Source organism: Canis lupus, chromosome 11 (assembly GCF_003254725.2).
Source record: "Canis lupus dingo isolate Sandy chromosome 11, ASM325472v2, whole genome shotgun sequence".
Classification (NCBI taxonomy): domain Eukaryota; kingdom Metazoa; phylum Chordata; class Mammalia; order Carnivora; family Canidae; genus Canis; species Canis lupus.
Genome location: NC_064253.1, coordinates 69368794 through 69440882, shown reverse-complemented (window position 1 = coordinate 69440882; position 72089 = coordinate 69368794). Strand labels below are relative to the sequence as shown.

Below are 72089 nucleotides of genomic sequence, written 5' to 3'. Positions count from 1 at the left end.
GAGAGGAACCTAGTAGAGCCCAATCTTCAGAATTCCCACCAACTTGTTCTGCAGATCAGACCAGCCATCACTTGAATACCATCAAGTGACCCTAGGTGATGCCACATGTGGAAGGATTTCCCAGTTGAGCTCTACAAAATTTTTGATCTACAAAATGATGAGAAATAATAGAAAAGGTTTTTTTTAAGGCTTGGGGGTAGTTTCACATGCAGAAGTATATAACCAGAACATTGTAGTTCCCCTGTGTTCTTTCCCCTTTGGAAAGTTTTGTTATTTCAGCACCCGGGAATTCACATAGATTTACTGTAAAATGTGCATTTTACACCTACTCCAGAGATACTGGGGATGTAGATATGGAATAAAGAATATAAGACTTAAAATTTTTTCATTTATTTATTTATTTGAGAGAAGAGCATGAGCAGCGGGAAAGGCAGAAGGGGAGGGAGAGGGAGAGAATCTCTAGCAGACTTCATGCTGAGTGCAGAGCCTGATGCAGGGCTCCATGCCAGGCTTGATCCCACCACCCTGAGATCATGACCTGAGCCAAAACCAAGAGTCAGATGCTTAAGTGACTGAGCCACACAGGTACCCCTAAGAATACAGGATATTACTAATAATACAAATCTGAAGGGCAGACCTTTATTTGGATCCCATCTCTGTCATTTATTAGTTGACATCTATTAAGAAAATTTCTTTTCCTTTCTGAGCCTCCTTTTAATCATCTTTGATGTGGAGATAAATATGCAAAACTTCTCAAGTTTGTTGTGAATAATAAAAGATAAAATTTATGTGAAAATATTGCTTTAGCCTTTTGGTATATAGTGAGTGCTCAATATGGTGGTTTGTTTGAATTATCATTTAAAAACATAATCTTTAGCCTTAAGAATTTTATCTAATAGTGAAATTCCTGAATAATAGAAGAGACAGAAAGGATCAGTGAGTATTATGAACCCCAAGATGGAGGAAAGTATAGGACCTACTGTACTAGGGTGTAATGAAAGACATCCATTCCAATCTTGAGGAGGTTGATGAGGGAAGACTGTCCAATGCAAATGGCATTGAACTTAGACCTGAAGTGTCAGCAGCAGCTTTGTACTGGAAGGTGAGGGGCTGACCAGGGAAACGAGTGCTGAACTCCAAAGGAAGAAAAGCCATTTTGATGAGTTAGTAAACTGTAAAAGTAGGCAGCTTTTCACAGCTAGACTGGAGTATTTTTGTTGATTCATATTTTGTTGAACTTGACCCAATGGATCTTCTGTGACTCAACTCTATCCCAGTGTATTAACTAAGCTTGCTATCCATTCTCCACCTCAGAAACCTGATAAGCATTATGGATTGCCCTCCTTTAGATTGTTGTTGGAAATTTAAAGCAAAACTAAGTTTGACCCATAATGCCCTTAAAACAACCGTTTGAATTCTCCCCTTGTACCGAAAAACAAATCTCCATAGAGGATGACATATTAAAAATCATGTGCAGAAAACACTCACTATAAAGGACATCAAACAAGGAGGTAGAACCCCTGACTACATGTGGTAATCAAACAGTCTGAATTTAAGTATATACACACATACATAATTATGAATCCCATAGAGTACATGGGAATATGTATGTATATATGTCTATATACATACTTGGGAATATATGCATAGACACATGTATAATTACACATCATAGCATTTGATCATAGTGTTTATATTTAGCATTATAAAAGCAAAAGAATTTTTCAAAGGGGAATTTAGAGTCTGACAATTAAACATAATCTGAATGTATAAAGCCAGTAGCAAGTTTTAAGCAGGTATTTAGACGCAACTGAAGAAAGAAATGGTAAAACAGAAAATAAATCTTCGAAAATCACTCAGCATGTAGCACAACAATTCAAAGACTGAGAAAATATGCAAGCAAAGTTGTGAGGCTAGGAGTCTGTATGGTTTGGTCACATGGAAGGCATGTCTCCATGATGCTCTCATGACAGGCTTCACTCTGCAGGCAAGCTATTTGGTAGTCCCTACTAGCTTCAGTAGGCTGCAGTGTTCTTTACTCAACTAATATCTCCCCCTCTTTGCCGTTACTCTTACCTCACACTGCCTTAGCTTCTCTCCCAATCCATCTTTCCTGCCAAAATGCAGCAGGACCACTGGAACTCCAAGAAATATTCCAACTGCTAAAGGAATATGCATGTCCTAAGAAGCATACCAGTACATTTCTGGAATATTCTGAACTACACAGAGCTATAAATCTTTAACTTCAAAGTGTTCTCTGTTCTGTCCTTACACTTAAAAAGTATTTTTTAGCATAGTTAGCATTGTTGAAGTTAAAAATGATCCAAGTAAATAGTTCTGTCTCTTTCGAACTGCCAGGATCCACAGACAACCTCCACCAGTGAATTAAACATTTGGTCATCCTGCAGTTAAAGTTATTTCTGGAGTTGTTATAATTTAAATCATTTTCATAAGAATTTATGAGCACTTAAACCTAGGTACTGTCTGTAGCCATACTTTATGGGGAACATAAATGATTGTGGGCCTCTCTCCTTTTTTCCCTCTCTGTTCATAACACACACACACATCATATATCATAACCAAAGATGTCTAGTACATAGTAAATCTCCTTTGCCTGATGCTGTAGGTAAGGGATGGATGAGGGAGAAGATGCTGTTGTAGTACAGGGATTATGGCAGCAAGAGAGGATTTTGCTATTTCTTGTAGGAATAAGTACTGTATAGTTACATGAAAGTCCATGTAACTTTTTTTTTAATGGATAGTGAATCATTTTATTATAGTTGCCAATTTCCTGAGGTAGAAACATCTCAAAGAGATCAAACAACTTGTTAACTGTGGTGCTTGGAGGGTTATTATGGGCTGAATTGTGCCCCCTGTCCAATTCATGGGTTGAAGTTCTCAGCCCTAGAATCTCAGAATGTGACAGTCTTTGGACCAAAGGTGATAGAGGCAGATCCAAATCTAGTATGGCTGGTGTTTTTCTAAAAAAAAGAAAAGACACAGAAAACACACAAACCAACATACAACTGTGTGAAGACATAGCAAGCAGGCAACCATCTACAACCAAGGAGAGAGGCCTCAGGAGAAACTAAATCTGCAGACACTGTGATCTTAGACTTTCAGCCTCCAGAAGTGTGAGAAAATACATTTTCTATTGCTCGAGCTGCACAGTCTATGGTACTTTGTTGTGGACGTCCTTGCTGATTGATCTTGAAGCCAACAACATACCTTAGACCCAGGCTGGGAGTAGGGAGTTCAAGGCAAGTGAAGCCTCACTCCATTACCACAAGGGCTCCATTGGAGCTTGTATGGTGCCATGAATGGGTGCTTTCTTCAGTTCCTACCTCAGACCCCTTCATTGCCTCATCCTAGTACCGGCTCTGTCTACAACAACGATAAAGAGACTGCCTAGCAGCAAACTCCCCTTCAAACCTGACAATGAGGGTATTTGCATTGAATTTGAAGTCTCTGGAAATTCCCTGGAGCTTCTCAAGAAAGGGATCTGTGGGTCTTTTTCCATTTATTCATTTAAAAAATTGTATTGAGTGACTATCATGTTCTGAGCATTGTGTTAGCTTCTAAAAGAGAACAGCAATCAAAAGATTATTTTTTGTTTAAGATTTATTTATTTATTTATTTGAGAGATAAAGACACATGAGTGGGGAGGCAGAGGGAGAGGGGGAGAGAATATCAAGCAGACTCCAAGCTGAGTGAGCATGGAGCTCAATGTGGGGCTTGATCTCAAGACCTTGATATCATGACCTGCGCCGAAACCAAGAGTCCGAGACTTAACTGACTGCACCACCTAGGCACCCCCAAAAGACCTTATTAAGCACCCACTATGTGCTAGCACTCTGTTAGGCCAGTGTAAGGAAGGAAGTGCAATAGATAGTGTTACATACCTTCCCCAGACAAGGTTCTGAGCTTTTCCAAGTGGGAGGGATGCAGAATGGAGTGAGACATGAATTCTTCCCACCACTGGCTCACAATCTTTCTGTGGGAACAGACAAATCAATGGTACCTCTAGCACAAGGCTGAAGTTATAATGAAGAGGCATGAATGCTTCATAGGAGTTCAGGACAGAGAAAACTAATTTTAACTGATGGGATTTGAGAATCCTTGTAGATGATGTGGGTTTTCAGTAAAATTTTGATCACGGAAGCAAAGACTTCACAGAAGGGAAGGCATGTGTGCTTCAAGCACTGACAGATCCCCTACTGTGTGATAACACTGGGCAAGGAGGAGAGGTTTCCTGCCCTTAAGGAGGTGACAGTTTTGTTGGCAGAGGTAGGAAGTAGATAGTCATGAATATGTTCAGAAATGTCTTACACAAGAGGCCAGGGCTCCTGACCTTGATCTTTGGGCTCATACAGTTAATGGCCATCAGGATCTTGGACTACTTTTTTTTTTCCCCATAAAATGTGGGGGGTTGTGCTAAATCATTTGTTTCCAGACTTCTGGATTTCATGCACCAGCACAATTTAAGAAAATTAGGAGTGGAGTGTAACATGTTTTTAATTTTTCCAAGTCAGGGCATTAAAATGCCCACGACATTCCATTCTCATTTCGCTAGTCAGTGGATTATACCTAGGAGCCACTCTCAAGATCCAAGGCTCTGAGTTTCTACCTGCTGAGAAGGGCAATGTAAACATTTTTGTAGATTTTAAAGTTTAAATCATAGCTTGTAAAATTGGTGGTCCATGGGCTGAATTTGACTTGTGGCTGTGTTTTGTTTGGACTACAATGTGTTTTAAAAGAATTTGAGTTAGATGCCAACATTGAAAAGTGGTGAGATTCATAGAAAAATCCAGATTTCTCCTTGTTGTTATTGTTTTTTAATGGAGTATCTGGCAATACTACCCTGCTAGCAATTAATGGGAATGTCTCTTCTTGCAACATGGGTCCCCCAGTCCCCTCCCAGCACACTGTATTCCATCAAGTTACCTGCCTGACCTCCAAAGGCATTTCATTTGAGCACCCTGATTTAAATCAATGGCAGTGGGATTTGATATGGGCACTCTGCTTTCATTGATGAATCTCAGCTCTTCTAGCAACACAATGGGTACAATACAAGGGTTGGGTGAAAGGGTGAATATGAATATTTTGGAAAGTGTAAGTGGTAGCCTAGTGCTGGGTTATAATAGTTTCCAATCAATGGTGAGTTTGGGTAACTCAGGTTCTATCCCACAAGGTTACTGAACCAGGCACTTGGAGCACTGGAACAAACAGGGTGTTCATGGATCTCAGGGTCCACTCAGCAGAGTAAGGTCAGACAGTGATAGATGGGACAGCACAGTAAAAATGATGAAAGTTCAGATCATATTTGCCTCTGAGAAGGTGACAAAGGCAAAAAATTTGGGAAGTGCAAGGGAGCACAGGGGCCATCATCATAAACCTAAGTTGGGGTTAAGTTTAGTTATTATTAATAGTGATTTTCATTACATAAATTTATTCTGTACCACTGACATCAAACAATGTGTGTCTATAAGCTCCATTTGCCAAAGGCCTGATACATGCTGGGCATTTGTTAAGGGCTTTATTCAACTTTATTCCAAACTTAAATTTATTGAGGCCTAACCATATACCCAAACTCAGGAGTACAAGTGATAACCAAGGTAGGCATGGTCCCTGGTCCCCACAGTCCCCAACATAATGTTGAGTACCACAGACACCAGACAGTTCTCTACATAAAACTGTATTTGAGGTAAATGGGGGAAAGCATTCTTTCCCAAGGAAGAAGCATTTAAAATAAAACCTGACAGGGAGGTACCTGGGTGGCTCAGTCAGTTGCATGTAGGACTCTTGGTTTTGGCTCAGGCCATGATCTCAGGGTTGTGAGATGGAGTCCCAGGTCAGGCTCTGCATTCAGCAGGGAATCTGCTTGGGAGTCTCTCTCTCTCCTCACCTCTGCCCTTCCTCCACCACTTTCTATCTCTCAAATAAATAAATAATTTTTTTTATAAAAATTAAACCTTATAGGTGTAAGGAAATTAACCAAGGAGCAAAGGTGTAGAGAGCTGTGCAGACAGGGAGAGCAGGATTATTCCCATTTATCAGATCAGAAATCTGAGGTTCAGAGAGATTGAGTTAAACTGCAAGTAACAATGTTGGGTTTGGGCCCCAGATCCAACATCAAAGCCTGAATCCAACTTCTAACTCAGGTTCCTTCTCCTTAGTTTGTCCATCCTTTATTTTCTTGGCTGTCTCACATTTCTTACAATGGGAGCAAAGGGTAGATGGTTTCTTGTGGCTGACACACTTCTCTGTCCTATTACCTACTCAAGGCCTACTTGTCTTGCTCATCCTCAGCTTTAGTCTCATTTTCTTTCTTTCTTTTTTTTTTTTGAAGATTTTATTTATTTATATGAGAGAGAGACAGAGATAGTGACAAAGATAGTGAGAAAGAGCACAAGCAGGGAAGAGAGGGAGAAGCAGGCTCTGGAGCCCGACACAGGGCTTGATCCCAGAACCCTAGGATCATGACCTGAGCTGAAGGCAGACACTTAACTGACTGAGCCCCCCAGGCATCCTCTCTAGTCCCATTTTCATATTAGCCCTGGATCCATTTAATCTTCTCCTTCTCCCCACAACCAGATTATAAGGTTCCCAAAGGCAGGGGTCACACAGGCTTTTGCTCAGTGACATTCCCATGCCTGGTACACAGTAAGTAGGTGCTCAGGAAAGCCTTGCGTGGAAACACAATCAGCAGATACGAAGCAGGAAACCTTTGCCAGAATCTGTGAGCAAGGATTTGGACTTGAATTTTCCCCAGTACAGACAAGAGGGAACTTGTGTATAATTTCCCACAAACAGAAGATCAATTTTTGCTGTGACAGCACAAGTCCATCCTGGTGGGCGAAAGTAAAGTCACATGTTTGCCCCTGGAATAAAGTTGTAGATTTTTGGCAGATGCATTCCACCATTTTGCCTGTCAAGCATTTGTGTGTGTGTGTGTATGTGTGTGTGTATTTCTTCTCTGATGGTCTCCTTCTGTTTCCATGGAAAAAAGCCAAATGGGTGTGGGGGAGGGGAGAATCAAAGACAGAGCTAGCCATTCAATTTCCATTAGAAGCAATCAGGGAATTTCTTTATTACAGGCAAAGGACTTCAGATGCAGCAACAAGAGTAGCCCTGGAAATAGGGCTAATAGTAGCTGTGACAATATGATGACAACTGAAAGACACCAGGCATTTACTCACTAGCTGCTATATGCCAGGCCCTGTACCAGGCACTTCTCCTTTACAAAACTATCTCATTTAATTCTGGTGGCCAGCTCATGAGGCAGGAAATATGATCTCCATTTATAGATGAAATCATTGAGCTGAGAGAGAGAAAAACAGACACATAACATGATCAAGATCGCCCAGTTTGAAAATGGGACGTGATATGATTTCAACTCAGGCCAATGTAATATCCACTCCCCCCCCTGCCCCGCCCCCCCCATATCACACTTCCTCTTCCAAAAGATGAGACTTGATGATGTCTAACCTGTTTTTCATTGTTTGGGAATAGAGAGTCTTTGGGAAGGATGATTTTCCCCCCCTCTTGACATGATTCCTCAATGACATTTCTATTTTCTTTGGTTGAACACAGAATAAGGATTCAAATCCTGGTTTCATAAGTAGAGTGATATTAAAGTTTTGAAATCTGACTTGCCAAATTATCTACAGCTCGTTAGCCGGCCTCAAAAAGTACAGATTCCCTACTCATGTGGTAAGTTCAAGAATCAGATATGGGGAGTTCTAAACACACCTGTCATATAATAGCTACCTTATTGGGGGGACAAATAATTTAATGCCTCTGAATGTCAGCTTTCACCCCCATAAAAGGCATCAACTCGTAAGAATACCAGGAGGACTAATAGAATAACATACATAAAATCCATCTTCTGCAGACACGGAGTACCGGTTCATTTCTCTCTTTTTTTCTTTGAATTTGGCATCTCCAGTCACCTGTCCTACCTTCCCCACCATCTCCCAGACCTGTACACTTTCATGTTGTTTCCCTTAAGTCTTTGTCCAGCGAGAGACTACATAGATGGTTCCTTTAAACTTTCTTTTCTTGTAAATCAATCACAGTGATTTACTTTATTTCTTCCCCCATTGGAGGCAAAGCTGGATGTGAAACTGCCACAGTCATGGGAGTGTGGGAAGAGGACGTGGGCTCAGCTCCCGGGCAGAGGCAGGGAGCTTAACTGTCCTACCAGAGGTGGGAAGGGCTTGGGGGAGAGACTTCCCATGACTCCCAAGGATAGTTCCTTATATTCTCAGCACCAGGAAAAATTCCAACAGGCCAGATTCTGGATCAGCACGGGATATCATAGTACAGACAAAGGCACCTAATCTTTCACCTCCCTTCTGACACGCTGCCTTCAAATAAAGGGGTATTTTCCTCCTTACACTCTGTCAAATATGGTTTCAATCAGCTGCAACCACACACACACACACACACACACAAAACCCAAAAAACAAAACTATGGTATATTTTCTTCAGTTTCGATGCCTGAATACCATCGCAGGGATCTACAGGAGACCAGTCGCACCCTCTGAGGTGCAAACACACACCTGGAAAACAGTGGGTTGTGACCTAAATGCTGGCCCTGTGCATCAGTTCTCACCCAGGCTGTGTGCCCAGAGATGCCCAAGGACATGGAGTATGCCCTGTGCCCGGTTCCTAATGGGAGTCTCAGCTCTCTGTCAACTCATGGCCCACAGTGCTGCCAGAGTGAACTTCCAACCATGCAGCTTTGAGCTCTCCCTAAATAAATTCCTCGAATGGCTTCCTGTTGCTTAATGTAAATTCACTGCACTACTTGGAAGTTCCCTAACTACACCAAATTCTTGATTCTTTATCCCTTGATCACTCCATTCTTGTTTTGTGCAAACAACTTACTCTTCTTCATCCTTCAAAGCCCCAATCACAGTCACCCCCACCAGGAAAACTTGGATTCCTCAGATTGGGGTAATTGCCCTTCCTCAGTGTTTTCACAGTCTCTCCATGTTGGTCTTAGGACATTATTCCTATGCTAGTATACTATTATTTTTTATTTACTAATCTAGCCTATCAGTCTGTGAGCAATTTGAGGATAGAAATATGAGTTTATTTGTCTCTGAGTTCCTGTAATTAACATGAGGCCAGACTCAGATGTAAGGACTACATATTATATAGCAATTAAAACACACAGGGACTTGGAGTTGGAGCGACTTGGATTTGAGACCACTCTCTGACATTTACCCTCTAGGTCAGTGGGGGAAGGTTAGTTAACTTTACCAAGTCTCGGTTTGCTCATCTATAAAACAGGGACAGTAACACCCTCACAGTATTGCTTTGGGGACTAAATAAGATAATGTCTGCAAAGTGCTTTGCACTTTGGCATATGGTGAACATTATTATACTTACTATTAATATTAAATTCAGTGATCTGGAAATGTTTCGTGGGTGAATGGTTGACATGAACCATGACGGTAAATGGCTGTACCAAAATGGATAGATCCCAGAATTTTGCCTTAAACTCCATTGACCTAGGAATAACTCTGAGGCTTTGAGCTGTTCATTAAGACTTTATTAAAATTATTTTAACCTTTGGTGGTTGCCAGAGCCAGACATGCCGGGGAGCTGAGGTTTGCCACAATGAGCTGTGTCCTCCCACGCATCCCCACCTCTGGCACAGCCGTAGAGGGGCCTGGGCTGAGGGCCAAGGGAACATACTCCTCACTCAAACCTGTACACTGACGTGTGCCTTTGGAAAACTGGAAGAAAGGCTCAGGTGTTTGGCTCTTTTGGTGACAGTGAGTCTTGTAGCTTAAAAATATCTACACATGCCCATCTGACTCCAAAAACCTGGTCTGAACTCAAGTGCAGGCCAGTGTGCCCTTGGGTTACCCTCCAGAGAAGGCATCTCTGACTTTCATCTCTTGCTGTGTAGGTGGGGGTACCATCAGAGCCACCAATGATCCTATTCTCTAGTCAAAGAGATTCCTTAGGTGTTCCTTCAGTAATTGTGAACCTGGCCAGCATCACTAGTGTTCTACCTTGAAGGGAGAGGAAAGGTCTCCTGGCCACCTAGGGATGCTCTGAGGATCTCACTTTTCCATTAAAGGGATCTGATGTTTCTCTTGGTTTCCTCCTTTCTTCCCTTGTCCCTGCCCGCCTCCAAGCAATGCCCTCCCCCCACTAGTTCTTCACCTGCATCTCTGGTTGTCTTCTCTTGATTCATTGTGGGCCACAAAGTCAGCTTTCCATGCTCATTAAGGTTGTGTTTCAGTAAGGTTCCTGGGACTTAGCAACAAGCTCTGTGTGAAGACTCAACGTATTAAAATGTTCATGGGCTTCTGACATCGTTTTGTGTATTGCAAAGTTATTATTCTCCTAGCATTCCAGATTAGTAACTATGGTTAAGCCTGATCTCAAGGTCCATGTTCAAGATTGTAGCCAGGATTTACAGCCTATAGACACAGACTACACTGTCAGAAGGAAAAGGAGAGAGGCTGGCTGTGGGTGGGAGTAGGAACAGTACAGTGACACAAATTAGGATGGTTTCCCAGCTCACTATAATCATCCCAGTCTGTGTCTATACTGGCCTCCTTTATGTGGCTACCTGACATTCCTCCTTTCTCCAAGCTTCCACCTTTCCTCCCCACAACAGTACATGCTCTAGAGGAAACACCCCACAACACAATGACATGGCTTATGCTGAGCCAGTCAGGGTTCTTGACTGCATTTTTTTTTTTCAACTGAAACCAGGAGGGGAAAAAACCCTCCCTTTCTTTTCTTGAGAAGGTTTGATCCTGAAAGCTGCCAGTGGCTTCATGGAGAAACCATTCTTCTAGTTTTTCCAGTTCAACTTCTGTCCTTCTCAGTTACATCAGACAAAAACAAACAAGCATCTCTCTCCTTTTGCATAAACTAATTCAAGTTGGTTTTCTGTCCCTGGGAACAAAGAGTGTCCTCATTAATAGTGTAGGAGGACCAAACTAGGGATTGAGTAAGGAAAGCCTGTGGTTGTATCGTGAGTTCTACATGAAAAAAGATGAAAACTAACAAGGGCGATATATTTAGAAGATGTCTCCTAGAAATCCAAGAACTGGATCAGATAGTGGAAGTTGTCAGAAAGTCTCCAATGGCCAGTGAAGTCATGAAAAATTCACACTCTTTCTGTCTCCCATTTTCTACATGTGACTGTGTCTTCTTGTTAAAGGCACCTGCTTGGATGCTGCTATAAGTCACCACCCTGCTTCAAGCTCCAGGGGTCCCCTCTCCTGGGAAGCTTTCTTGGATTTCTCCTGCCCCTTCTATGTCACTCTTTGTTCCCATGTGTATGCCTTTTGGTTGCAACCTTCTCTTCTGTGCCTGTCTGCCCTACCAGACTCTGAGCTCCTTCAAGTCAGTGATGGTGTGCTATTCCTCCCCATGGTCTGGCAGTCCAGCAGAATGAATTGGGGAGGAAACTGAGATAGCTTCCAAGAGCCACTGTAAAACTGAAAATGTGATTCCAGCAGGGCTTGTTCACATTGAAGCCTTCTACCCTTCATCTTGTTATAGCCAGTGCTTGGCTTAATGAAGATCTGGGTGGAGTAGAAAGTATGGATGGAAGGAAAAGGAAAGAAAGGCAAGAGGCCTCAGATATTGTTTTTTTTTTTCTTAGTAAGAATTTAGGTCTTAACTTATTTTGGACTTTTTGGTATGCTTTTTCTGGGGACAAAGAAAAACCATGGAAATTTATTTATCTGACTTTGTTATTATTTTAAAGAGTTCTTAATGTCGAGTCCAACCATCTCATCTTAGTGAAAAGGAAGTAAAGACCCTCCAAAAGTGAAAGTGACTTATTCCACATGACTTTCCCATCAAGATATGGACCTACTTATTTTGTAGGGGCCCACTGAGCTGCACTGAGCTCTGTCACCCTGGACTACTTATAATTCCCTACCAAGATTCTTCCCACCAAGACTTTTCATTGCTATTCCTTGGGCTGCTGTAACAAGTTATCATAAAATTGTGTTGCTTTAAACAACATAAATTTATTTTTCTCATATTTTAGGAATCCAGAAGTGTAAACTCAAGCTGTTGGCAGGGTTGGTACCTTCTGGAGGCTTTTAGGGAGGATCCTTTCCTGCCTCTCTTGTAGCCTCTAGTCACTATCAGCAATTCTTGGTGTTCCTTGGCTTGTAGACAAATCACTCCAATCTCCCTGCACTGACTTCACATGGCCTTTCCTTTTGTTGTCTCTATCTTCCCTTTTTCTCTTACAAGGACACTTGTCATTGGTTTTAATGATCAACCTAATTGAGGACAATCTCATCTTGAGATGCTTACCTTAATTTTATCTGCAAAGACTCTTCTCCTAAATAAGGTCAAATTCTGAGGTGCCAGTGGGAATCTCTTTTTTTTTTTTCTGGGGGAGGGGGTCACTATTCAGTCCACTATACTTACCCCTATCCACCCTTGCCTTCCTACCTGCTACTTGCCTTTCAAAACCCTTAAGGAATTACACTCCTCTGAAATGCTTGCCTCACCATGAGTCCATGTTGGCTGCCCTTCTATGCTCCAATAGAGTTTCAAGTTTCTTTTTGTTACAGCAGAGAAAACCCTGTATAGTCCTTCTCTGTGGACTTTCCTGCTTCCTCTTCTAGACTGGATACTCCCTGAAAACAGTGCTCTGCCTGCTTATTAATTCTTGTGGACCCTTAATCAGGACAATGTCTGGCATAAAGCAGGTGTGATCAGTAGCATTTTTAAGGGAAGGAAAGAGTTGGCTCCATTTTAAAAAGGAGATCCTTCCAGGATACTCAGATGATAGGTACAAGAGCCATGGGTGCTCATGCTTTCAGAAAGTTTTTAAAAATGTTCAGATATCAGCATGTAAGTTATATTAGTGATAGATCAGGACTATTAAAGAGTTCTTAAATAATATTTCACATCAGCACCTGTTGTGGATTGCATTGTACCTCCCATTCATTTATTAAAGCCTTACCTCCCTGTATGTCAGAATGTCCCTGCACTCGGATATAGCCTAAGAGATAATTAAGGTAAAAATGAGGTCATTATGGTGGACTCTAATCCATTATGACTGGTGTCCTTATAACAAGAGGAGGTTTGGACAGAGACAGTTATAGAGAGAAGACACTGGTGAAGACATAGGGAGAAGATGACCATCTATAAACCAGAGAGAAATCTCTGGAAAAAGTCAACCTGTTGACACATTGGTCTTGGACTTGTGGCCTCCACAACATTGAGAAAATACATTTGTTTTGTTTTCTTTTTAAAGTGGCTTAGTCTGTGGTTCTTCATTATGGAAGCCCTAGCAGACTAATATACTACTCAAGGGGAGAACTACCCATGATGTATTGACAAAGAAGAGATGGAATTTGGAGTCAAGGTAGTTTCCTAACTGAGCAAGTTACTCAATCTCTTTGAATCTTATCTGGAAAACAGAAATAAGAATCTCTTCCTTCATATCTTCTTAGTGCCCTGAAAACTCATGTCTATATATTTCTGTACCTGTTGGCATATTCCGTAATTACCAAATGAGGTGCCTACTCTGTAGCCATGATTGCTTTGGGAACTGAGGATGTGTCATTTAATGTGAGCCACAGGGTCGCTACTCATGTGGTGGCCACATTATAATTCAGAGAAACAGGAATAGCAAAAGAATAAATAAGAAACAACAAATAATGAAAGGTGTGGGAATAAAAACCAAGGAGTGGAGAGATAGGGCATGACTGAGGAGGGGTAGGAGGAGGCTTCTTGTGCTTGGTAGCTGATTTAATTTGCTATCAAGAAACTCTCATGAACATAATGTTAATGAGCAACAGCCATTAACAGCATCCTCAAGCCAAGCTATCTATCTTTCTTTTCAACAAAGCAAACAGTTTAGTTTCAGGGTGGTGTTGAGGTAACATTTCACAGATTACAGAACCGTCTTACAGACAGCATCTCATTAAATCCTACATGACCTTGAGCAGTATGGGTCAAATAACAATGCTCTTTCCATACCTACCACATGTGACTCAGTAAGGACAGAATTGATATCAAATCACTCAATTAACATTTATTGACTAAAAGCATGATTATCTTAAAAGAAAACATGGGGATACAACTTGCCTACATGCCTACAACTATCTAGGCAATGATTTATTGGCGAGGATACCAAAAGTATAAGCAAGAACTGCAAAAAACAAACAAGTAGGCCTACATAAAACTAAAAAGATTCAGCACAGCAAGGAAACAATATAAGAAAAAAAGTAACCTATGGAATAGGAGGACATATTTGGAAATCATGTACCTGGTAAGGGGTTAAGGTCCAAAATATATAACAAACTCAATAGCAAAAGAAACTAAAAATAGGCAAAGGACTTGAATAGACATTTCTCCAGAGAAGACATACAGATGGCCAACAGATATATGAATGGATGCTCAGCATCACTCATCATCAGGGAAATGCAAATCAAAACCACAATGAGATAGCATCTCACATGTGTTAGGGCGGCTATTATCAAAACAAAAACCAAAAATAATAAGTGCTGGTGAGGATATAGAGAAATTGGAACTTGTGAACCATTGGTGGGTATGTAAAATGGTGCAGTTTCTACAGAAAACAATATAGCAATTTATCAAAAATTTAAAAATAGAATGACCATATGACCCAGCTATCCTAATTATGGGTAGTATGTATCAAAAACAATTGAAATCAGGACCCAAAGAGATATATTCTCTCTTGTATTCATTGCAGCATTATTCACAATAGACAAGACATTGAACAACTTACATGTTTATCGACAGATGGGTGAATTAAAAAAACGTAAAATAAAATATTATTCAGTGCTAAAAAAGAAAGAGATCCTACCATATGCAACATCATAGATGAATCTGGAGGACATTATGCTGGGTGAAACAAACCAGGCACAGAAGGACAAATGCTGCATGACTCCACTTATATGAACTGTATAAGAGAGTCAAACTCAAAGACAGAGAATGGAATGGTGGTTCCCAGGGCTGGAGGAAGTATAAGAGTAGATCAGAAACAAGGATGAGGATATATTTGTCCTCATATGCCCCACAACCTCAGCATTCAATGTGAAATTGAATTTTTAATGAATATAACTAATAATAAAGGTCACATTTGATTTCTGCCACCAGAAAAAAATTTGTACCTAAATTAATCTTTCTATATCTTCTGATGATGAAAACACATATTTAAGAAATTTTTCATAACACATAAGTATTTTTATGCCAAACAATAGCTAATTTCCCCTTTCCCCCCTTAGAATCAATGTGGATTTTATACAAACACCATTGTGAAGAATGGGGTGGTTTTAGATAGGAAGAGAGAAAGAATTTAAGACATTTTTTTTTTTTAGACTGGACAATTGAAGGTCATTTTTCCAAGACATTTCTCATGTGTTCAAAGAGAGTTTTCCAATAAGAGCTATCCTAAATATACATATAGGACTGATTATTAGCACCTAAATATTTAGAAGCTCTGAGTAGTAGGGTAGTCTAACAAGGTATATGTCAATAAAATGTTTAGGGGGAAATTGGTGTGGGACGGTGTCAATTGCAAAAACCGTATTTACAACAGATTAAAAAGATAGACTGTTCTTCTGATGGAAAACCTTTTCTAATCAATATCATGTAAAAAGTTTTATTTTTAAAAAATATTTTTAAAATATAAATCTTATACATAAATAATCCAAGGCAAAGAAATAAAACTATCCATACCACATCATCTCAAAACAAAAAATGTGGTATATCATTCTATCAATACCTTTCCTCAATCAAAACTATCCTTAGCATTCTTTTATGTCAGTAGGTCTACCTAAATCATCATAGTAAAGGCTAAAAAATATTTTATAAGTTAACTACAAGCATCCATTTTGGGCACTCCAATTTTTTTTTTTTATTGGAGTTCAATTTGCCAACATTTAGCATAACACCCAGTGCTCATCCCATCAAGTGCCTCCCTCAGTGCCCGCCACCCAGTCACCCTCACCCCCCACCCACCTCCCTTTCCACCACCCCTTATTCGTTTCTCAGAGTTAGGAGTCTCTAATGTTCTGTCTCCCTCTCTGATATTTCCAATTTTTAAAAAAATATTTTATTTATTTTTTCATGAGAGACACACACAGTGAGAGAGAGAGAGAGAGAGAGAGAGAGAGAGAGAGAGAGAGAGGTAGAGACACAGAGGGAGAAGCAAGCTCCACGCAGGGAGCCCGACTTGAGACTCGATTCCAGGACCCCAGGATCAGGCCCCGGGCTGAAGGCGGCACTAAACCGCTGAGCCACCATGGCTGCCCAGAGCACTGCAATTTTTATTTCACTCTTTAAAATGTTTTTGTTTTCTACAAGGTGCTGTGACAAAAGCCTCATACCTATATCTGAATATTTGTCCTTCCCTCCATCCTATTTAAAACATGCTTACAATGAAGACTGCTTTATTAAAATAGTCACTTGGCATAAGAATGACAACCAATTTCACAAGAATTATTTTATTAAAGAATTCTCAAGCAACTACTCTAGGCAAAGTACTGTTCAGGTTGCTGGCAACAGTGCCTTGAAGAATATACATACAGATCTCATCTTCACAAAGCTAACATTCTAGCAAGCGTAAGAGCTGTAAAAGACAATAAAATACTTCAATATTTTTATTTTCTCTTATCTCTGTGAATGTGTCCAGAGGCTAGGAAGAAATATATTTTATGAAAAAGTCAAATATATAAATAAAAAGAAAAACACATTTCCTGAACCGTTGAATGCAAAATCTGGCAGGGTATTTTAACATTCATTCTTTCAAGAGGGAGAAAGGTGAAGGCTTTCTTCTCTCTCCCTAAAGAATAAGGTTAAATGAACCATTTACAAGTTTGCAAAAACTCATTTTATTTACCCCAGAGCTTCCTATGTCACCCATCATCTGAGTACCGCTGTAAAACATCCTGGCAGCTGAATAATCATAGCAATAACATTTGCTGTATTTTATTTCACATGCCAAAATCACTTGATTATGCATCTCCAGGGAGGTGTTAGTTAGATTTAATAAGCAAGATGGCAAACTTTATAGCTACTAGCCACATATAAAAGCAGAAATGCCATGCAAGGATGAAGTCTTAACAGGTATTTCATGAAGGAGAGAACATCACGCAGTACAAGAAACTACTGTTTATTGGACATCTACTATGTGTCAGTTGCAGTGCTGAGAATTTGCACGTACTTTTATCTCCCTTCTTTTCAGTATATGGCCCTATAAGCTAGCATTCATTTCTAATATACAGGTAAAGAACAAATAGAGGGAGAGGTTGAAGTGGCTGCATTCTGATGATTAGTGCATGAGTGAAGCAGGGTATGAACACACACATTTGGTTCTAAACCCAGCACTCTGTTTCTTCAAAGATAGAGTTGGGACTCTCTTAATAAGAGCTATTCAAGCAGAGACTGAAAGACCATGTATAGAGAATTTCATTGAGGAGATCAAAGCATTTGTTGGAAAAAAATAAAAAATAAATAAAAATAAAGCATTTGTCAGGGGATGAGACAGTTGAACTTCAAGTAGATTCTCTGTTTTTGTAACTGTCAGAAGAAAAAATAAAAACAAAAACCCAAACCCTTTAACAGCCCTTGCACAAATGCTTACACTGTGGTAATGGACCAACATTCCTAACTGTTACTACAACATGGATGCATTTACCTTGGGTGTAAGAGCAACCTGTGTTGGAACTTACAAAACCTCTGACATCCAATTTCTGTCCCTGTGCCTCTTGCCTTTGTTCATTAGAAAGCCAAATTTATCAGTCATAACTGTTTTCTTTATGCCATCCCCTTCTTTCCAGCCTACCATCCATTAGTTATTTATACTCTTCTCTTATTTGTCTCCTACACTCTGAGTTTAAAGCAAAAAGATGGTGTCTGATCCATTACCCTAAGTTACTAGCATTGCACGTGATATGGAGGAGGGACTCAATAATCCTTTAATAAATGAATTCAACACACAGATATTAAGGGGGATGGCAAGATTGATGTCCCTGGAGAGTGTCTCAAGGCAAACGCAGCAATTGATGGAAAGGCATGGATACCTTTGAGTGAAAAAGCATGCCTGGTACAAAGAATTAAAAGAGGTTTAGAATGTTTGTAGCAGAGAGTGATTATGGAAGGCAATGAGATCAAAGAGATAGATGGGGTCTGTATCTAATAAAAAGAATTACTTGAAATTCTCTTGAGGACAATGAAGAATTTCTCAATGAAGGGTTTTAAGCCGTAGAGTGGCAGAGTCAGATTGGTGCTTAAGAAATATCACTCTCACTATCATACACTGGTTGGGGTATAACCATAAGTTCAGGGACCAGTGAGGATGTCATTGTAATAAAAGTGAATGAGAGGCAATGCACAGCTTCTATGAGATGCAGTGGAGTTACCAGATATAAGGAAGCTTGAAGAGGTAGTCTCACTAGGTTTCTGGGAATGGTAGGGCACTAGGGGTAAGGGAAAATGGTATGTTAAGAATAACTTCCTGGTTTCTGGTTAAGTGGTTTGTGGATAGTTCTCGAGATAGGAAATCCATTGGGATAGGGAATAGAGGGAGGAGGAGGATGAGCTCAGTTTCAGACATCCCGACTTAGAAATTCCTGTGGGAATCCAAGTTAGAGCTGTCCAATAAACAGAAGACTATGTAGTTTTGGAACTCATACAGAAGAGCAAAGTGGGAAACTTAGACTTGAGAAAGATAGAAGTGCTCATTGAACTTAATTTAGATTGAGATATTTAAAACTTTCTTATGACATAACTGAATGCACGAATGCTGCAAGAGGTTATCCCTGAACAATACTGAAAAGCCTGTGGCCATTGAGGATTATATTAGAATTATCAACTACTTTCATTATTCTAAGCCTTACGGAATAAGGCATTCATTCTTATTCATGTTACCAAGGCTAACTAAAATGTCACATTTGAGTACTCTAAACTAGAATCATATTGATTTATTGTAGAGATACAGGTTATCTCAGGGGAAAAGTAATTTATGTTTATTAAATGCAGTGGGTTTGAGAGATAAACTTGTTCAAGGCAGAAAGACCATCGGGAAAAGAAAATAACTAAGCTCATAATAGGAGCCCAATGAATAAATTAAGGAATAAATAAAACTTTATATACAATTAAGTTACAATAAAAGCCAGGATCAACTTTTCTCAAAGAACCTGAAAAGAAGAGATGAAGGGCAAAGGATGGAATTTGTAGATCAGGATAGTATGACTTCTTTTTTTCAGAGAGATCAATTGCACCATCCCCTCATCAATTACTCTTAAAAATCCAGACATAAAACAGTGCAACCTGATTGAAAAACAAAATGGGTTCTAAAAGTCTGCACTCAGAAAATAAAAAATCTCATAAATCCAATATGGCACATAAGGGGTAAATACAAAAGGTAAACGGCACTAGGATATTCATCAAAGAAGGGGGAAAAGAGGAACTTGGGAACTTGTGTGTTAACAGATCACCCCCATCCAACAAGACAGAGAGAAAACTGGAGGAGGGCCAAGAAAGGTTTTTGTAAAACTCCAAAGTAGCACAAAATAGATGAAGAATCCCAGGTCTTGTGACTAGCACAGACTGCAAGTTCTGAGTCATTTAGGAAACCTCCCTCGTTGTATGACCCCTTTGCTCTCCAGCATTAGCAGAAAACCCCTCGTTAGAGAATGTTGGTTTCTAAAACTGTGAGCCAAGCATGTAACAAAGACAAAGAACATTTGGTGAGCAATGGGTGCAGGGAGCTACTTTGACAAGTGGTGTTGATCTGGGCCCCACAGGAGCGAGATTGGAAACGGTAGTTTTTGTTGGCAAAGTTGTATCTTAAACTTTTTGTGTCTTGGATGCTAGGGGAAGGCCGAGAGATTTCCCAATATGATAAAGTAATGTAAAAGAAACCATATACCTTGGCAGGCCCCAAGTATTTTGTATTCCCCTTGAGGCCAACAAGCTTCTGCATGCGCATGTGTGCACGCGTGTGCGCACAGACAAACACACACACACACACACACACACAGAGCAAGCCTAACTATTTACATTATCACTCTGAACTATTTTGGTCCTTCTTCTCTCCTCCTCCTCCTTGTCCTGTGTCAAGTCCATAAAAGAACACTTAAATATGTGATTCTTTGGAATTTGGATTGTGTGGTCAATGGAAACCACTGTTTTAAATTCCCTGGAAACATGGGTCATGGATACTATATTTAAACAAATTTTGGAGTCATCAGGTGGCTGGATTTTTCCACCAATATTTTCACCTTGTGTTGAGTGATTCACACACACGCCCCTCATTCCTCCCAACCTTCTGTAAGCAAATGCATCACAATCCCTACACCATGACCCCCCACACTGGTCCATAATGATGTAAGAAAACCCATGATGTTTCCCTTTTTGAGAGAGAGAATTTTCCACGTGGGTTGAAAATAAGGTAAAAGGAAAGGGAACAGGACAGGATGTAGTCAGTGTCTTTGCATGGATATGTAGGTTGAGATTTGATTCTTAAATTATCACTGGGGTACCTACCAGTCCAGCTTGACTAGCATTCTTGCCAGCCAGAAGTGAGGCCTGGAACAGAGTCTAGGTGTCTGGGCTGAAACTCCCCAAAACTGAGGAGTCTATACCAGGATGTGACCATTTCTGATATTAAACATGCTGGATTTCCCTAGGGAGATGAAGATGTGGCTTTCTTTCCATTTCAAAGCATCAGTAACATATACTTTGTACCTAAGGGGAGGAACCACTATCTGAGGATTTAGCTGTTCTTTTTGCCCCCTGCCAGGGTTCAACTACTTAGAGACTGCAGCTGTGTGCTCCTCACAAAGTCCCAAAGGACAAGGGTTTTTTGAGCCAAACCCCAGGTCACTCCCTTACTCCCTTGTCACCACAGAAGCAAGTGTGCACTCTGGTCTCCAGTTCAGGAGTTTGTAAGGTTCTGTTTGTGTTCCAGCTGCTGAATCATCACCACCTTAGACCTCATTACCTCACCTTCTTGGGATCAAATCTATAATTCTTAGTAAAGGGAACTTCATGGGACTGAATTCTTACCTTTTAACTACAGGCAGTAAGGAAGAATGTTTTTCAAAAGCTCTATCTACCCACTTCCATATACAAAATAAATAAAATACAGCACTCCTTTCAGATCCATGTTTTCTCTTAGGAAACACTATAATCAAATAATACTTTAAAAATAATTTATGTAGGTAATAAAGCACATGCAAAAAAATCTTCCCTCAGAAGTAATGCAAAGTGAGTTTTCTTTTACTTGAATTTCAACCATGAGAGAAGAGGTTTAAAAAAAAAAAAAGCAACAACAACTATGTCCCACAAGATTTTACATAGATCCAGATTTTAAGCCAGGGTTGAGTATGGTTTATTGGATAGAACTATTTCCTTTACTTCTTTTTGCTGTCACTTGCTAGCCATGTGATGTGTAGCAGATTACTTGTAGCATCTGGGACACAAGTGGCTCATCCATAAAATGAAGTTATACCCATCTCATGATTTCTTGATTATTTAAAAATGTAAACATATGTCATGCTGCTTTATCCTCTATGTCAGTATCATAGGATAGCACCCAAAACCCTGAATCACTTACGTTGTAGCTCATTCATATAATCACAGACTTGGACATAACCTATCTAATCCTATAGATTTGTCTTCAGCTTTCTTGAATGATGGATGCCTGATGACAGGGGGCTTACCAGCTTCCTGAGAAATCTGGCTTATCTATCCTTGTAGCCAGTCACTTATATATTAAATATTTATTAAATATATACTATCCTCCAGGGGCTGGTCTTGGTGCTGAGGATATATCAGTGAACAACAAAGATTGTTACCCATTTGGCATTTATATTCTAGAAAAAGTTCAAGCAAAACACATAATATGTTAATGTCAAAAAAGATTAAAAAGAACAAAATAAAACAGGACAAAATAACAGAAATTTTTGGAGGTGGGGAAGGTAAATGGGCAGAGAGGGTCGAATTGAGAAGATGTCATTGCATTAATACCTGAGGGAAAGTGAGCCACAAAACTATGTGGATGAAAAGCATTCAAAATAGATTGAACAACAAACACAAAGATGCAAAGGTGAGAGGATTCTTGATGTACTGAGGAGGATAACGTGGCTAAAACAGAGAGAGAAAAATAAGAGTATTAGGATAGAGGGTCAAAGGGGCATTGGGGGGAGCAGACTGTGTAGGAACTGATTGGCCATGGTTTGGACATTGGCTACTACTCTCTGAGTGAGAGGGGTCACTTTTAAATAATTCTGAGTAGGGAGGGTCTTGATATGTCTTAATCATAAGGAGACTGCTTTAGCTGGTATGTGGAAAGCATTTTGAAAGGGGTAAAGGTGGAGGCAGGTTAAACAGATCAGGCATATTGAAATAATTCAGGTGAGAGGATGTGAAGCTTGGACCAAGGAAACAGTGGACATGGTGAGAAGTGATCTCATTGCAGTTATATTTAAAAGGTAGAACTAAGAAGATTGATGGATTGTAGAGAGAACAAAAGGGAGGCAGGGAGGCAAAGAGGGGGGTGGTGGAGAAGGAGAGAGATAGAGGTCAAGATCACAAGGTGAAAAGTATTTTGGGTCCCAGGAAACAAAAAGGTGCCATTTCCATGATTTATAATGTAGAAAATTATGAGTAAGGCAGGTTTGGTGCAGGAATGGTGAGGCAATATTATGAGTTCAGTTCTGGATAGCTAATTTTAAATGCCAAGTGAAACATCTGTGTGGAGATGTTGGGTTGACCACTGGTTATAAAAATCTGCTGTTTAGGAGCAATATTAGCAGGTTGCAGGTAAAGTCCTGGAGGCATCATAGGGATGGCATTTTAAACACTTTGTCCCCTAAAATGAGACAAGCCTAACTCATGAGTGAGTATTGATAAAGAAAAAGCATTCCAGATTTGAGTCCTAGGCATTCAATGATTAGAAATGGAAGAGATTAGGATGAATCTTCAAAGGAGACGAAGGAGTGGCCAGAGCGGAAGGAAGGAAACCAGGTGCATGGAGTGTCCCAGTAGACAATAAAGGGTTTCAAGAGGTCAGCATCAGGGTTTTCAAAGAGATCAAATGCTGCTGATAAGTCACTCAAGATGACGATGGACAATTGACCACTGGAGTTAGCATCATAGCAATCATAGGTCACTTTGATAAGAGTGGTTTTGGTGGAATAGTGTGGGTAAAAGTTTGACTGATGTGGGTTCAAGAGAGAATGGGAAGAGAGAATTTGCAAACTCTTTCAAATTTTTCCATGAAAGCAAGAGACAAATGTGGTAGTTGATGGAAGGAAAAATAGAATCAAACTGTTGTGACAAAAATATTGGGTGAAATAGCAATGATTTTGCACACTCAAAGGAAAAGTCCTGGAGAAAGGGAAAATTAATGATGGAGAAGGAAGGAGAATAGCCTGAGAGTATTTGATCCAATGAGAAAAGATAAGGTCTACTAATGAGGTAGAAATCTTGGTCTTGGCTATGAAATCTGAGAACATTGAGTCTAATGTAGATCAAAACGTACATTATTGGTACAGATATATGGAGGTTGATGGATGTGAAAATGGGAGCTAGAGAATACTATCTCTGGTTTGGTTCCATTTTCTCAATGAAATGTCAAGGTAGGCCACTGATGAGAATGAGAGTGGAGGAAGTGGTTTTGGATATTTCAGAAGAGAGAAGGTAAATATGGAAAAATTTTTTGTGTTGATTTAAAACCTGTCACTCAAAGTACCACTCACTGGTTCTCATTGTTATCTAGCTAGGTATTCTCCAAACATTTGAAGAGGGTTACCCTCCTCATGTCCTTCACGACGTGTCCCTCATGAATCACATGTTCACTGTGGTAAACAACATTCCAGCTACTATCCTATGCAACAGTTTTCAGAATTTTTATGGTCTTATTTGATCATATTTGGAGCTCTAGGTTGTCAGTACCCTCCTAAAATGAGATGTTCAGGATTAAATTCAAGCTCTACGTGTGTTTGGATTCCATAAATGGTTGGACACTGTATTAGACTAACTGGGTGGCATTAACTTTGGGAACGTGACTTTGAGTTAGGCTCCACAAATCTAAACCTAAATCCACAGATCCATTTCCACCTTGCACCACTGGTATGTTCTGGATCAGATTCAGGGCCCCTAACTCTTTAAAAGTCCTTGTTTTTTGGTTTCAGATTAGCATTCCAGTTTGTTATGGTTTTCAAATGCATTTGCTAATTGAATTCTCTGCCCAACACCTGAGAGAGACGTGGTACCCATTTTACAGAAGAAGAAATCAAGGTACTGAGAGATGAAGTTATTTATCAAGTGTCATGGACTTAACAAGGTACAGAAAAGGGTTTTAAACTCAGGAATTTAAGCTCAATGCCTAAGCTCTGTTTTAGGCTCCATGGCCCAGAAACGTGTCTAGATATCCTGTGGCACAGTTCCAAGAAGAATTCATGTCTCTCGATTCTGAGAGCTCCAGCCAGAAGCAATGCCTTTCTTAGATCCCCCAGCTCCTCACCCTCTACCAGACAGCTAGACCCAGAACTCCTATACATCATGTGTCTGATCCCTAAATGCTCATGCTCGCTCTCTCATTTCTGAAATATAAGTCACTTCCAGGTTTTGTGCTATCTTCAGATTTAAAAAGCATTTTAAACCAAATGGACAGGCATTAGAGAGGATTGGGACACCTGCTGAAAGCTTTAAAGCTTTCCCATATGAGTCAATTTTATCCATAATGAGCATGCTTCATTGTCTTTTTCTTTTTATATTTGATGATGTTCTTTTTTTTCCCTACAAGGACCATTCATATTTAATTACAATGGAAATCTTCCTCCCATCCTTGTCCTCAACACACACGTGCATTTTTAATGGAGTTTCTAGAGTAAACATGTTTCAAAGACTATCCATGGTTCCAAAGACTATGACACTCTTAACAAGTTCTTCCAACTTTTAAGCCTCACGTGGAATTCCCAACTGTCCAGTGATTTAACTTGTCAGATTGCTGGAATCAAGTCACTCATACATATTACCCCTTGACCTCCAACTGGCAGTCATAGCCCTCTCTTTTGCAAAGAATGACACTTCTCCTGCTTGACAATCCAAACTGTCTGCTCACCGTTTGTGCACAGTTGTGGCAGCTGAAAGCAGCTGGCACGCAACATATGGAATTTAATTTCCTAATATTTACATAGATGGAAACTGTTTTTGCTCCAGACTTCAGATGATCTTTTGCACTAAGCCTGCAGGCAAAAGTTTTCAGACAATTTCATGCCCGCCTCCTATGCTCCCCTGCTGCAATCTCATTCATGAGAATCAGAACATAGTCTAATAATGTGTGTGTGTTGGAAGATGCGGAGTCCTTTGCCTATTGGCTTTGCTGCAATGGTGGTTTATGTTGGTTCTGTTTGCAACTGGGAAACTCGGGGTTTTCAAATATAACATTTCTTTGGAAATATTCTTAAAATAAATTTTAAATTTCAGAACAGTTCAAAATTTATAGAACATGAAGATACTACTGAGTTGCCATATGCCTTATGGCTAGTTTCCCCTATTAGTAATGTTTTACATATGGGCATGGTACAGTTGTTATGATTAATGAACCAATACTGACATATTAACTAAAGGCCATGCTTTGTTTTATTTTTTATTGAAATATGATTAACATACAGTTTTTAGTTTTAGGTGCACAATATGATTCACCAATTCTATACATTTCTCAGGCCTCATCACAATAAATACACTCTTAATCCCTGTCATCTATTTCACCCAACCCCCCCATCTCCCCTCTGACCACCAGTTTGTTCTCTATATTTTAGTCTGTTGTTGTGTTTGTCTCTTTTTTTGTTTGTTTCTTAAATTCCACATAAATGAAATCATGTTTTTCTCTTACTGACTTGTTTTGCTTAACATTCTACTGTCTAGATCCATCCATGTTGCAAATGGTAAGATTTTATTCCTTATCATAGCTGAGTAATATTCTAGTGTGTGTGTGCGCTTCTTTACCTGTTCATCTATGGATGGACACTTGCATTGTTTCCATATCTTGACTATTGTAAAAAACACAGTCATAAATATAGAAGTGCTTATATCTTTTTGAATTAGTATTTTCATTTTCTTTGAGAAAATACTCCAATGTGGGATTGCTAGGTCATTTGGTATTTAATTTTTTAATTTTTTGAAATGTCTTCCATACTGTTTTCCACAGCGGCTGCACCAACTCACCTCCCCACCAACAGTGCACTAGCATTCTTTTTTCTCCACATCCTTGCCAACACTTGTTATTTTAAAGTCCATCTTATTTATTTATTTTTTTAAGTCCATCTTATTTAAATTTCCTTAGATTATACCTAATGTATTTTTTTCTGATCCAGGATCTCATCCAGTATACTGCATTACATTTAGTCATTTTGTCTCTTTAGGCTCCTTTTGGCTTTAACAGTTTCTTACACTTCATTCATTCCCCTTATTTTTGATGACCTTAACAATTTCAAGGGGTCTTGATCAGGTATTTTGTTGAATGTTCCTCAACTGGAATTTGTCAGATTTTTTTCTCTCATGATGAGACTGGGGTTGTGTATTTTCAGGAGAAAAATCATAGATGTAAAGTGTCCCTTCCACCCCATCATATTAAGGGTACAGGCTATCAATATGATATTACTACTGATATTAACCTTGAACACCAAGATGAGGTACTGTTTGTCCACTGTAAAGTGATTTTTTCCACTGTTAAGTTACTCTTTGTTTATTCTTTCCATACTGCTCTCGCTGGGAAGAAGTTACTCTGTATGGCGCACATTTAGGAAGCAGGAATTAGGTTCCATCTCCTTGAGGGTGAGTGATCTACATAAATTATTTGAAATTCTCTTGCATCGAGATTTGTGTCTTCTCCCTAGTTTATTGATTTAGCAACCATTTATTTGCATCAGTATGGATCATGGATGTTTATTTTTACACTTAGGGTTATGAACCAGTCCCACTCCATTTTGTTGCTCAAGTTGTTTTAGCTTTATCATCAGAAGCTCTTTCATTTGGCTTCTGTGTCCCTTTGACATCCTGTCATCATTCTGGCATTAGTTTGTTTGCTTATTTGATGAACACTTCCTTACTTTCTGGGGTGAACAAATGTTCTAGCTCATCTTGTATATTTCCTGCTCCTGTCCTATCATCAGCTGTTCTTCCCCCCTCATAATTTTGAAATAACTAAAATAGTCCTAGTTTTCGTGGGGAGTCTCACTGGTATATAGTAGTCACGGGTAGTAAAACTTGGGCCTAGGAACAACAGCTAGCGAGAAAGAGGCATATCATTATGATTTCAATTGTTTAATATTAAAAATTGTGTGCATTTGTTCAGCAAATATTTTTGAACACTGCTATGTTTCAAGAAGTGAGATAATTAGAAGCTGGAGGCACAGAAGTGTTTAAGACCTGATCCCTACTCTCTGAGAGCTCACAGTCTAATGAAGGAAGCAAACAAAAAGGCAAGCAACCACACACTACATGGAGCAGGTGCTGTGGTGTGAGTAGGTCATCCTAGGATTAGAGGGGAAGACAGCAGAGTCATCCAATTTGGACTGAAAAGAGTTTCCTGGAGGTAAATTTGCCAAATGAATTGAGGAATTCACATCCACAGCAACTCCTTCAGGCCTCTTGATTTAATAAAGCTTGAATTTTTTTTCAAAGTATACGTATATCTTCCTGGATCTTCTCTCTTTTAATTTAATTTGGGTGGTTGCTTTCTTTTGGGAGATATGGTCAGTTAGAAGAATCTATAACTTTCTCTCATCTCACCATCCATAAAGAGGCAGACTTCTTTGTTCCTCATCTCAGGAAGGGGCTCTGATGATAACTGGTCTTAGAATCTGCTCTCGAGGCATTCTGGAGCTTAGAGATACAGAATCTCACAAACCTTCAGGTGGTTGCAGCAAATGAGTGGCTACTCAAGTTAAAGACTGTAAATATGCTTTTCTCATCTCTGAATATCTAAAAATGGTGTCATTTAAGTATACATTTAGGCAGGCTGTATTTAACAAAAATGGTTGCAATAATTTCTCCCATTCTGCAAATTGAAACATTTTTTGCAGTGTAACTGTGACACTTCTCTCATCAAGTGGGGGTCTGTTCTCTCCCCTAGAACTTGAGTGGATTGCCACGGTGACAGAGGTGACATTTTAACTTCAGAGGTTTGGACATAAAAGGTGAGTTCCCTTGCTAGCGCTCCTTTGAGACATTTACTCTTGGTATCCAGCTGCCATATTGTGAGGATGCCCATATTAGCCCATAAGGAGAGGGCACATGGAGAGGCCATATGTAGGGGTTGTACCTGACAGCCCATTTGAGGTCCTGGCTGACAAATGGAAGATATATGAGTGAAGATGACTCTAGACTTTTTTCAGACTCTGGACATCATAGAGCAGAAACAAGTCATCCTCCCTCTGCTCTGTCCCACAGAATTCATGAGTATAATAAAATTTTTGTTTTATATCACTATTTTTGCATGTGGAGGTATGGGGGAGGAGGTTGTTATTATGCAGTAATAGTAACCAAAATAGAAATAGCCGCCCTCTCAGCACTCCAAGCAAGTGGCCCTGGATATGAAGAACTAATCCTGGCCTGCAGAAAAGCCTAGCATTCTCCCTTACAAGCCCTTCTGCTATTTGCTTCTTTCCAGTATGTGAACCTATGCTATTTGTTCAATGTCTGCTCCCTCTCCTGACCTCTCCTAGGTCATAGGCAAGAGGAGGAGATCATGTTTCCTCATTCATTTCCCTACCTGCAGTGCCAGAAACTTAGTTGACAGTCATTAAATATTTGTTGGATGAATGAATAGAACGCAAGGAGGTAGGGTTAGATGAATATGATTTTTGGGGGGTGGCATTCCTGAAGATACAGAAAAACAAAGTCTTGCTTTAAATTTAAGTAAAGTAGAACATGTATGTGTTTCTTTACATCAAATTGTGAATAAATAATATTCTGACATTATTTCCTTACCTGAGACTTTTCAAGTCATTTTGTCTACCTATTGCCATGTAATAATTCATCCTAAAATGTAGTGGTTTAAAACAACAGATATTTGATCAGGATTCTGAGTTTGGTTTGGCTGAGTGATTCTTTTGCTTCACTTAGCATTGGTTGGGGTTGGTCCAAAATGGCCTCACTCACATAGCTGGCAGTTGATGTTGACTGCTGGCTATATGCTCATCTGGGGCTATCAGCCAAAGCTCATGGTTCTCCTCCATGTAGATTGCGATACATGACCTAGTAGGCTTCTTGATAGCAATTACACAACATCAATTTTATTGGTCAAATCAAAGAGCCAATTCAGATGTAAATGGAATGAAATGAATACTACCTCTTAATGAGGAAATGGCAAGGCTATATACTACAAGATAGAATTTGAGGTGGGAGATATTGTTGTGACCAGAAGTGATTTGATTGGTTGATTGATTACGTATTAGTTTCCTTGTGACCTGCCTATTTGGATTACTGCTTTAATTCTCAGGAATGTCCACTCTCTGGTTATATACAAAAACAATGCACTACCTACCAACTCCTTGGAGTACAGTGTTAAACTTGAAGTCAGAAAAAGATAGTTTGAATTCTGGATCTATCATGTAACTGCTATCTCTCTCTGGCTTATTACTTAACCTCCTGGAACAAGTCATCTATTTTATAAAATAATAATAATAACTTATTAGATAATAATATATTATCAGAAATCCCAGTTGTCTTACCCCAATAAGATAAGTCAATTATACCAAAAATGCTTTGAGTTCTGATATTATGTACAATAATAATAGATATTGATTGTTCTGTGCCTCCTATATGTTTGGCACTGTGACATATGTAATGCATACGTCAGTTCATTTAATCCTCACATCTAAAGCTTCAGAGTTAGTGTTCCCACTTTGGAGAAGCCAAGTTATGTAACCAGTTCAAGGCAAGACAGCTAGCAGTTGGTGATCTTAGTCATTCAAACTCAGAATTGACTCCAAAGCTCACAATTCAAAAGAACAACCCATTTCCTTGCAGCAACTCATGATCTCAGGTAATATGCATATTAGCAAATAATATATCTGATAAGAGACTTCTATCTAGAATGTATACAAATCTCTTAAGACTCAAGAGTAAATACACAGCCCAAATTTTAAGAATGGGCAAGGAATCTGAGCACATTTCTCCAAAGATGTACACATAGCAACTAAGCACATGAAGAGATGTTCAACATCATTAGCCATTAGAGAAATACAGATCACAACTAGTTACCACTTCCTGGCTACTATAATTGCTAAAATAAAAGAGATAGACAGTAATAAGTGTTGGTAAGGATGTGGAGATATTGGGGCCTGTATACATTGCTGGTAGAAGTACAAAATTGTGCAACTACTATGAAAAATAGTCTAGCAGCCTCTCAGGAAGTAAAACACAGAGTTACCGTAGGACCCAGAATCTTCCTTCCTAGCTATAAATGCAAGAGAAATGCACACATTTGATCATAAAAAAAAACTCGTACACAAATGATCATAGTAGCATTATTCACAGTCGGAAGAAAGTAGAAGCCATTCGAATGTCCATCAACTGACAAATGGATAAATAAAATATGATAGGTCTAAACAATGGAATATTACCCAGCCATAAAAAACAGAATGAAGTACTGATACACACTACAACATGAACCATTAAAACGATATGGTAAATGAAAGAAACAGTCACAAGAGATGACATACTGTAAGATTCTGTTTTAGTGAAACCACCAGGATAGACCAATCTGTGGAGATAGAAACTAAATTGGCGGTTGTGGGGAAATAGACACTAATTGCTAATGGGCACAGAATTTCTTTTTAAGACGATGAAAATGTTCTAAAGTGGGTTGTAGTGATGGTTCCAGAGCTCTGAGAATATATTAGAAGCCAGCAAATTTTCATTTTAAACAGGTGGATTGTATGGTATATGAATTATATATCAACAATCCTGTTAAAAAATAATACTAGCAGAATGTATGTCATTGACCCTATGTCAGGCACTCTTCTGAGCTCTATCTTACCTAATAAGACAGTAATTTATTTAATCTTAATTACAACTCTGTTAGGTAGCCATATTATTATTTTCTCTTAAAAGATAAAGGGTGACAGTTTAGACAATTTGCCCAAGATTATATAAAACACGGTAGGGTAGGGCTGAGATTCTAATCTTGATAGATAGCTGCTTAATCCCTAAGCTTAATCATTATGCTATACTACCCCTTATCAATTATAAATACACATAATACCTTGGGTTTCCTCCCTTTGCCCCACGTTTTCTGTTCTGCTTTGGTCATACATGTCCTCCTGCCAAAGGATTTGTTTTTATTTATGTGAGTGTCCACGTCATTCCGAAAACCTGTTACAAATATTCATGTGCATCCCCCCTCCTAAAAAATAAAAATAAAAAAAAGTTTAGCAACCATAAACTAAATCTCCTTTGGGGCAGGTTAGATTACGTTCTTTTTAAATTTCTCTTCAGGGATCAAGACAACTTTCTAGGACAAGGGAGTTTGTGGAGGTGACACAGTCATGTCATTTAAATGGAAAGGTGGTTCATGCCTTCCAATCGGGAACCTGAAACACGGTTCCATCTTTGCTAACTGCCTGACCTCAGACTAGTCATTTGACCTCTCTGAACCTCAGTTCTCTCATCTTCAAATTAGGAATACAGACAGTATCCAGCTTGGTGAGACGCTGCAGTGGCAATGCCGTGGGGACTAATGGGTGCAAAGGGCTTGGGGTGGGGCTGTGCTCCATAAAACAGGAGCCACTGTCCTTATTCACCCTCACAGCCCACCAGCATGTCAACTTGCCCAGCACAGTTAGCAGAGCAGGGAAAAGCCCTCCCCAATCCCAACAAACTGTCTTTTCTTCCAGCCCGGGAAGTTCTCTCCTCTCCAAATGACCAACTTAAACCAGATTGAAAACCTGGGGCAAAAACATGCAATGAGTGGGGAGAGAGAGAGCGCATGACGGCAGTTGGCTCGGCTTCCCAGCTTCTCCAGAGAAATCAGAGCGGCTAAGATGTTTAAATCCCCAGCCAGAACCCCTGATTTAATTTGATTTTATAGTTCCAGGGAATTGCCTTGTTGTGGTTTCCCTATATCACATACAGAGCTAGCCTCTCCCCCCTGTGGAGAGGGGAGCCAGTCAGAGTAAACGTGTGCTGGCACAGCACTCAGCTGCAAAGACTCTTCTCCTTATGCAGCTACTTCTGCATGGAGGCCCCATGAGACAGGCCATGGGTGGAACAGCAGGGCCTCCAGCTGTCCCAGAGGGGGCCTGAACTTTGGTTTGCATGCTGACTCTGTGGCCTCATGTACCTGTCAAGTGTCATGCCTCCAGACATATACATGTAACTGGGAAATAACAGTCTACACTCTCAGGTTTGGTGTGAGGCTGTGAGAAATGAGGAGCAACATTTAGTGAGTTCTCAGTCAGTGCTATTGTAGGTCCACCAGGAAACCGAAGCAGTTTAATAGCATGCAGAGGGCGCTGGACTCACTCTGCTGACATCTTTACCTCTCCGGGCAAATAGAAGTAAGTGAGCAGAAGAAAGAAGAAAGAAGACGTTTCTTTGGAGGAAACAACCCCTTGTTTGAGGGTTTGAGAAGACGTCCCATAACATTTCTTGAGATGTCCTACACATTCTACATTTAGCGTTGGAATCCTAGGATAACAGTGAGGGAAGAAGAGTAGAGATGATATAGCCCTACCCACTCATTCCCACTCTAGAGAGACAGAGGCTCAGAGAGGGGAACTGACCTGCTGAAGAACACACAGCAAGTGAGTTACAGAGCCTGGATTTTATATTTGTGTTCTTTTCACTATGTCAGATTGTTTCTGGGAAATCATTTGGGACAAATTCAAAGAGAGGCATGATTGCAGGGGCTGTAAAGGACAAGAAGTATCCAGGGAATAAATGCCTTCATTTGGCCAGAGGAAGCGTGAAGGTGGAGCAAGGCAGCCTGCCAAGGGCCTCCTGAGCCTTACTAGGGTTTAAGCTTTAGCCCAAAGGCAGTGGGAAGCCATGCTTATTGGAATATAAATGACTTGAGGACAGAATTCGAGTTCATATTATTTTTGTGAACCACTTCCTGGCATGTAACATCTGGCACATAGTAGGGGTTGAGAGGTGATTGCTTGATGATCCCAGATTTCCAAATCTGGGAGCCAGCATGGCTTGGAGAAACTTCCAAGTCTTTAGAGTTTGCTCCAGTAGAAGAAATCCTGAAATCTATCAGCAATCATTCACTTTTCTAAGAATTCTTGAACATGGGAAAGTGGGGGAAAAGCCCTCAGATGGCTTCCATCGGAAATGACATGCCCCTGTTCACCCACTGAGCTGGTAATAAGTAACCTTTCCCAATAGCTAGAGTATGGTGCATGACCCTGCATAATGCTTGTTCCAGTGAGTGAAGTAAGTAGAGGCTACATAAACAAAAATTAATAGGCATAGAGATTCTCCATCTGGCATCTGCCACAGCTTCAACTTCTACCTTGCACATGCCTATGTTCCATTGCTTTTGGCCATTAGCACAGGGATAGCGAGTAATACACTGACCTTGGTCATCCTCACCGTCTTTCTAACTTTGCAATGGGTTCTTTAAAAGAAGGAATTTGAGTTTTCAGGACTGGGTTTAGGAGTGAATCAGTAGTCCTTGGAAGTCTAAAAGAGTAATGGACATTCTAAAGTGTGAAGGTATCATTTCTCCAAATGGGGGATCTGTCACTGGAGAGTTTAACTGCGCTGAACTAAGATAGCAGTAGCTAAAAGTAGAAAAAGACCTTGGGCCTCATGAATTATGCTTTCATCATGGAAGGGGGAAAAGCTCAACACTGAGGTATGAGGCACTGAGCTAGGTGTTTGATTATTATAATATCTATGACATGAGAAATATTATCGCCACCATGTTGGGACAGGACCCAAGGTTCAGAGACATAAGGCTCCATGGAGATAAGAATCATGTCTATTTTCTTCACTGCTGCATGGCTGGTATAGGGGAAGTATGCTCCCTCACTTTCTACAGTCATGAAGCTGACAAATTAGAACACAGAAAATTGAATGATGGTCTGTGGGGATGTACATGATGCTGTGTGTGTAGAAAGCCCCAGCTTGGGTGACATCACCCCTTTATTAATGAACTTTCAACAGCTTTCTGTTCCAAAAGGCCTTATCCTACCTGGTCCTTGTTGATCTCACCAACTTCACCCCTGTCCTCTCTCTTTTTCATTTCCTGACCTCCAGTTTCAGTGGTTTTTGTTTCTATCCCTCCAACATGCTGGGTTTGTTCATTCTGCTTCTGCTGTTCTCGAGGCCTGAAATAATCTTCTACTATCTTAGCACTGCTAGCTCTCATTTTTCTGGCTCCATCTCAAATGACATTTCTTCAAAGAGGTCTGCTTTGACAACCTGATTCATCCCTGCTATCCAGCCACTTGCTGTTACGTTACTCTATTTTTGCACTCTTTGTTCCTACCTGAAATGAACTCCTTTGCTTTTATATTTGCCCATTGTTTGTCCGACCCCTATTGGAAGGCTAGTTCCACGAGAGCAGGAACTTTGCCTCTTTATCCATTGTGGTATTTCCAGCATCTAGAACAATCACCGGCATATAGCAAATGCCTGATAAATACCTATCTAACAAACAACTTAGAGAATAAGTGAACAAATGGCTGACTGTCACTTTATAAGTAAAATCCCAAAACCTCAGGCCCCAGATTTATTTTATTTATTTATTTATTTATTTATTTATTTATTTATTTATTTATTTTTACTGCTTTCTGCATTAGATCTTACTAGGATGTTCTATCTCCACCCCTCCTCCCAATCTTAGCCTTTTCTGTAACAGACAGCAGTTTGCTCAGCAGATATTCCCCTTTCTGTCTCTGACTAGGATCCTGGCATCAGCATGCCTCCCTTATCCCCTGTCCCAGCAATTCCTGACTCCTTATACTTTCTCAAATGCATCATACTGCGTCTTTGTCCTTACTGTCCTCCAACCTGCACCATCCTGTCCTCCTGGTAGCCACTCCATCCTTCCCACTGTGCAAATCCTGTAAAACTCACTGTGCTCAGCACAAATATATAGGTCTCCGGGAAGACCTTCCTCACTTTCCTGAATGGTGTGTCTCTCAGGGCTCCTTGAGGGCATGCTCTGCATTTGTACTGTAGTGTTTATCTCACAATGGAATTGGGTTTTCTTGTCGGGTAACCAAGGGCAGAATGGAAGTAAATTCAACCTTTCTCACAATACCAAACTGGAGTACAAAGGTGAATATGAGAAGGCTGTTCAGCAACCAGCTGAGAATGAATGAGGAGAGTAAATAAGTGTGAAAGAATGAATTAACTGATTCTTAAGAAAACATATCTGTGAATGTCTAACCCAAGATTTCATTTTATTTGGCTCCTTTCTTAGCAGAACACTCACTGTCCTTATAAAGTTTGTTGTTGTTGTTGTTGTTGTGTGTGTGTGTGTGTATGTTTTAATAAATAGTGGCATTCAAACAAATGAAAAAACCAAGAAGACTGACAGTGACAATATGGAGAGACCCATGCAGTGAGCTTTTTAGGTTAGGTCGAGTCTCAAGGGAAGGTTCATAGGCAGGAGCACAGAACTACAAAATAGACCCAGGACCAAAACTGAAGTCTAGATGCAGGAACAGGGACCCAAGATCACAGCGACATTTCCTCTGATGAGTCTCAATACAAAATTGTTGAAGTTTTGGGGAAGCCTTGTGGTGTATGGAATGGCAAGATAAAGACAGGCCTGCCTGGTGCTCATGCTGACAGCCTATCACTATTTCTACAACACTGGGCGACTCATATAACCTTTCAGTTTCCTCTCTGTGAAGTCTACTTCCCATTGCCCAATGCAGGATCGTTATAGGACCTAATTCAGTGCTGACATGCAGTAATTGCTCAATAAAGCACCATTGCCTTCACCACACGATGAACTAGATTGTCTCCAGAACTGGAGAAGGGTTGTCCCCACGTGTAGGTTAAGAGGCTATTACATTTTCCAACCATGAATTAGTAGGAATTCTGGTCTGGTCAGATGAACCACTGGTTTTATATATAATAAATATTGGATTACGTATAATGTGTGTGTCCCAGCTCCAGTTCTGTGACTTTTAATAGTTCCCTTGTCACTGTAGTATGCCTGATGTGGTGAGGTTACAGAGAGATCCGCAATTTCTCAAAAATCAAAAAAAAAACACCAATATCCACATAAAACGCGTCATGCGCTTTTGACTGTGCATTTCTGTTTCTAGGCATTTATCCAAAGGAAATAACCAGAGAACGCATGTACAATGATGTTCATCTCAGCATTGTTTATTGCAGTAAAAAATTAGAAACATCTGAAATGCCTCACAATAGAGATTTGGCTAAGTTAATTATGTTTCAGACATTCAATGGAATACCACGCACACATCAAAAAATTGTGTTCCCTCAAAGTATTTAATGACTTGGAAACAAGTTCAAGGCATATTGTTCAAGGAAGAAAGCAGATAACCAAACAGTATGTTCGGTATATTTCCAGTTTGGTAAAATAGGAATTGTGAAGGAAACAATAATAAGATTAAGTAATACCAGGGGAAGTAGTATTAGTGGTTAAGAACCCAGGCTGTGGATTTAGACCCCCTGAGTTCAAATCCCAGCTCTTCCACTTGCCTGCTGTGCTATTTTGGAAATTATTTTACCTCTCTTTGTCTCAATTTCCTCATCAGTAAAATAGGGACAACATTTGTACCTTCCTGAGGATTAAAATGAGTTTAGATATTTGGCTTTAGGACAGTACCTGATATTTAATGCTGAGTGAAATAATTCAATCAGAGAAGGACAATCATCCTATGGTCTCACCCATTGTGGAATATAAAATATAGTGTAAGGGATTATAAGAGTGGGATGTAAGGAGGGAAACTGAGTGGGGAAAAATTAGAGAGGAAAACAAATCATGAGAGACTCCTAACTCTGGGAAACAAAGGGTTGCAGAAGGGGAGGACAGTGGGAGGATGGGGTGACGGGCACTGAGGAGGGCACTTGATGGAATGGGTACTGGTTGTTATACTATATGTTGGCAAATTGAATTTAAATATTTTTTTAAAAGAAGGGTACCTGATAAAGAGCAAATGTTATAGCAATGTTGGCTATTAGTTTTATTTTTTTTAAAAAATGATGTAACGCATGCTATTTTTAAAAAGATTTTATTTATTTATTCATGAAAGACACACAGAGAGAGAGAGAGAGAGAGAGAGAGAGAGGCAGAGACACAGGCAGAGAGAGAAGCAGGCCTCATGCCGGGAGCCCGATGCGGGACTCGATCCCGGGACTCCAGGATCACACCCTGAGCCAAAGGCAGGCGTCAAACCGTTGAGCCACCCAGGGATCCCCCAGGCATGCTATTTTTAAAAAAAGTTAAAACAAACAAAAAGATGACTCATATCTATGCAAATACCATTCAGCTAATAATTGCTTAAATTGGGATTGAACCTAAGCCTGTCTGGCTCCAGAATTTGAGCACCTAACCATTATGTAATTCAGGAAAAGAAATGTTAGCCGTGGTTTTCACATATTTGCAGGATGAGGGATACCTTTTACTTTGTTTTTTGTGACTTTCTGGATTTTCCAAAAGTTTAACAATGAATACATACTGCTCTTGTAATGACAAAAATGTTATTATTTATACATGGCATTTCTGGTTATTTAAAAAGGAGCAAAGCTTCTCATACTCACTTGCTTTCTTTATCAATTAGCCAATTACCTTATTTCTGCACCACAACTGGTGCAGCTTCATGGAGATGCTTGAAATAGTACAGGGTGTCAAATTCACGATCACAGAAAACAGGTCACAGTTATCCTACAGAGTTGACATAGTATTCCAGAATCAGCATGAGCTCTAGAATCAGACAGAACTGAGTTCAAATCTTGAAGCCATCAGCTACAGGCCCTTGGATAAATCTCTCAATTGCCCAGTGTCTCTGTTTCCTCTGCTATGAAATAAGATACCATCTCACCATGATGCCTGACTCCATGAGAGCTCTATATGAAGAGGTCTTCATCATCGTTTCAGGTATATGGTAAGAACTTAACTACTGGTGGTCATAAGGATAATACTCAGTTTTTAACTGTCTCTTAGAGCTGCTGAATCACCCTACACTGGCACCAGGATGGGTGAATCCTAATTCATAAACACCAACCTTAAATGTGTCAATAAATGCAAAACCACTAATTTCTAGCTGAGGGGACTAGCATCAGACAGCCCACCATGATCTATTTCCAGTTTAGAGGAAAATGTTGCCATTCCTGCCGAGTGTGTATTCCTCCACCCTACCTTTAAAGAACAAATAAAGCAGAAAATGAAGCTTTTTATAAGATGTTAAAAATACATCAAGAATGAAACCCTGCTTGCCTGTTGCTGATTTGAAAATGGGTTTGAAAGCATTCCTTACATCCAGATTGGATTACTCTCACTTTTACTCTGCAATATTGCCAGTATTTTTTTTTATGATTATTATTACTAGGACTTGTTCTGGGTCCAGAACATGGCAGTAGGAATTATCTCTGGCAATTCTGCAACTCAGTCCTCTCACCAGCCCCTAAATCTCAACAAGCATTCTGAATTTCAGCCGGAATTGATTGGAAAATTGGCCTTATAATTCACAAGGGTTCAGATTTGAGATCAGTTAACACCAGACTTCTGGAAACATTGGCTGCCCCCTTGGGCCAATGAGTGGTGAGGTTTTTCTCCTTGAAAACAGAGCTGAAAGTCATGCCTTTCTTCTTCACTCCTAGTTATGCAGACTGCATCCTGAGAAGTGCTCTGAGAGGGAAGGTCTCCTGCTGTCTTTGTGCGGGCTTTACATAGAACAAGACACTTGTTCCGACAGAAGGGGATCTCAGGACCCACATTCTTAATTTACATATGATAAAGTTGAGTCCCAGAGAGGAGGCAGGCTTTGCTTGGGTTACACCAGGAGTTATGGAAGACTACAATTTGTATCTCCTAAATCTTTGGTTATAGTTGTTTTTTCTCTACACTACCATGCCTCATTAATGAAAGCCTTTGACATCTCTGCAAGTGGTGGGTCACTTATGGATTGACTAACCAAACCATCTCTTTAATGTAGCCTGGACCTCAGCAGCATACAGCCCATCCATTTAATCAATGGGACAACAATGTACCTTCACCCTCTTTCAAATTGTAGCTTCCTCATGAACTCTTTTGGTCCTTTGCAGAACCATTTTGCCATGTAGAGCAAAAATACAAATGCCTTTTAGAAGCTGCAAGCCTGCTTTGGAATGTGTGTTCCTTGTTCCAGTTGGACTGACTTCTGAACATGGAACTATTAAAAATCAGAATACTGCTTTCCTGGAAGTGGGAGAAACATATGAGAAGATGCATGCTGGCAGTTTCCTGTAATGCAGGCTTTGACCCATCCTCCCGTTAGCCTTTCAAACCCTGCATCCATTTTCGACATGATGGCTGACAATCTGAGAAGGGCATCTCTTTGGAACTGCGGATTGAAACTATAAGAATTAGGTAGCAGGGGCTTCATCCAAATTGGACTTCTCACACACATTGAGAGACCATTTAATTACATGATCAATAGGATTGCAAAGAAAGCTTAGAAGGTCACCAACATCACTGTGGGATGTAGTAAAATATGATAGAAGGAAAACCTGAGAGTGCTGTATCAAGAGTCCAATCGATAGCCACTAAGTTTTATCTGTGTCAAATTTAAGAACATTTGACATCTGTGCCAGAAAAGTGCAAAGGCAGTTATGCAAACCATCCAGCTGCTTCCCAGAACCCAAAAGTTCAGTGAAGATCATCTGTAAAGAATACACAGAAGACAGCCAGTGAAGGGACTCAACAACGCTACTCATAAAGGTTCGCAAACAAACAGATTTCCACGTTGGCAAGCCAAGTCCCAAATGTTGCATACAGCTGGGTAAATTTGACCTTCCAAGTGTTTGCTCTTCTTTGTCACCCATTTTAAAAACAAGAGACCCCACCCAGGATTACACGGAAGAAATGTTAGCATGCCAGGTTGGTTAAGGGGGTTGGGAGCCGAGTTAGACTGCCTCAGTAGAAATCCCATCCCCTGCAACCTACAAATTGCATGACTTTGGACGAGTGGCTTAGGTGCTTCAAGCCTTTATACTCCATCTGTTAAATGGGGGAAATGCTTGTGCCTACCTCCTAGGTTGTAGGGAGGATTAACTGTGCTAATCTACCTGCAGTACTCAGCACAGTGCCTGGCACATAGCAAGGCCTCCATAAATATAAGGTTATTTTTGAAATTGTTTCTTGCTTCTCACTAAGAAATTATTCCACAAATACAACACCATATTCAGCATATAGCAGCAAAGAAAGTATCCAGGAGGGGAATAGGAGAAAGCAAAGATTGCTCAGCATAATTATTAGAATTGCTACCCCTTATTGAGAGCTTATTAGGTACCTGGTGCTGTGTCAGCTACTTCATGAATATTTTCTTGTTTAATTACCATGGAATATTATAAGGTAAATCTTATTCCTATTTTTCATACAAGCAATCAAAGCACAGCAAAGTGAAGTAACTTACCCATAAGAAGACATTTTTAATAAATAGACTCAAATGTGGGACCTTCTGACTCTACAACTTTGGCTCTTCTGAAGTCTCTGATCATCTCTGAGTCCCTTGGGACGATTTGGTACAATTTTGGCAGGGCACACGATGAACTGCCCCCAGATGCTGGGAGAAATCTATCACACTGCAGCGGCATAGTCATGTACTGCTCGATGGGGTTCCATCACATGTATCCCATGCACTTCCACAGGAATGAAAGTTTCTGCATGTCCGTCCATTTTCAGAAAGGCGGAACGGAGCAAACACATGGGCAAAGCTAAGACAAATGGTCTCCTGTTCCCTGAGGTTCCCTTTCCCTTGGTGAGGCAGATTTGCAGGGCTAGGACTCAAAATACATTCAGTTCAGGCAAGCACAACAAGCATTTATATTTTTAGTTTTTTTTTTTTTTTAAATTTTTATTTATTTATGATAGTCACAGAGAGAGAGAGAGAGAGAGAGAGAGAGAGAGGCAGAGACATAGGCAGAGGGAGAAGCAGGCTCCATGCACCGGGAGCCTGATGTGGGATTCGATCCCAGGTCTCCAGGATCGCGCCCTGGGCCAAAGGCAGGCGCCAAACCGCTGCACCACCCAGGGATCCCACAACAAGCATTTATAAAAAGTGGCACATCGTAGGTAAGGTGTGGAGGGGGGTCAGCATAGAAAAATGAATCATATTGAGGTCACACACAAGGAAAGCTCATGGAAAAATAGGCAACTATAAAACTATGTATTAAGGCATAGTGATAGAGAGCTGGGCTTTGGAAACAGAGAGACCTGAATTTGAATCCTGGTTCTAAGCTTACTTGGTACATGGATTCAAATAAATCACTTTTCTTTTGCATCCGTAGAACGTGTTTCCTATGCAATCTCTACTGCATGTGACTACGAGAAGGACGAAATGGGATGAAGCAGATCAACAGTTTAGTATTTGCACATAACCAGCAATGCCTGGGCCTTGTCCTAGCTCTACTACCCACTGGCTTGCATCCCTGAGCAAGTCATTGCACCATGCTGTGCCTTTGCTTTCCCATCTATAAACTGAGATAATAGTAGTACCTGCCCCACAGGGTAGTAGTGAGGATTAAGTACATTAATATTTATAAAGCGCTTAGAAAATTTGTCGGGCGCATAGTGAAGAATCGGTGTTAACTACTACCATTACTGCTGTAACTCGTTTTGATAGAGGCAAGGCACAAGATGCTGTAAGAAAACAAAGAGGCACTTAACTAAAGCTGTGGTGGGCAGACATGAAAAGCTTCCCAGAAAATGGAACTCCAGTGAGCATATTCCAGGTAGAGGGGCAGGGGTTGGGGGGCAGCAAGGGCTGGGGCAGGATTTAGAAACCACATTCTTGGATTTCCTTTACAGTCCGTCTTCGGTGGAGACCGTGCCTCTCATATCTCTTGCTTTTGCCCATTGTAGTTCCTGGGTCCTGCAATTGGTTCAAAGGCAAATTCCAAGCCAGCAATGGAGTGGGAGGGGGTAAGAGGGGAATGCAGTACCCCATTTTGAAAAAGGGCTGTAACCATTTAGCCGATTATTTAACATTGTGGAATGCAGTAAGGTCAGAGACTGGCTCACCTTTCAATGTAGCTACAGCTCCAACGAGCAATCTCTGAAATTGCTTGAAGTCATTTACACCAGTGAATGCATATGCATCAGGGCTTGGTTAAAGATTTAGAGGATAAGCTGGTTAATAGAATTAATTTGATATATCCGGTATAATTCAGTGGAACACATGAGTGCCCTTCAGAACCCAAAGCTTATGGGACAGGAACAAATCCTTGTACCAGCCATTAAAGAAGGATTAGTTGGCCTCCGGAAGGAGTAAGCCCGTGACTTTCATTCTTCTCTAGCTGAATGCTAAATGGATGTCTTGATAAATGGCTATGTTATAAACGATTTATCAGAAACTTGGACCGTTGAGTGTATTTTTTATTTTGGGCCACTTCAGAATTCATTCCATAGCCCTATCCGATCCCTTCGCCTCAGTCCTGAGGCCAGAAGGGAATGTGTGGAAGACCAGGGTGCCATACACTCACCCGGGGCATTATTCTTTGTGAGACTGAGATGGGGTGGATACAAGGACACCACCTCCACCCTCCTCTGAGTAGGCTCGGTATGTACCCCAGAGGGAACAGTGGCTAGCCGCCTTGGATTAAAATATGGGCTGGCCAGATACTGAGTCTGCCGGTGGGAGTTGAGAAGCCAGCCAGCCGAAAGAATCTAATATTTACTGCAGTTCACCAAGACGTCAACATCCCCATATTTTGCAGATGAAACATGACTTTGTAGGACCCGATGTCGAGTTTTTTGAAGGTGATTCAAAACAGGAGTAGATCATATTTTGGTAGGAGAAATAAAAGCTTCCTCCTCCATTGCTGTTCGTCTTGTGATGCCAAATTAGGGAGAACTTCTGGCCCAGAAATAGGGGAAAAAAAATTGGAGCTGTTTTAAGATGATGAGAGAGGTTCTTTTCATGCCACTCTTAGTACAGAGGAGTTTTTTAAGGCGTCGAATTAGAACAGTGGTAAGTTTTTGCAATCTGAGAAAAAGAACTTGGGAGTAAATGCTGATTACTCCTTTAGGATATGTGTGTCCATGGCCAGCATGGCCATTTTAATATCCTGTCACTGAGAAAGACACTGGAAGAGAATTTTAACAAGAGGAAGAAAGTCAAGAAGAAAAGGGGAAAGTATACATTTTCTATTTCTAGGAGAGGATTACATAGCAAAGTGGTTTTGACTTTCGGGGATCATGAAAGTGCCCAGTGTAGGACCTGTAGATAGGAACCATGCAAAACAAATGGATAATAAAGGCGGTACCCATGAAGTCTATCCTGACCAAAATGGTATAGGTAGTGTAACCTATACCCATTCATATTCTTTTTTTTAAAGATTTTATTTATTTATTCATGACAGAGAGAGAGAGAGAGAAGCAGATACATAGGCAGAGGGAGAAGCAGGCTCCACACAAGAAGCCCGATGCCGGAACTCGATCCTGGGATTCCAGGATCACGCCCTGAACCAAAGGCAGATGCTCAGCTGCTGAGCCACCCAGGTGTCCCTACTCATTCATATTCTTAAACAAATTCCCCGCCTCCTGGAACACAGTGCTTATTTTCCTGTTTCTCTCTTCACTCTCTTTGAGTCAGCATAAATATAAACCCTGAACTATAGAGAAAGAAAGGCCTGGGCTCACAGACCTGTTCCCATTGGCCTTGGCAAGTCCCTTCACTTCAAAGTGCCTCAGTGTCCTGAACTGTAAAATGTAAGTAATGTGGCTCAACCTTGCAGAGTGGTGGTAAGGATTCAATGAGAATGTTCTGACCACCAATACAAAGGAAATCTGTACCTTGTGTTTTCAGTATTTGTCAACCCCTCTCCCCTTTGTTCTTCAGCAAAAATCCTGTCTCACATACAGGAGGTGATCAAGTAAGCACTGGCTCTGCACTGGGCGAAGGTCCACGATGCTGACCTGGTGATGGACGGAAGTTTCTACATCAGTTCCAACTGCTCTGGTTTGCAATGTAAATGGACACCAAGACAACCAAGGGGCAGCCTTGCAGCAGATCAAGATCACCCTGCCCTGGTCACAGCAGCCCTTTTCCATGCCATGGCAGATAAAATCCATGTCGCACCCAAGTAGGTCAAGGAAGAAAGGACAGAAAGAGAGAAGCAAGGGAAGGGTACAGGGGGCAACAGAGGGATAAAAAGAGAGGGAAATAAATGTGTTTTTGAAATGCTCTTCTAATTCTTCAGGAAGAAAAGACAGCAGTGTTGAGCTAATGCCCCCAAAATAGATCTGAGCAAACATTTGCCAACGATCTGGAAAAGAAAAATCTTTCCTGACACTTCTTTTTAAGTAACAGTGGGACTTGGGACTCTGGGAAGGGAGGGGTAGTACTGAGGCCAGGCAAGGTCTTGCCCACGCTGCGTAAGGTTCTCTGGAGCACCACTGCCAAAGTTCAGACCTGGCTCGTGACAAGCAAACCTCTGAACGCTGTGGTTTGGATTTTGCTCATGGCTTAATTTCATATGTGAGGTCTTCTCATACCCAAGAAACCAGGCCTTGCCTAATCGAAATCAGACAGAAAGGCCACACACGTTTGCAAGGATGTGTGCCATCTTGCCCTTCTTTACAATTTTCACAGAACTCTCTTAAAAAGAAGGGAAGAGAGAGGAGGCAGTGCAAGTTACATCTGATCAGTCTTTCTCCTTTCCTTTTACCTAGACCATCATTTGAAAACTGAATATTTCTGGGCATAGCAATGGGTATTAATGAGAAAAATGTTTGGACCAAGGAATTTCAAAAATGTGTGTAATAAAGTTAAAGAAGGGCACATCGATAAGCTAGATATTTACTATGTAGGTTCTCCGCCACCAGGTTAGCTGCTCTGTCAGCATCATTTGATGTTGTTACCCACCCCCTCCCTCTGAAATACTCTCTCCCTCTAAAATCCAGGGTACCACCCTCCCTCAGTCTCTCATTATTTTGTGAGCCTGTCTTTCTCAGCATCCTTTACACTCTCCTTCCTTTTAATCCTCCACACCTGGGGAGATGGGACTTCAGTGGGTCCCTACTCCATGGGTGGTAGGTATATTGACTTTACAGGCCTCCAATACCATGCCTTTTCTTTTCTCTGCCTGTGACCTCATCAGCTATCTGCAGATTTCTACTTTTAGTTCCATAAATGGCATCTCCATCATCCATGTAATATGTCCAAAACTGAACTTCTGATTCCTGCTGCCTCCCTCCTCACCTCCTCCCCATGGTTTCTGCATAGTTGTCCATGGTCAACGAATGGTACCACTGTTTTCTCTATTTCTCTCATTCCCTTACAATCTAGGTCCAGTTCAACCCTGCATCTTAACTGCATTACTCTAAAAAATATGCCCCGAATCTACCGTGACCACTATCACGCTAGCCCAAGCCACTGTCAGCCTTCACAAAGACTACTGCAAACACCTTCTAGCCAGTCTCCCTAGGACACTCCCACTCACCACAGTCGATTATCTACACTGCATGATTTGAAAAACAGAAATCAGATCCTGTTACTTCCCTCTTCAAAAACCTCTGATGATTTCTCATTTTACTAAAAATAAACTATGAACTTTTCCCCATATCCTAAAAAGCCCCATATAACCTGATCCCTCCTACCTCTCCAGCCTCATCTATTACCATGATCCCCCTTACTCAATTCCTTACATGCACACCAGTTTTCTGCTACTCTGAAAAGGCCAAGAATTAGCCTCAGGGCCTTTGCACTTGCTGTATCATTGGCCAGTATTGCTCTGCCCCAAATCCTCAACTGACTTTTGGACACTAGTTCACCAAGCCAATAAGTGCCTTTCCCTTTCTGAACCTTCATTTTTTCCCCCTCTGTGGGATGATTTTGAACAAAATTTGCTGTACAACTATTATATAAGGGAAATACTACACGGGCATGAGTGACGAGGATGAGGATTTGTAGACCGCAGAGTATTAAGACATGGAATAACATTTAGTCCCATATAATACAACTGATTCATGTTTATCAGTAACCAAAGGAAACTGAAAGACACGTTAGAAATTTAGCATTGAGATTCACTATGGTCTTTATCACTTTGTTATTATTTATTAAAGATTTATTTATTTATTGTAGAGAGAAAGTGAGAACGAAGTAAGGAGAGGCAGAGGGAGAGGGAGAGAGCATCATAAGCAGAATCTACACTGAGTGTGGAACCTGACACAGGGCTTAATCTCATGACCTTAAAATCAGGACCCTGAGATCATGACCTGAACTGAAACTAAGAATCAGCCCTTCAACTGACTGCTAACCCAGGTGCTCTGGCCTTTGTCATCTTAGTGTAGAATATCTTAGTCATTTCAAGATGAAGACATAATTTATTGTAAATCTGGCTTTATTTCCATGTTCACTGTGAAAATGTTCCACTCCTTCATTAGAGGTAAATGATATTGAACAAATGAATCATTTATTTGAACAACGACAATATTTCGGAGCCTCTTCTAAGTAGTCAGAGTGTAGATCTTTTCCTCATGACAACCGTCAGAGAGGAGTATCACTGTCCCTTTCCCATTTTACAGATGGAGAAACTGAGGCTTGGTGTGTGAAGCTGGCTCCCCCCCACCAGCTAACAAGTGACAGAGTCAGCTTTTGAAGCCAGCTTTTTCTACCAGTTCACCTTGTTTGCTCATGAAACATTATGTTCAGCTTAGCTGTGAACTTTTAAGTATATTGGCAAAGAGGATTCCATAAATAGTAAAGGCTTTTGAGTTCGTGCAGTACTGTTGAAGGTCCTGGGGCTTATATAAAGAAGGAAAAATTTTACTTTGCATTGTTTTTTTGGTCCCTAAGTCTCTGAGGGTTTTTATAAGAAAGAATATATGCCATTATGGAAGGATTCAAAAGTTAAACCAGAAATAATTAGAGCATTTCTCAAGAAATCAAATTTTTATTGATAGCTGTCCTACATTAGGATGGTTTGCCTCATGAGACAGTGGTTTCCTCATCCCTGGTGGTGCATAAGCAGAGACTGGATACCCCCTAGTAAGAGATATTATGGATGAGAGGGACTTTCTGAATCAAAAGATCTGGACTAGACATTTCTACACGAGCTGGACTGGATGTTGTTTAGAGCTCTTTTGACTTTGAGACATAGTTATTCAGTCAATATCAAATGTTGAAACTTAGCTTGGTTTTCTCCAAAGCCAGAGTCTGAGATAAGGTCTAGGTAGTAGGCAGTTTACTTAGGAGGTGATCCACAAAGAAGGAAAGACAGTGGAAAAAGAAAGACAGGGTCTGGGGACAAGCTAATTAATGGTGAGTTACTGTCCTGATGATTATTGTGGTCTTCCTGAGACCCTTCAAGGAACCATGTGAAGTGAATCTCCATCCATAACCTCCCAGAAGGCTGGGCACTTATTCATCAGCTTCCACCCTCTTGGTAAAGACTGCCCACATAGGAGCTGAGGAGGCTTCTGTAGTTCCCCAAAAAAGGTCATATGGAAGAAATGTAGGACAATTGGTAATGTACTTATGAGGTGGGTTGAAACAAAAATGCATAGAACTGCCCATAACAGCTATACTAAGGTAAGATTTAGGCTGAATATAATCTGGAGCACCAAAAACACTTGTTATACCTAGTCTTTGGTTTGTTTTGATTTATAAGATTGGTCTGAAGGAATCAGCAGGAGCCCCAAGACAAATGCTTTGTTTTCACCTATTCTTCCTAGGAATGCAGAATTAGCCATAGTTCTTACGTCAAGCAGAATGATGGCCCACAAAGAAGTCACCTCCCAATTCCTAGAACCTGTGTATATACCAAATTACATGGCAAATCAGAATTAATGCTATAGATGGAATTAAGGTTACTAATCAGCTGGCCTGGAGAGAAGAAGATTATCCTGAGTTATTTGGATAGGCCTAATATGATCACAAGCATTCTAACAACTTGAAGATGTCAGCAGAAAAAGAGAATCAAAGATGCAACATGACAAGGACATTGTTGTCCTTGAAGACAGAAGAAGGGGGCCATGAGGGGTGCCTGGATGGCTCAGTCAGTTAAACCTTCCACTCTTGGTTTCGGCCAGGTCATGATCTCGGGATCATAGGATTGAGCCCACATTGGGCTCCATCATCAGCAGAATCAGCTTGGGCTTCTCTCTATCCCTTTCCCTCTGCCCCTCTCCTTGCTCGTTCTCTCTCTCTCTCTCTCTCTCTCTCTCTCTCACACACACACACACACACAAAAATAAAATAAAATAAAATAAAATAAAATAAAATAAAATAAATTACCAAAATCTTAAAAGAAGAAGATGATGATGACGATGGCGAGAAGAAGGAGGAAGATGACAAGGAGGAAGAAGAAGTAGAAGGCGAAGATGGTGACCATGAGCCAAGGAATGTACACAGCTTCTAGGAACTAGAAAAGACAAGGAAGTGAATTCTTCCTTAGAGCCTCCTGAAGGAATGCAGTCCTATAACACTTTAACTTTAGCCTAATGAGACTTATTTCAAACGTCTCACCTCAAGAATTATTAAATAATAACTTTGTGTTAAGTCCCTAAGTTTACGGTAATTTGTCATAGCAGCAATAGGAAACTAATACAGCACCCTATTTTACAGCACTGCAAGGTGATTTATGGAGTCAAATCCAAAGAGGACATTAAGCAGCTATTGGCTGAAATAATGGTGCTCCATGACTACTCCTGAGTATCTGTGGCTTAAAGCAATGAATATATATGCCAGATTCACAGGTAAACAGGTTGATGCAATTCAGCTGCAGTAGATACATTAATCTGTACATCCTTGTTTGGCTGGGCTTAGTTGTGTTTGACTGAGTTATGCTAGACTAATCTGGGCTCTAGGCTTAACGATAGGTTCAGGTCAGCTCCAAAATTTTTATTCTGGAACCTAGACTGAAGAAGTAATGATTTCCCAGGATATGCTGATCTCCTGGCAGAGGGAAGATGGTTTTAAAAACTGGTATAAATTTGCCATGCCTCTTAAGGTCTCAGGTTGAAGTTGACACACTGTTACTTCTGCCTACATTCCACGGTCTCAAGTAAGCCATAAAACTTGTCCCAAGTTGTTGGATTCAGGAAGGACACTGCTGAAGAAGCACTGCAAAGGCAGGGAGGGAAGGAAGAACTCAACAAACAACGCAATCTACCCAAGTCACTGAGCGGTGTCTGTCTGTGAAATGGGTTCACCAGTCTCTCACACAGACAGGTCCCATCAAGTATTGGTCAAAATAGTTGGGTTTCCAAATCTACAGAGATCCATTAGGCTACAAACACATCTAAACAGATGCTTCACTCCTAAATTTAAGAATCATACAAAGAAGTGAAATATGATTATCATTTTGAATAGGGAAAATGGAGGGAGGCCTCTTGGAGGCCTCAAGAAAGGAATGCCATTTTCCTAAAACCAGACAGTTAGTGGTAGAGCATAATAAAACAAAGGCCTCCAAAATCTTAATCCAAGACTCAACCCACAGCTTCTTAATCCTGGAATCCCACTCCTGGGTACCCCCAATAACTTTGTTACTGCTCCAAGTCCTTTGGGGTTCATATACTAATGGCACTACTGAATTTAGAGAGGTGAAGTTGATTATTCCAGCATCAGACACATAAAGTCTTCATTTTTCTCTTCTAGAGTTCAGGTTTGAACATGGCTTTATTTTGGCTGGGGCTGGAGAAACCCACTCTGTCTCTGCCCAACATTCTGCTGGGGTATTGTGGAGTAGTGATTCAGAGGGAAAGCACCTTCCAAACCCACATGGGTTTCTTCATATTTTTTTTCCTACGACAGTAATTTTTGAATGTATGAGATACACAAATCAAGAGGGCTGGAGACATAGAGATTCTCTTTTGACCATGGGTCAAGGAGGGCATCTTTATAAGCTTTCTCAGACTTTCTTTTCAGGAAGCTTCAATCCTCCAAGGAAAGAAGATTAGGTCTGTTTCCTATGCCTGAAAAATCCTTTTGTTACCCTTTTATTCCTCCTAACCATGTGGGAAATCCCAGGTCAGTTGCCATCTGTTCTAGGAATCCCCTACTTTGAGCTAATAGCTCACTTGTCCCTGTTCACATAGCACTTTATTCAGCACTCATTCTATCATTTACCACATTGTACTATGCTTTTTCTTAACAAAGCTATCTTTCTCACCAGATTATGTCTTCTTCCATTCCTCAAACTCTAATCTCAACTAGTACTGTCCTGGGCATTTAGTACAATGTCTACCCTACAGAAGATATTAAAAAAATACTTGTTTAATTATGGAAATGATTCTATTGTTTATTTTACCCAACAGTTCATGGTAACTTCACATAGTGAAATACTCTTAATAGTAATTTATCAAATATCCTTGAAGAAACACACGAATAAACAAATTAAAAAAGAAGTGACAACTTCTAAGCATCTTTTAGGGTCAATCTCTATTCTATTCATGTCATCTCAACACACAGAAGCAAGCACATAGATTCACATGAAAGCATGTTTATATGATGAACTAAATAATAAAACAGAGCTTGGGGAAAATCATAATCAACCTCTTTTTTTTTTTTTTACTAAGGCAGACAAAAATAAACTAAAGAATACTTATTTGGAAGACATATTTTCAGAGCTGTAGTTTCCAAATGATTTGCGTATGCCCAGCGGTCAATCAATGAGCTTCATTTTATTAACCTAAAAATAAACAGGGAGTACTACACTGCCAGAAATGATCTCAGCTCACCTCTGGGAAGTAAAGTCTCCAGTGGAGGCACTTTTGTTGCTCAGCTGCATAATGGAGGTAGGCCCTCTGCAGCAATTTCCAATTAGCTAAAGGAGTTGGGGGATGATTTTGGCAAACTTAACCTAGGTTTGGAATGAGTTTGTCCCATTCCTTACTGTGCACATCTTGCCATTTCTGAAGCTGTGAGTCAGACTGATGTCAGCCAAGCAAGTAGCTGAACCAGCATGTCCAAGGAGATTGGAGGTGTCCTTGGCAAGGGTCTTAGATGCTACCTACTAGGGGCAGCTGTCCTAGAAGTGATGTCACTTTCTTCCTATTCAGATCATAACTCTGTAACAGGCTTTTTTCAAAGATGTCCAAGTGAAGTTATGAGTGTTCTGAGTGCTTTCTTAGGGAATGGCTATGTACATATCTATGTATCTATATCTAGTTCATTACTAGAAATTAAAGAAATATGAATTCTACCTCTTGTTCTATTATGATTAATTGTGCAACATTGAGCAAATCGCTCCTCTTTGCTGGACCTCTGTTCTTCCATCTACATCATGACTATGTTGGAAAAGTAATCTCTAAGACCCCTCGCAGCAATCTTGTTCTTTTAATTAGCAGAGACCAATGGCGACATTTATTTTACTGCATTTAAGGAACTGTTGTATCCTTCTGAGGACATTTTGCTAGCAACTCAATGGTCTTGTTTTGTCTTTTATTACCACTGCCTTAAACAAGTCTGAAATTCATCAAAGTTCAACACTCTTGCCAATCTGTGGTGGGATTTAGAAAGGAAGCTGTGTTGCCTTCTGCTGGTTGACTATGGCCAGGTTGAAACAGCACGTAGTTGGGAGCCAGAAAATGGGTGTAAGTATAGTTTTGGAGATAGTGAAGCTCTATAATTACTCTAGATCCTAGACTAGAATCAAGTTTTTGGAGACTTAGACCTTGAATTTTTTATAACTAAAGAAAATCATAGCATCACCGATCTCTGTGAAATAAGCTTTCTGTTGCTTGACCACTTAATAACTAACGACCTTAGGAAATACTCTCAATTTCTGAGCCTGTAAAGTATAGCTTTTGGATTCTCTTTAAATGATAACTAATATTCACATAAGTGTTGCAGGCCACAAAGATATGTTAATTTAGCTTTTATTTGGAACCATTACAAGATCTTCAGTCTCACCTCCTGCTACTTGCCCTCAAGTGTCCCCACTGGTCTGATCATTAAACTGAACAGCATAGAACAAAGGCAGAGGAACTAACTTTGAATGTTGTCAACCAGGTCTAGTGTACCACTCTTCAAATATTTTATGTCCTCCAACCTCGCACCAGCGTGTGGTTTAAAGAGTTGTATTGAGGAGGAAACCTAGAACTCACATCACATTTAGGAAAGCTATATCAAATAAGTTTATCATTTGAGGAAAAAAATTACCCCAAAGTTCCTGATGAGAGTAACATATTAGTCTCTCAAATTTGTTTTAAAATTCTATTTGTGTGTTTGTTTGTTTGTTAATATCTTAAATGTTTTTGTCTAATTTTGATTTCAGGAACTGATGGCATTCAGTTCTTATCCTTTTTATTTTTTATTTATTTTTATTTTTTTTATTGGAGTTCAATTTGCCAACATATAGCATAAGTTGCCCCCCATCAAGTGCCCCCCTCAGTACCCATCACCCAGTCACCCCAACCCCCTGCCCACCTCCCCTTCCCCTATCCCTTGTTCATTTCCCAGAGTTAGGAGTCCCTCAGGTTCTGTCTCCCTCTCTGATATTTCTCACTCATTTTCTCTCCTTTCCCCTTTATTCCCTTTCACTATTTTTTATATTCCGTGAATGAATGAGACCATATAATGTTTGTCCTTCTCCAATTGACTTACTTCACTCAGCATAATACCCTCCAGTTCTATCCATGTTGAAGTAAATGGTGGGTATTTGTCATTTCTAATGGTTGGGTCATATTCCGTTGTATACATAGACCACATCTTCTTTATCCATTCATCTTTCAATGGACACTGAGGCTCCAAAGATACAGATGCAGTGAAACGCCGGGACACCTGCACCCCAATGTTTATAGTAGCAGCAATATCCACAATAGCCAAACTGTGGAAGGATCTTAACCTTTTTAATGAAATTTTCTGAACTTTTAAGAATACTGAATGAAACAACTCTAATATACAAAATCAGGAAAATATTATTTATTTCAGCAAGTGACTAAGACATCAATTAAGGAAGAAATTGAACTTGAGAAAGAAGTATCATGGGGATTTCTATATCTCCTCCGCTTATGTTTTTACCTTCCCTCTGCAACACCTTCCAAGTTTGTCTCCATTGATGACAACTTGAGGTAAATGGTAAGCAGGTTGGTCTTTATTAGCCTAGAGACCTGTATGTGGAGTGTGCTCAAATCCCTACTAGCTATATGGCCAAGGCCTTGCATATTTACAACACAGAACTTCATAAGGTTAGAATGCAAATAGCCAAGGCAACTAACAGGTTTGCCCTTAGGATTCAGAGAAAATGCACTATATGTTTTTCAATACCAGGAAAGGTTTTTTCTCCCCAAATTTTGCCTCATAAAATGGAACTGCTTTTCACTTGAAAGTGTATGATCTTCTTTCAATTACTTTATTTTGAATTACACATTTTATTGGGGGAAGACTCATTATTTCTGTGACCTCTTGATCAGTTCTAGGGCTACATGCTTATACAAATCATCCAACAGAAGCAGTTATATATATATAAAAAGGACAATTCAGTGTAACAAATATTTATTTAGTAAGTGCCCTGACCTGAAAGTGAAGTAGGGGTGGTAGGGATAGGAGGGTGAGACAATGAGGTTAAAGAAAAGGTGTCCTTACAATAGCAAGATTTGTAAATAAATAAACCTTGCAAATAGGTCTTTAAAAAGCAATACACTAAGTTTCACTATGAAAATCTTGAATAATCATCTACAGGAAAAAAAAATCACCTTTCAGAATCATATATGAATGGAGGCTTTTGGCTTAGAGAAACAAAAAGGTGAACAGAATTATATATAGTTTAAAAAGACTACTGTATCTACATGGGTGAACGGGAGTGGGAGATACAGGCTTCAGTTGTGGAATGAATAAGTCATGAGAATAAAAGGTACAGCACAGGGAATATAGTCAATACTATATTTGGTGTCGTGTGGTGACAGTTGATAGCTACATTAGCAATGAGCACAGCCTAATACATAAACCTGTTGAATCACTCAAATTCTGTTGTATACCTGAAATTAATGTAACATTGTATGTCAACTATACTTAAACTAAAAAAAAAAAATTAATTAGGGCATCTGGCTGGCTCAGTGGAAAAAGTATGTGACTCAATCTCAAGGTCCTGAGTTCAAGCCCCATGCTGGATGTAAAGATTACTTAAATAAATAAAACTTAAAAAAATAAAAATAAAAAATAATAAAAAACCACTATATCTGAAATTTAGATGGAAGAAATTTAAAAATGTGATCTAATGATGACCAAGCGATATTGAAAAGTGTATGTAAAAAGTTTGAATAAAATTGTTTCATGAAATAAAAGCCATGTGGAAAAATATATTTGTAAATTAATATATCATTTTGTATAATATATAATTTTAAACCTATTTAACTAAATGAACAAGCTACACAAGCAAGTATTTAACTATTTAATCTATAACAGTAAAATTAATATTTTCAAATTGGTCAAATTTAATATTTTAATTGGGAAGATGGAGAATTGCTGTCTATCCGGGCTTTATTTCTGGACATATATGATATAAAGTGCCTGGCAAACAGTGGTCTCCCAGCAAAAGGCAGTTATTTTGGAAGAAGCAGCAGTAGCAGTAATAGTAGTGGTCTGAAAACTAACCCCACACAAAAAAAGCCTGACTCCCCAACAATAGTTTTTGGATGACAAATGAAATACTGGTTAGTGGTCCTTCTGTCTCATGCCTCAATCTCACCCATTAACTCATTCCTTCATACAATAGCCCAACATGTAATAGCTGCTTAAATGTGTAACACTTAGGCTAGGTACTAGAGATTCACAGATGAAGAATACAGGAGGATCTCATGTTTTAGTGAATTTATATCAACACATGTACAGGGTTTCTCAATGTTGGCACTATTCACATTTTACTGTGGGGGACCTAGAGACTCTAGGACAATTGTAGGATGCTGAGCACCATTCCTGGCCTCTAAGGGCTAGTTGCCAATAGAACCCTCCCCAAGTGTGACAACCAAAACAAGTCTCCTGACATTACCAAATGTTCCAAAGGTGGAGTAGCAAAATTATCACTGATCTATGTCAGTATACATATCAAGATCTCACTTCCCTAATAAAAGTAAGCTTTTAAAGATTTAGAGACACCCTTTATATCTCTCCAGTGCCTACACAGTGGTAGATGCATAATGGACATTTTATCACTATATTGTGCTAAAAATTTTTTTCTTAAATGTTGGTTAGGTTTTTTGGAGCACAAAAATATTGAACTCTAAGATTTATATGAAACTTCATTTTTTTGCTCTGAACTTCTTTTCTGTTACATTCAGTTACAGTAAGCAGGCATGCATTAGAAACTAGAGCACAGGAAACCTAGACATTCTGTAGCCCTTAAATAGATTTCCAAATCAGAGGCATCATGAACATATCCTGAAGCTTTCCTAATTCTAACACATACCTATTGCTATGAATCTATAATGCTTTGAATTACTCAAAGTTTTAAAATAAATGCAGATATATTAATTTAACCTAGAGTTGCCAAGTAGGTGTCTCCAGGGACTTATCTTAGTAAATAAAGGGAAGTGATTTGTAATGAGCTTATCAGTAGTTGGTATGTAAAGTGCATGAGAATAGCTTGTTCTTTTAGGCTGTTTAAACATTCCTTCCAATGATATCAAAGATGTTTATTCACCAATCAGATCCTTTCTCTCCAAAGAGTGTAGTGGTAAGTAAACTTCATTCATTCACACATATTTATGATTCACACAATTGATGTATAGTTTACCAAACACTTAAACAATTAAGAAATAAATGAAGTTTTGTTTTGTTCTTGTTTTTGTTTTTTTGTTTTTTTTTTGTTTTTTGTTGTTTTTTTTTTTTTTAGGATGCTTCAGAAAAATAAAAACAGGTTAGAAAGGAAGACTATCATTTGATTTTTTAAATACTTGATTTATTTTTAAATTTTTAAATTTAATTTTTTTGAGAGATCATGAGTGAGCATAAGAGCAATGGGGAGAGGCAGAGGGAGAGGAAAGAGAGTCTTTTTTTAAATATTTTATTTATTTATTCATGAGAGACACAGAGAGAGAGACAGGCAAAGACACAGGCAGAGGGAGAAGCAGGCTCCTTGCAGGGAACCCAACGTGGGACTCAATCCCAGGTCTCCAGGATCACACCCTGGGCCGAAGGCAGTGCTAAACTGCTGAGCCACCTGGGCTGCCTGGAAAGAGAGAGTAGTAAGCAGATTCCACAGCCAGCATGGAACCCAATGTGGGGCTCGATTTCATGACCCTGACATCATGATCTAAGCTGAAATCAATAGTAGAATGCTCAACCAACAAGCCACCCAGGTGTCCTTTAAATAATAATTTCTTACCAGTTGTAGCCATTTCTATAGGAAGAACTTCACTGAAGCTGAGGTGGGTAGGTGGGGGAAGGCTACAGATGTGGAGACACATTTACCAGATATTTGACTGCAGTTAAACTTTTCTCCACCAACTGTTTGGCAACATCCTCAAAAGACAGATATCTCACTTTCCCTTACAACTCACACCCTACGTTCTAATATTTCTAAATGTTAATATGCCATCACAACTCAGTTTTTACTGTCAAGAAAACATTAGTGAGCTCCATGTTTATACCCCTCAGCCAGGGAGTGAAAAGCTTCCCTGCATTCCCTCACAGAGCCTCCCCTTTCTTCTATGAAATGCTCCTCCTTCATGACTGAATCTCCTTTGTCCACAGGATCAAATCCCTGCCCTACACTCATAGAGCACGTCTTTTACATTGCTGATATATTCCTAGGCCAAAGGGAAACTACTTCTAAATAGTGAGAAGAAAAGGCAAGGGGATGAACTGGAAAAGAAAGGTTATGGAGTTGGGCAGGGCTGGCTTCAGATCCAAGCTCTGGCATGTTCCAGCTATATGACCTCAAGCAAGGCATGGAACCACAGTTGTCTCAGTACTTTGGGGAAAGTTAAATGAGATATGAATAGTAACCTCTTAGCTCAGTGCCTAATGCTTACAAGAGGCTCAACAAATTGTAGATGATGATGATCATCATCATCTTTGCTAATGAGGTGTGATCTGTGATGTCCCAAAGTTCCTCAGAAATGAACTCAGGCCTTTGACTTTCCATTCTCTCTGAAGAAACCCATTACTCATTTGATAAAGGTTACTGATTATATGTTATGCATATAAAGTGAACGTTGCCCCTCCATACCTTACAGTCAGTTAAGCAATTAGCTATATAAACTAATACACAATTATAAATGGTAGTGTTCTACTAAAAGGGAAGGGGATACCAAGTTATTATGAGAAAAGCCGGTATGCATATATGTGTCTATGCACGACCACTGATTTTAACTGAGGGAAAGGGTGAAAAGAAGACTTTAGTGATGCAGTAATTTACACTGAAATCTAATGCATGAATTAGAATTAACCAGCTATGGTGGGGAGATGGGCATTCCGGATGAAAAGAAAAGTAATACGAAGGCTCAGAGATGGAAAGGTTCTTACATGTTCAAGAAAATTAAAAGGCAGTGTGGCTAAAGAAAATGAACAAGAAAGTCAGAGGTCTTTAAGGAGACAGGAGAGAGGTGGGTGGACATCAGATCACACAAGGCTTTGCAGACCATTTGTGGAATATCCAAGAAGCAAGGGGAAATCAATCATTTAAGTGTTTAGGCATGGAAGTAACAAAAACCAATTAATATTTTTAAACACCAAATAGGTTATAGAAAATGTATTGGAGGGGAAGAAGTCTGCCTATCGGGAAACCATCACAAGGTCACTGTAGTGGGTCAGGAGAGAAGCCACAGTGGTTTAGATAAAGATGATAACAGAGATAAGTGGACTTTGTCGGTAGACCTTTGTAAGTAGTCAGCTGAGGTGACTCAACTGTAAACATATGCACCCACTGTTTGCCAATCTTTGGATTGGGAAAGCATCAGAGTTGGATTGAAAAGGTGGTGATATGTGCTCCACAATTAATTATATCATCTCACTCATTACTGTAGCTTCATTCATTCATTCATTCTTTTCTTTGTCAAACATTTACAACTATGAGGATCTATAAGAATCCGTAGATGATATATAAGACTTTGGAACTAGTTTTCTCCCCGTAACTGAGATCTATCCCATTCATACACTACCGATGGAATGGAAAACATTTTTAAAACAAGGCACTCGCAAGTAATTCAGAGCATATGTGAAATAGCCAAGATCAACATGAATACGGGAAGGGGAAGGCAGACTCTAGACCAAACTGAAAGAGGTCAGTATTATTGGATCCTGGAAAGAATGAGAAAGAAGAGGTTCTGTACAGTTGGGAAAATCCTCTGGGATCATGTCTTATGGTATAGGTTGAGTACGTGGCTGACTTCTGGAAAAAACAAGTCAAGTGTCCTCCTTTTTCTCCTCTTTCAAGCTAGAAGGGCATGCTTAGCAGACACATAACAGAAAAGGGCCCTCTAGCTACCCTGCCTGTTTCGATGGGCTGGGGACATCCAGGCTCCTGGAGCCAGAGCTCACTGTGGTTTCTGCTCTGCTCTCTGAATAATCTAATTACCCATGGAATCGAAAACCGTATGCCAGCCAGATTTTTAAAAATTTCTTCTTTTAGATTCTGCTGCTACCAGCTCCTTTGACTTATCCTGAAATTGTGTCCCATCTCTTTCAGCCACGTTGTTGCAAATTTATTATCTAGAATGATGATGACATCATCTGGAGAGGGACCAGGGCTGTGGTCATCCAGCTCCTCTTTCCACATTACATAGGCAGCTTCTTCTCTCCGCTTTCAGGCCATTAATTTTTTAAAAGAGGCCTTGCTTTAAATATCCACAGTGGTGCTTTCAGCTGTGACACAGAGAAGGTTTCCCCTTTCAGAGCCTACAACACGTGCCTGCTTCTGATTGAAGGCTGCTTGCCCAAGTGGGCATTTGAGATCCCTCAGGGTGTCTCCTGAGAAGTCCTTGGTCAAAGTCATGCTAAAGGCACTTGTTAACTTTGTTTCTAGTTTGGAAAGAGCAGGGGGCTGTGTTGTAGATAACGGGCTACAAATCAGAAGATTAGAACAGCTTCTTCACAAAACATCCTTTGTTGCAGGGTGTTAATAATTCCTTTACACCCTGGCATCCTTCTTTGTGAAATAGAAATGATGCTGTCTCTCATTTCCTACTTTTGGGATTTTGGGAAGACTTGGAAGAAGTAGTAAGTTTTGTAAAAGCACTCTGAACCTCATACATTCCAGAAGTCTATGTTGAGCATTAACCATGTTAAATACTGTACTCAGCACCAGGCAAATTAAAGAGTGGTGAATAAAATTGGCCTATGTGCTATACTATGGGGCTTATAGCTCAGGAGATAGATGATTAACAATGATTGAGTAATCAATGATTGAGTAATCAATGATGATTACTCATACAAATAAGCATATCATCACAAACAAAAATGCATGGAAATGAAGGGTGGGTGTCATGGCACAGGACAGTATGCTAAGGAAAAGGAAGTCAATATGGCATGGTTCAGAAAGGCCACTCTGAGCAGTTGACATTTAGATTAAAGCTTGAAGGCCAAGGAAGACCCAGCCATGCATAAGGTGTATATGCAGTGTTTGTGTGTGTGTGTGTGTGTGTGTGTGTGCACATTCACGTGCCGTGCATCAGAGGGAAAGACTAATATTTCAGGCAGAAGAACCAATCTTTGTGAAGGACACTTAAAAAACCAAATGGAGACTGATAAGGCTGGAGGCCAATGAAGAAGGAACTGGAAAGTGTTATCCACATATAAGAAATAATAGTTGTACATTTTGCAAGCCATTGAGTGAAAATGGTCAAGCTAAAATGCATCCAAATAATAGATTAAATTTTCCAATCAAAGTACAGAATGCTAACGGCCTGTTGGCAGGTGTCGCAAAAATGAATGAGTCCTCATACCTTGTCCTCAGATAGCTTACAATATGCTAAAGGATATAAGGACAAAAGAAAGAACCAAAACTCACTAAAAATACAAGAAAAAATAAACAAATGCTTAAAAAACGGAGGATATAAAGTTATGGAGGACAAAAAGGATGGAGAGATCACACCTTTTGGAGTGGATTTGCATGTGAAAGAAAGCTTCCTGGAGTCGGTAGCATGTAAGCTCATACTCAAAGATGGGTTATATTTTCACCCATGAAAATTATATTATATTTTCTGACAATTGTGACCATGTCACTGTCTGCTTTTTAACTTTCTATTGAAGCATCTAGTATATTGTTGGCTGAAATATAAGGATAATCATATTGTGTGAGATCAGGACCACTTTTTTTTTTTTTTAAAGATTTTTTTTTTATTGGTGTTCAATTTACTAACATACAGAATAACACCCAGTGCCCGTCCACTTTTAAACTCTTTCCTTTTCTTTGTTTTTTCTTCTTTTCTCCTCCAATAAACCAACTAGTAAGGGGGAAGAAGGAAGGAATCTCTGAGTCTGTTTCCTTGCTATTTGTTCATATGAACCCATTTACCTACAATATTATGTCACCTCACTCTAGTTCCCACCTATTGTTCAAATTGATAAAGGAACCCCATTCATTCATTCATTCATTCATTCATTCATTTCTCCACTCATGTAAACAAACCCAGCACTTTCAATATTCACAAATCAATCAAAAGATACATCACATCAATAAGGGAAATGATCAGAACCATATGATCATTTCATTAGGTTCAGCAAATGAATTTGACAAAGTACTACATCAATTAATGATAAAAACCCTCAACAAAATAGGTTTAGAGAGAATATACCTGAACATAATAAAGACCATATATTAAAAACCCACAGCTGACATCATACACAATGGTGAAAAACTGAAAAGTTTTCCCCTATTGTCAGGAATAAGATAAATATGTCCACACTTCACCATTTTGATTCAACGTAGTACTGGAAGACAGCAATTGGACAACATAAAGAATAAAAGGCTTTCACATCTATAAGGAAAAGTAAAACTCTCTACTTGCAGATGACATGGTACTATATGTGGAAAATCCTAAAGAATCCACCAAAAAACTACCAGAGCTGATAAATGAATCCTGTAAAGTCACAGAATATAAAATCAATGTACAGAAATCTGTTGCATTCCTACACACTAATAATAAAGCAGCAGGAAGGGAAAATAAGAAAACAATCCCATTCATAGTTACACCAAAAACAATAAAATGTCTGGGAATGAACTCAATTAACCAAAGAGGTGAAAGACCTGTACTCTGAAAACTACAAAACAATGATGAAAGAAATTCCAGTACTGGAACAAACAATCCTAGAATTTGTATGGAACTACAAAAGACCATGAGTAGGGGGTGCCTGGGTGGCTCAGTTGGTTGAACATCCAACTCTTTGTTTCAACTCAGGTCATGATCATGAGGTTGTGTGATCAATTCCTTTGTTGGGCACAGTGTTCAGTGTGGAATCTGCTACAGATTCTTTCTCTCTCTCTTTACTCCTCCTTGCTCGCATGTTCACTCTATCTCTCCCTAAAATGAAAAAAAAAGTATTTAAAAAAAGACCTTGAATAGCCTATTTAACAGACTCTAATAGAACAGACTCTATTTAACTATAGAGAACAAACTGATGGTTACCAGTGAGGAGGTGTGTGGGAAAATAGGGGAAATAGGGAATGGAGATTAAGGAGTACACTTATCACAATTTAAAAAATAGTAAAATGATAAAAAAATTAAAAAAGGGATCAATGAAACCCAACACTGTGCTCAGTATAGAGTCTGAAGTATCATAGACATTCAGTAAATGCTTCTTAAATGAATGAAAGAATTGAGCTAAAAGAAGTGTTAGGCAGAGGCAAAATCACAGAGGCATGAAACATGCTATAAGAAACATGCTACATACTTGGCTGAAAGGAAGAACATAAAGAAGAAACCCAAGGAAGAGAAGCATCAAGTAATAGTTGGGGACCAGATCACAATGGATCTTGGGTTTTAAGCTCAGTCTTCAAGACTTTGGGACATCCACCCAATGGTTTAAATAGCTTACAATAACACCACTACCACCAAGGTAACAATAAGCAAACAAACACAACCCCAGAAGGAGCTGCATGATCTGTATTTCAGCCCTCCTCAGCCACACACTTGCACATGAGGGAAGTCACTCACCCCTTCTAAAACCTATTTTTCACATATATAAAGTACATAGAAAGGTAGTCTGATAGTAGCTTTTGATACACACATTTTATACTTTCTGATATTTATACTAATTTTAATTCTTTTTCCCTTACCTATCTCAAAGCCAATCAAGTGAGAGTATTTTCAACCTTTTAAGTCAAATATCTTTTTTTGAATATGGCTGCTAGAAAGGAAATTCCTCAAGTAGGCTGACCATAGAACTCAGGTTGTCTGGAACAAACTGCCCTATTGTCCTATGCTTCAAGCTTATCATTTGTCCAATGTTTCCATTTTTAGTAAAGTATGATTTTTAAGAGTTTTATTTAAATTAGCTAGGATGGTGTGGAACCCTCCATGTTGTGTTCTAGATTCTACGGTGGTCTCGTTTAAGGGAGTGTGAGACACACAGCTTCCTTGGTACACTTTAACTCACAGCTAAGCCTGAATGACAATCATCCATAGCCCCCCCCTTTTTTTTTTCATTTCAGACACTTTCTACACTTAAAAGAACCAACACTTCCCTTTTTTGACTCAGCACACAGACAGGGCTGGCTAGGAAAAGCCACATCTTTCCTGATTGCACAGGTTCTGGAACAAGAATCCAGTACTGCTGCCCCTGTTGGCTAGCTGGTATAACTGCCCTAATGTCCGAGCACCTGCCCACAAGCTTCCAGATGGAGGAAATGGTCAGGTGGGTCTTTTTAAAAAAAATAAAAACAACAACAACAAAAAACAAGCATTTGTGTTTATTAACCAAAGGGAGAGAAATCAGAGTAGTATAGACTCCTACTAGTCCCTCCTGTAGCCTACCCACCTAGGTAGTCCAGGCCGCCATGGCCCTGCCCCTACTCAGAGCCAAGTTCCCAGGGAACCAGGGTCCACTGGGAAAGGAAGAGGAAGTCAGCAAAGGTTAGAGGCCAAGGAAGAAGGAAACAGAACCACTAGGTAGACAGGCCTAGTAATATCCTTTGGTCCTTCACTCTCAGTGGAGAAGGCTGAGTGCCCCGGATCCAAACCCACAAGAAGAACTAGGCAGGGCTCATGTGAAAACCCCTATGTGTGAGGGGCAGAAGGTGGCCCAAGGTCAAGAGGCAACTCTCTCCAGGGTCAGTCCTTGCCAGATGGATGCTGGTCCAGCCTCTGAGTTCTGCCTCCATACTAGGTTCAGGAAACAGATCCAGGAAACAGGTGTGGGAAATAAAGACCAAGCTCCCTTTCATCGAGTGTGCTCCAAAACACACCTGCTAAGGGGGGGTGGGTTATTGTCTACCGTATGGTGTAAACTGACAGCTACCTATTGCTTTACTTGCCTGGTAATGGTTTTTAAACTTACAATGAATCCTTTCATTATCAATCGGATAAAAAATGAAACTGCATATTTTTTAAATTTATTTTTTATTGGTGTTCAATTTACTAACATACAGAATAACCCCCAGTGCCCGTCACCCATTCACTCCCACCCCCCGCCCTCCTCCCCTTCTACCACCCCTAGTTCGTTTCCCAGAGTTAGGAGTCTTTACGTTCTGACTCCCTTTCTGATATTTCCCATACATTTCTTCTCCCTTCCCTTCTATTCCCTTTCACTATTATTTTTATTCTCCAAACGAATGAGAACATATAATGTTTGTCCTTCTCCGACTGACTTACTTCACTCAGCATAATACCCTCCAGTTCCATCCACATTGAAGCAAATGGTGAGTATTTGTCATTTCTAATGGCTGAGTAATATTCCATTGTATACATAAACCACATCTTCTTTATCCATTCATCTTTCGTTGGACACCGAGGCTCCTTCCACAGTTTGGCTATTGTGGCCATTGCTGCTATAAACATCGGGGTGCAGGTGTCCCGGCATTTCATTGCATTTGTATCTTTGGGGTAAATCCCCAACAGTGTAATTGCTGGGTCGTAGGGCAGGTATATTTTTAACTCTTTGAGGAGCTTTTGCACAGCAAAGGATACAGTCAACAAAACTAAAAGACAACCTACAGAATGGGAGAAGATATTTGCAAATGATGTATCAGATAAAGGGCTAGTTTCCAAGATCTATAAAGAACTTATTAAACTCAACACCAAAGAAACAAACAATCCAATCATGAAATGGGCAAAAGACATGAAGAGAAATCTCACAGAGGAAGACATAGACATGGCCAACATGCATATGAGAAAATGCTCTGCATCACTTGCCATCAGGGAAATACAAATCGAAACTGCATATTAATAAAACAAAATGAAGTACTGAGTTTCTGAATCTACTTCAAAAGATATTTAAAAGTTGTTTTGAGACAACGCTAGGTGGGAACTGAAGGCACCAATGGCAGAAAGTCGGCTTAAAATGTTCTTTGGAGCATCTAGATTTGTAGCAACATTCTCATGAAGAGCCCCTGTGGTTAAATGGATAAATTTATATTCTGTATTTTATTGGAATGAACTGAGCAGATGTACAGTTCTACAGCATCTTCATTTAATATCATAAATAGATACACTTATTTGATGAGTTTTCGTTTAGTAAAAATAATTGTTGAAAAAGCCGTTTGGTTCAATTAAGGGGAAAAGATAGGAGATATTTGGGCTCAAGTATTTACACATTTTTTAAAAGATATTTTTTAAAAGTAAACTCTACATCCATCATGGGGCCTGAACCCATGACCCCGAGATCAAGAATTGCATGCTCCCTCAACGGAGCCAGCCTGGCACCCCTCAAGTATTTATACACTTTAATGTGAAAAATAGAGTTGAATAGTTTCCTCTACTTAGCAGAAATTGCTCTGCGCTTCCCAGGTACCTCAGTATCTGCAGAGAGCATTTTTCTCAGTATTTTATCTACTGACAAGAGTCAACTGAAGGTGCCAACAATTTTCAATTTCTTAACCATAATACTGAGAAAGATTGCAAGCAATTTAGTGAAAATATCATGAGTAAAAAGACTGCACTGAGAGCAAAAAGCATTCTTCCGAAAACATCAGTGATACTAAACAGCTATGACAAAGAAAATCATTATCTAAATATTTACTTATAAAAATGGTTTCCTTTTAGATAATCAATACATAGAATTTAAAATCAAACATTCCTGAAAAAAAAAACATTCCTCAACATGTACATGAATTCATGTTATTTTTTTAAAGAATTTAATTTTTGAAAATAGCTTTTGTACAGTACCACTTTATAGGTCTACCAGTAGGATAAAACCCCACTGGTCAGGCTATAAAATATATTTTGAAAAAGAAACTATAATTATAAATTAGGTTACATATTAACATACAAATACATAACATGTATTATATATTAGTATCAGTTATATAATTAAGATAATTATGTAATTGTTATAATACTTTTAGTACCCCTTTAGTGTCTTAACACTGTGAATTATGTGGTTTCTTTAAAGTCTCTTTTTCCTTTCTTCTACTGTTATGGGTGGGAGAGTCTGCACTGTATGAATGAAGGTCTCTATCCTTGGATTCCCCCATAAGAAGATTTACATGGGGATCCAAGCCCGAATAAAGACAGCCATAAGGGAAGTAGCAAGCACAAAGCAGTTTATTAAAGTGAAAGTACACTCTCAAGGTTGGAGAGCAGGAAGGTTCTGGGAGGTGGAACTGGCACCCAGGTTGTTTGAGGATTGGATCCTATTAGGTCTCTCTGGGCAGGAGGAGCTGTGACATACACTGGGGTGGTCTCTACTGCAGGAAACTCCCACAGGTTGGGAGGGAGAGTTTTTGACCTCGTAAGGTTTGTACTGGAACAGTTGTGGCCGCCTTCCTCCATGGGGTAGGAGGCTGTAGGAGGCTGTACTTGCCATTACTCTGGGGCAGAAGTGGAAGAGGAGAACGCATGCTCTACACCTGTGGCTCTTGATCTGTCAGGCCCAAGGTCTTGAAAGCCACAAGGTCAGGATATTGTGCCCTGGGGGCTTTTAATGTGTAGCATATTTATCACCATCCTTGCCTGCAGCTCATGTCTCTATCATTCCCATTCAAGGACTTGGGACTTTGCCTCCAGGGTGTAGCTTCTACTGAACACTATGACCAGATATAGGTTATGTCTTAAGGCCAGACTTATTTATGTTCCCTCTGTTTTAACAGAAGTGAATATAATGAAATATTTTTTTTCTCCCCCAAATCAATTCTAGACACCGCCTCCACCCCATCCCAACAGTTACCTATATTTGAAGACTTATTGCATGATCATGGTCTCTGGAAGAAAGTCTTGCTGTGGGGCCTTCCTGATAACAGGGAAGGGTGCCCTCCAGATTAATCTACTTTCTTCCTCTGGCCATGAACAGTAGTGGAATAATATTCCCAGATTACTTAAGTTTTATCAGAAAATTACATGGCTTTCATCTTTGTATCACAAGGAAATTACCTAAGTTTTGTTATCCTTCCACTTGCATTCATGGCATAAGGAATCTAAGATAGGTCTCTTGGTTGTTTAATTTTCCTAATCTCCTCTGTATCAGTTATCACTTACTGTAAAATAAATATAAAATTTAGGGGCTTAGGATGCTATTTCATTTGCTCACAATTTTATGGGTCAGAAGTTTGGTCTGGGTTTTTTGTTGGGCGTTTTCTTCAGCTGGTCTCACTTGGGGTGTCACTTGTAACAACTGGCAGTTATATGGCAATTTAGTTAGAGCTAGAGGGTCTCATATGGCCTCACTCAGGAATGGCAGTCTGGCAGGCTGTTAACTGGGATGCATCTCTAGTAGGTGAGCTTAAATTTTTACAGATTGTGGTTTGGGGATTCCAACAGAGACAAAACAGTGTAAGCTGTGATGCAGAAGCACTTTTCAGGCCTCTGCTTTTGTCACATTTGCTAATGTTTTGTTATCCAAAGCAACTCACACAGCCAAGCTTAAAATCAAAAGGCAGAGAAATAAGCTCCACTTTCTCATGGCAGGAGTGGCAAAGACACATTGACAAAGGTGGACAATATAAGGATGGTAGAGTTGTTGTAGCCATCTTTACAAATAATTCACCACATTGTTTAACTTTTGCTCACATTTAAAATGCTCTAACACTCCAATAATGACAAAACTCTGATGTAAAGCACAAATTAGATTGCAGTGAGGCACATCTCTGGGTGATGCCTTTCAAGAGTCGGTCGTCCTTATTACAGTGTAGGTAATAAATAACCCCTGCCAACTTTACAGTTTGTTGTGAGCTAGATTGATATTGGGGATATAGAAATGCCTTTTAAATCACCAAGCAGATTTATCATTAATCAAAACTAGCACAAAACCCACCCCACCACTCTTGATATTCTATTCCTCACTAATTTCTCGAGTCTGTATTTTATTGACACTTGAGAGTTTGAACCACATATTTCCAAACCTGATTCTCTGCTGCCTTGTGCAACTTGTCATTCGCCACATTCAGCAATTTAGCATACATGTGCTAAGCATCATCTAAGTGTCAAGTCATTGGAAAGTTAGGAATGAAATCAGGAATAACCTTTGACTTGGGGGAGTTTATAGTCTAGTTATTGACCTTGGCAAGTCAAGCAATCTGAAACCTACTTTCGGGAAATTTAAATTTAAGTGTCCAGACTAGGCATGGGAGGTGTCAACCATGATCCTTGGACATCTCTCTTGTCCTGAATCACTGTATCATTCCTCCTCGTGTCTCCCCAATCCTTATAGACACTATGACTGTATGAGTCAAACTTCCTTATTCGCTTTGTCTAGAAATATCCTCAAAATCCCATTCTCACACTACCTTTACAGATGAGCAGAGGCCATGTTACTCAACTCTGCATTCCTGGTATCCTTAGATAGGTCACTGGTAGATATGTAACATACCCTGAATAGATAAAAAGACAAATTGATCAATACATAATGCCAAAGTCTTCCCTTGAATTAATTTTTTCTAAGCTTTTATTACTTTGGTTCTAGCCTCATGTTAGAGACCACTTTCAACCAAATATTGCTACAACTAGTCACATCAGTTTAAAAACTAGAAGCTTCAAGTGAGTGTTTAGTTTTGTCATTGGAGGTATGCAAGAAATGATTAAGTGATCAATATGCAACAGATGATAGGTTCTAGACCAGACTCTGCTGCAATGTAGCTATGTGAATTTATACAAATCATTTGTCCCGAGGGGCCCCAGTTTTCTCCTCTATTAATCTAAAGACAAGTGGGTCATCATAAGGGAGGCAGTGTCCCCTTAGATTCCAGCAGGCTGCATTAGCCTTCCAGTGGGTGGATGAGGGCAACAAGTTTCCCATGGCTTAGATGATCTCATGCCTTCCAAATTACCATTGATGAAATTGAACAGGAGAAGGCTATGTCAACTCTCCTCTTGATATCACTTCCAGTAATAAATTTGGAGATATCTCCAGTAATGGGTGTGAGCTCAGCTTACTGGACCTGTTTTTCTCAGAATAGCTTTATAGAGAATGCTCCTCATAGGCAGATGCCTGCTTTTATCACGCCATATATCAGTGAGTGAACGACCATGAAATCCCTGCCTCACTGTGCCAGCCAAATGGATAAACAGGAAAATACAATCATCTCACAGCCAAATAACCACTGGCATTTATATTGCTCAAGGGGGAGAGGGACCACGTGCTCATATATCGTTTCGGGATCCATTCATTCATCCATCAAGCATCTTCTTACATGCTCCTTCCCCTAAGTGTCTGGGGAATGGTGCAGGGGTGGAGTGAGGTGGGGTGGAGGTAGAGGTGTGAGGGGAAAAGGATGAATTATCACTGGACCAAGTCCTCAAAGAGTTTATAGACAATCGGGAAGGATAAGATGTGCACAAGAACTTATTTTGTCTTTTGGCAAGGTCATTTTCACATTATTTACTATTTATTTGTTAATTTATCAATTTACTCCTTTGGAAAACTATAGCTCTTTTCAGGGCAAGGACAATGAGTTGCTTATTTTCTTTAGCTATCCTAACCTGAGTTGGCTGCCTCTACTTCCCTATCAGAATACTTCTCAGATTGGGTGTTAACTGTATCCTCCCTGTGGCCCTTGAGAAACAAGAGGATAAAGACTGACCATGTCTTGCTTAGCGTTGCGTTCATTCATTTATTCAGCAAATAGTAATATGGCTTCTGTTATATGTTAGGTACTTCTGGGCATGAAGTGTTCAGCCATGAATAGAAGAGATAATGGCAGAATCAGACAATATATGAATATAAAAGAAAAGAGTGAGTTAGAGGATGATAAACATTATGAAGGAAAGGAAACCAAGCAAAGGGTAGGAAGAATCAGCATGGGAAGTGACTATAATCTTATATAGTCAGAGAAGGCCTGAAGGTGGAGACTTTAAGAGAAAACTTGAAGGAGATAAACAAAGAGGCAGGTTGATCTGTCCAGATCATTCTGGGTAGAAGGAGGAGCAAATACAAAACACAGAGGTGGGAACATGTTCAAGGGACAGAAAGGGGGACAATGACTGGATGGAAGTAAGGGAGGGTCAGAGCAGGGATGAGAGCTCAGATCATCTGGGGCTTTAAAGGGCACTGGGAGTCATAGCTTTGAGTCAGATCCTCCAGTCATAGTACAGCTCTTGGTGCTCAAAAACTGTGTTATATGAATATTGAGTCATATTTCTGATGTTTCTGATGCAGGAATAGGAGTCAAAATATCTGGGTCTTACATCCAACACTCATTCATGTTGGTCACCCAACATTCGGTATAAGCTCTTTTTGTACAGGGCTGTGAAGGAGCAATAGCTAGATAAAGTTTTAAGGCACTCACTGGCCCAAACTTTCTATTCTAAGAAGAACCAGCCAAGCTCACTGAGGCTCAGAGGACTGAGAGATGGAATCAGTGCAAGAGGCCAACTGTTAACCCTGTTAACACTGGGCATAGCTTTAGAGGAAAAGCAAAAGTCAGGAATGTAGGACGAAGAGAGAGACATCTCAGGAAAAAGGAATAGCATATGAAAAAGCATAAAGAATGGAGAACACGTTCACTGAACACAGAAAAACCAAGTATTGGTGGGACAAAGGGCAGATGAAGGAAAAAAATAGGTACACATGATGTACAGACCATGGCTTGAAGCCAGACAGCAAAGACTTTGACCATCAAGCTCAAGTATCAGTAGAGAAGGAAGAACCGTGGATGGTTCTGGAACAAATAATTGGCAAAGCCAAGGAATCATTAATAGCCAACTTTGGTTTATCAAAGGAGGGAGAAAGCTATCAGGGGTTGTTGTGATGAAGTCTGACCTAGGTCTGTGGCTGAAACAGCAGGGAAACTGAGTGAAGGGTATGCAGGAAACATGGAGAAAGGCAAATCCCCACGACTGACAAACATTGTATGGGGGCAAAGGAGTTCTCCTAACCCACAGTCTCTGCAGGTTTTTCTAATAACTGCTTATGCTCAAATATTAATCAGTGTGACTTGTTCATTTCCTCTGTCTTCTTTCCTTAGGGAAGTGATTTAGAATATTTTGAAAACTCCCACACTTTCAGAAATGCACATCAACTGTGTGCTGTGGCTCAAATAGAGTCTTCTTATTTTTAAAAAAATATATATATTTTAAAGATTATTTATTTATTTATTCATGAGAGACACAGAGAGAGAGAGAGAGAGGCAGAGACACAGGCAGAGGGAGAAGCAGGCTCCATGCAGGGAGCCCGACATGGTACTAGATCCCAGGACTCCAGGATCACGCCCTGGGCCGAAGGCAGGTGCTAAACCACTGAACCACCCAGGTGCCCCTTACGTAGAGTCTTCTTAAGTGCAAACTCCAAGCAAGGATCATTCAAAAGTGGCTAGAGTGTGAACATTTTTCAGAAAGGGATGGAGTAGTGCAAATGTCAACACAACTGAAACGTGTTTTCAGATGTGACATTACCTGTGATATGTGACACACAGGACAAAAGAATGAGGTACTCCTTAGACATTTCACTCAGGAGGGGCTGTGTAATATGGTGGTTAGGAGTAGGAGGTCTGGAAACACACAGGCTCGGTTCAAATCTCAGCTGTTATACTTACTAGATTTGTGACTTTGGACAAGTTCATTAACCATTCTGTGTTTCCATTAACTGATGAGTAAGAATGACCCCTAGAAGGGCACATTCCATCGTGTCCACACACCATGTCCAGGCTTAGCCACAGTTTGAGTAGCCCATATACACAAACACATGTGATTATTATTGCCATTAAAGAAGCAACGTGATGGGTAGGATACAATCTCAATCATGGTGGCGTGAAGGGCACTGCTGTGAGCACCTACACACTCGGAGCATCTTGCTAGGCAGGAGGACCAACTCTAGAACACAGTGGCACAGCTGGGAGATGAAGCCCAATCAGGCTCTGGCTGCTACAGTAAGATACACCTGGTTCAAACTCCTCACAGAGAAAGCAGAAGTTTGAAGAGATGAAGTGATTTGCCCACAATCCCAGAGCTAATTAATGGCAGACCTGGAACTAGTACCAGGTGTGCCTGAATTTCAGGTGAGGACTCTTTCCAACTAATCCCCTCTCCCTTACAATGTTCTCTCCAAAAAGAACCCACACTGGCACTTACTCTCCATGGTCTCACCCCATTCACTAAAAGCCATGGCATAATTAAAGAATCCACTTCTTTCTTTGTGTAGTCATTTTTCCCTAAACATCCCCTAGATTCTTGTCCATGACTTGAAAGTGAACTTCATGTACCACCGGTGACAAAATCAAGACAGGGAGGTGCCTCAGCTGCCCCTAAACCTCCCACCGGATGTGATTCACCAACAAAAACATCCTTCCTGCCAGGCAAACGCCACCTCTCACTTTCCACCTGAGGCCTGATTTTCCTGGGTAGGGTTTCCTGGTTAGACAAACTTGTGTGCAATGTGTGGGATGGATGAAGGAGGGTTAAAATAGCTAAGCCACAAAAGGTTACTTCT

At 40.0% G+C, this 72089-nt stretch overlaps 1 long non-coding RNA gene across 1 annotated transcript; it reads left to right on the top strand.

Moving 5' to 3' along the window:
* Nucleotides 1-24198: 24198 nt before the first annotated feature.
* Nucleotides 24199-44346, top strand: LOC112649698 (uncharacterized). Its single transcript, XR_003129719.3, has 4 exons — nt 24199-24334; nt 26772-26829; nt 28130-28193; nt 44057-44346. It is a non-coding gene; the product is annotated as an uncharacterized LOC112649698 (long non-coding RNA).
* The last annotated feature ends 27743 nt before the right edge of the window (nt 44347-72089 follow it).